The 72,089-nt window shown below is 29.7% G+C and overlaps 2 protein-coding genes across 2 annotated transcripts; both read right to left on the reverse strand.

The window, feature by feature from the left end:
- Window positions 1-12,649: 12,649 nt before the first annotated feature.
- Window positions 12,650-16,529, reverse strand: LOC135954016 (uncharacterized). Its single transcript, XM_065504061.1, has 2 exons — window positions 16,433-16,529; window positions 12,650-13,467 (listed from the first exon to the last, which is right to left on the reverse strand). Exons 1-2 carry the CDS (start codon window positions 16,527-16,529, stop codon window positions 13,055-13,057), a joined length of 510 nt encoding a protein of 169 aa, XP_065360133.1. The 3' UTR covers window positions 12,650-13,054.
- A 9,025-nt stretch (window positions 16,530-25,554) lies between these two features.
- Window positions 25,555-55,188, reverse strand: frm (farmer). The gene is made up of 6 exons (XM_065503761.1): window positions 55,127-55,188; window positions 54,756-54,866; window positions 33,537-33,666; window positions 28,809-28,850; window positions 28,511-28,744; window positions 25,555-28,449 (listed from the first exon to the last, which is right to left on the reverse strand). The coding sequence occupies exons 2-6, from the start codon at window positions 54,777-54,779 to the stop codon at window positions 26,204-26,206; spliced, it is 2,676 nt and encodes an 891-aa protein (XP_065359833.1). The 5' UTR covers window positions 54,780-54,866; window positions 55,127-55,188; the 3' UTR covers window positions 25,555-26,203.
- Between the last annotated feature and the right edge of the window lie 16,901 nt (window positions 55,189-72,089).

A 72,089-nucleotide genomic window follows, 5' to 3' on the forward strand; every position in this document is an offset into this window, starting at 1 on the left:
AAATCAATTATCTTCTTTAACATTCAAGTTTTTTCTTGATTTTCTCATATTATTTCAGTTCAGCAAACTTTGTTCTCATTTATGAAAGATTAAAAATTCTAACCAAAGAATAGCTTCTCCAATAGTAATAGAACGTTTTACTAATGTACAGCTCTCGTAGATGGACAAATTTCCCGGTCCCATGCTTTTGGTAGTATTTTTAGAACAAATTAGTCTCCGTTAGGCGGACGCTCCCTTGGCCGGACGTGGACACAATTTTTGCTTTAAAACATATTCCGTAGCCAGAGAAAATTCTAATGAAAGATAAACATAATATAGGGGTTATATGGGGGATATCACAGTACAACACATGATTTTGTGACTCAATTCTGACAATTGCACGTGAAAATAGCCCCAAAAATAAGAACTTCTGCATCATTAGTTTTGTCAAGTTGGCTGCCGTAATAATTTAATGGCCATACGAATTTTTTTCCTCAAGGTGGATTTTTATCATGTCTCGTATACCTTACGGAATATCTCTTTTGTGGCTGAAGCAAATTTTTTACCAATTTTTCACCTTTTTTGCTCAATAACTGGATTAAAAATCCAATTATGGACCGATCACCATGAAACTAGGTCGCCTGATTTGTGTCGTCTGATGTTGTACTGCGTATGGAAAATTATTGTCCGATCCTCACAAAAGTTGCTAGAAAGACTTATTTTCATATAAAACTTCTTTACTTGTGCAATTTCATAACGATATTAATTTTTATAATGTTCAAGACATTTCATGAGGGGGACCTTGTATGGGGACTAGGGACATTATAATTTCAGAGTTCTTAGAAGTAATTTGTACAAAATATAATCAGGATTACCGCATAATCAACATATTTTTGACTGCTCAAACAGTATTCCGGGGGACATTCGTATGGGGTCTAGGTGAAATCATGGACCGATATTTCTCATTTTCAATACCAGCCAAACCTATCGTTTGGGTCCTATAGTGTTTTCAACAGACAGATATGTTACAAACATAATGACAACATCAATATACCCCATGTTTTTTAATGGTGGGTATAAAAATTTAATAAATAATACCCAAGAAAAAGAAACTCTTTCAGTGCGTGATCTTGCATAAAGTAAATTTTCTGGTCAAGAGATGAAAAAATATAACATTTTACTCCATTAGTAGTTATGATGGAATATTGCTTTCACTGTACCAGACATATTTAGGTATTTGGATTTATTTGTAATCCTTAATACAGAGCAAAGGTTAATCCCTTTCAAATCAATTGAACAAAAAAACAACATCCAGATTAACGCTGTCTAGTATCCATATGTTTTGAAAATATAAAATTGTATCCAACGTTAAATAATCTAGTATTTCATATGATTAAATAATATTGTATATAATAATAATAATAAATAATGCATTTTTTTTATAAACTTACTCTCTTAAATAATGTTATAAATCCAAATTTGAGTTCATATCAAACACTTTATTATAATTTATAGACTCTTAAATGTACTCACTTCATTATTCCACTAAACAATTGATTTATCAACCCCATTACACAGAATGAAAATTTTATTAATATTTTTCTTTTTTTGGGGAAAATGTTTACAACCCAGTAATAATTAGTATTTCACCGGCACTTGCAAGAATTTGTTTATTTGGCCGAGAATTTTTACGTCTTTAAACAAAATCTTTTATTTTGCAATGCACTGCTTTGTAATTAATTCAATATTTTACTTAATCTCTTTATGGTTGGGTATTATTCAAATTGTTCAAATTAAATGGTTGGTTGCTATTGTTATTATTATTTATTTTCACAATTAAGTAAAAGTATCTATTTATTATTATTATTTTTTGCTGTTTTGTATGTCTGGCCCAGTAAAATGTTAATAAACGACTGACGCTGAACCACAAAAAAGTAAAACAAAAGACTGTTTCATCTTGGTGCTTCTGTATCTGTAGCGGTATCGAAATTCAATTCAAATAACAATACTTTTTATCAGTCCGTAATTCAATAATGAAATTGTGTTTTTCTTTTTTTTATATTTTTATTTTGATTCTTTTTTTGGTTGCTTTTCTTTGCGGTTTGCCAAAAACAGAACAGTTTATCCACAAACAAATAAACTCCATCCACCACCAACCAATAAAAATAATCGGAATGTATGTTTATTGTAGTACAATGTTTATAAGTAGTACGTACATTTAACAATTTGCATTTGGTAGGAAAATTTCGGTTTATAGAAAACAATTTTTATATTTGTAGATAATAAAAAAAAAATAGTCAATGAGAAAAACAGTCAGTGTTGCCGTTTAGAGAAATTAAAGAACACCTGTTTGGTTCAAATAAAGATTTTCTTTCAATATATCCGTTATAGTCCCGGCAACCGAATGAAATTTAAAATCGAGAAGATCGGCCCACAAATGGCTGAGATATAAGCAAAGAAACACCCTTTAATAATGCGTTATAAATGGTGATTCTATTAGAATCCGTACAGAATCTGCCAGTATGTTGAAATATGTTGAGAATTATAGGTTCAGTAGTTTCGGAGTTATAATAACAAATTGAAGCAAAAACAAGTAAGAAAGTATGGTCGGTCAAGCCCGTCCATATAATACTCTACACTAAGTAAAAGAGCAAAAACATTTTTCGTTTAAAATTTCAATAATTTATATTTTTGAGTGATTTTCGGAAGTGGGGTTATATGGGAGCTATGACCAATTATGGACTGATCTACATGAAATTAGGTCGTGTGATTTGTGTCTATATTAAAGTTAACTATGTTGAATTTTGTGTGTATACCAACATTTTATGCGATTTATGCACGTTAAAGTGATTTTCGGAAGCGGGTCTATATGGGAGCTATGACTAATTATGGACCGATCGTAACAAAATTTGGTGACATGAATTTTGTATATATAAAATATATTTGGAGCGCAATTTGTGGAGATACATTTATAAATTAAACATTTATGACCGATAAAGTCCAATTTCGGAAGGACATTTGTATGGGGGCTAGGTGAAATAATGAACCGATTTCAGCCAGTTTCAATAGGCTTGGTCCCTGGGCCGAAAAAATAACATGTACCAAATTTTATCGAAATATCTTCAAAATCCCGACCTGTACTCTACGCACAAGGTTTACATGGACAGCCAGCCAGCCAACCAGACGGACGGACATCGTTTAATCGACTCAGAAAGTGATTCTAAGTCGATCGGTATACTTTAAGGTGGGTGTTAGACTAATATTTATGGGCGTTACAAACATCTGCACAAACGCATAATACCCTCCCCACTATGGTGGTGTAGGGTATAAATATATTTTTTTTACGTGAAAATAGAAAATTTTTTTGTTTTAAAAAAATCATGAAATATCGAAAATGAAAATAAATTGTTCCGATTTATTGCTTTATCGCAAAGCCACATGTAATAGGAACAAAATGAGATATCGATCATAAAAATCCATTAATTATTTTCGAATTTATTCACAATTATAAAATGTCCACTCAAAGTAGACGCTTGAAAGCACATAAAACTTTGTGAAAATGAGCGAATTCTCTTAAATATGAATAAATTCGAAAAGAATCCATAAATTTTTTGACCCATATCTAATTTTGTTTCTATTACATGTGGCTTGCAATAAAGCTATAAATCTGAACAATTTCTGCCGTTTTCGATTTTTCATGATATTTTGAAAACAAAGAAATTTATATTTTCTCGTAAAAAAATATATTTTTTCGTGGATTTGTTATTATAATTCCGAAACTATTGAGACGATTGAAACGCCATATATATGAGACAATTTGTACATAGCATGGGGAAAATGTTTTCAAAATTCAATCAATCAAAAGAAGAACATTAACTACACAATTTTATGTATATCAAACAAAAAACTAAAATTTTGTGAAAATTAGCGAATTCACTTAATTGTGAATTAATTCGAAAAGAATCAATCGATTTTTATGATCGATATATCATTCTGTTGGTATTATATGTGGCTTTGCGATAAATTTCAGCCGTTTTCGATTTTTCATGAGTTTTCTAAAACAAAAAATTAGCTATTTTCATGTAAAAAATATATTTTTTGCTTAAATTTGTTATTATAACTCTGAAACTACTGAGCCGATGGAAATGCAATATATAAACGTATTCTACGTCAACTTTTCTATAAATTTATTTTTTAATAACATCGGACTAAACGTTTTTGAGTTATGAAAAGACTAACACCTCAACAACGTCTCCAAATTTTCTCCATCTTTGGATTACTTTTTGGGGTTATGTAAAATCCAAAATCTTCGTAGATAAGCCATCAAAAATTCAAGACTATGATGCCAAAATTACTCGCATAATTCGAGATATAACGTTAGCAATGCTGGATAATGAATGGTCGAAAACACCTACAGGGAGCCTAAAAAAATAGTAAACACCACAAATTATTTGCTTTTTTTAATATAATGAAAATCCTAAAATCTATTCATCGATTACAATTTAAAAGTTTCGGTTTGTTGGTGATTGGGATGAATAATTTTCTGAAAAAAAATTATTTAAGTCAGACTATAATGATTTTAAAAAAAATCAAAAAATTCACTGGTGTTTACTCAATTTTGAGGCTCTCTGTACGTGGTCGATACAAGATTTGAATCAATATACATATCAGAGATTGTTATTGCGGATAATATATATTGTAAAATATTAGGTGTATGACTTAAAAATGCGGCATTTTTTTAATTTTTTAGCTTTTATTTTTAAACATTTGTACAACATAAATTTATTCAAAGTATTGGTCATTGTTATCTATAACCTTTTCCCAGAACTGCTCATCTTTTTAGGTCAAGAACGAATCAAGCCAATTTCGGATACTCTGTTACAAAGTGAAGCGTCGCTCAGAGAGAGCATGTTGCATCGATAGAAGCAAATAGTAGTCGAATGGGGCAAGGTCTGGACTTTTAACGGGTGAGGGGAAACTTCCCAACCACTTCTTTCTAAACAGTTGTAGCAACATGTGGATGAGCGTTGTCATGATGGAATATTAGGGTTTTATGTCTGGTCGTTTTTCGGCCAATGCTCGTTTCAAACGTATCAGTTTCGGTATGGTCTGTGATGGTATGGCCAGATTTCAGCAGCTTATAATAGATATGAACATTTTGCTACCACCAAATACAGAGCATTACCTTAACGCCATGGATATTTGGCTTTGGTGTCGATTCGTCTGGTTGTCCCGGCTTGACATACGATCTCTTACGCTCCGGGTTATCGTAATGGAGTCATTTTTCATCGCAAATAATTATTCGGTGCAAAAATAAGTTTCTTTTATTGCGTTCAAGCATCATTTGGGACATGCAAAACGGTCTCTCGGCTTAGGTTTCCAATTTCCCAGCTTTTGAATGAATCCTGCTGCTCGCAAATATTTTGAAATTGCTGATTGTGTAAATCCCAATAATTTTACAAGCTCTTGTTGAGTTTTACAACAATCTTCATGGAGTAAAGCCTCCAATTATTGGTCTTCAAACTTATTTGGCTGTCCTGAGCGATCTTTGTCTTCCGTATCAAATCACCACTTCTGAACCCCATAAACTATATCTCGCACATTAAAACCGATGGATAATAATTTTGTGATTGGGAATAATTTTGTTGGGAAAAATATAATTCCCCGCAGGCAACACTAGCGGCCTAGTAAGAACATGAAATAACTAGAACTAAGTTTAGTTTTCGGTACAACAAGTGTGTGCGCTTCGGTCGCGTCGTATTAAATTGTGTATGAAGGTGTATAAATGAATGTGAATGTCGAACACGTTTATAAAAGTTTTCATTTATTTGTATCATGTTGGTTGGTTGGTTTGGTTGTTGGCTGTTCGTTCGTTTGATGGTTTATTTTTCTTTAGCGATTCTTTTATTATTTGTTTTGGCATTAGCAATTGATTTAGGTAAAATTGTTGTTTAGAACATCTGAAAAGTGATCGTATTACAAATTTAATTTTATTGAACGCATTTATTGGTGCGTTTTTATTATCTTGTCTGACAACATACATAAATGTTATAGCAAAAAATATTTAGAAGAAAAAAATGGGTGGGGAGAATGGTAGGTTTGTTTGTTTATTTATTTATTTAATATTTCCTGGAATTACCCAATTTAGTTATGAAAACAACTGCTACAAGTTGCCAAGTAAAAGTATTTTATTTGAGTTTCCTTCACAGTTTTTATTATTTTTTTATTGTAAATGTCAGACAATGATATTTTAGCAAACAAACTTACAAACCCTATTTTATAGTTGATAATTGCTTTAAATGTCTTTTTTTTGGGGGAATGTTGTCGTAAATAGAATAAAGAACATTCAATTTCAGTTTTATTTTTGTGAAATTTTCTATTAAGATTGATAGAGGGCGGTTGCTTGTCTGTTAAACATTTTATTGATAATGATTTTAGTCTTGTTATTATTTATGCAAATATTTTACAATTGTAATTGCTTTACTCGTTTGGTTACTAATTAAAGGTTTTAATTTTAAATATTACAAAGGTTTCAACAATGGATTGCTGGCTAGTATTTAACGATAAATCTTTGATTATGCTGCATTATTAAATTTGCATATTAGCATTTAGTTAAATTTGTATATTTATTTGTGTGTTGATACTACTTTAAAAAAAAGATTTATTGATATTTTTAATTTGTTGATCTTCTTTAATTTCATATGCATACATTTAACATACAGTGGGTCAATTTTAAATTAAGTTATGAAAAATTACCATATTCATAGAATAAATTATACATAGCAGCGTTACTGAGAGACAAAAAACATAAGACTGTTGTCAAAATTCTAAGTCTTGCTTGAAGTAAATCAATGTGTTTTGTTGTGTCAGATATAAAATTTGGGAGTCTAAGATATTCCCAGCAACCGTCCTTTCTGCACACAGTGGAAAACGTGTAAGTGCGGGATTTTTTTTTCAAATTTTTAGCTTTTATTTTGAAAGATTTTGTACAATATAAATTTATTCAAAGTACACAGAGAAAACAGATTCGTGATAGCGGAAACTCGTGACCGAATTTTACAGTTGTGGCTACAAAATTTTAAAAGGGGTAACAAAAGTTTGGCTGTCTTAAACGAAATTCCTTTTTGTCAACTGACTTTCTGTTGATAGAACCGAAAAATTCTATGTGTGCAACCAAATCATTCGATTGGCAACAAATTCGGTTGCTATCACGAATCTGTTTTCTCTGTGTATGTATGTATATGGATTCCGCTCCAAATGAACTGCTCATCTTTTGAGGCCAAGAACGAATCAAGTCAATTTCGGATACTGTGTTCTGAAATGAAGCGTATCCTAGAGAGATTGTTCTGCATCTATCGAAACAAATAGTAGTCGGACGGGGCTTGGTCTGGACAATAAAGCGTGTGAGACAAAACTTACCAACCACTTCATTCTAAATACTTTTTAACGGGTATTGCAACATGTGGCCGAGCGGTATCATGATGGAATATAACGTTTCATTTCTGTCCGCATATTCTGGGTGTTTTTCGGAAAATGCTCGCTTCAAACGAATCAGTTACATTCGATACAGTTTCCCTGTGATGGACTAGTCAGATTTCAGCAGCTCATAACAGATTGGACTTAGCGTAATGGATATTTGTCGTTGGTGTGGATTCGGCTGGTTGGTTGGGCTTCACATACGATCTCTTACGCTTCGGGTTATTGTAATGGATCCATTTTTCATCGCAAGTAGTTATTCGCTACAAAAATGGTATTCGTTTATAGCGTCATTTTGGACATGCAAAATCGTCTTTCAAGGTCTCTCGGCTTTTGAATGAATACTGCTGCTCGCAAATGTTTTGAAATTGCTGCTTGAGTAGCTCCCAATTATTTTGCAAAGCTCTTGTTGAGTTTTACAACAATCTTCATGGAGTAATGCCTCCAATTCTTGGTCTCCAAACTTTTTTGGATGGCCTGGGCGATCTTTGTCTTCCGTGTCAAAATCAACACTCCACAGCCATCACCAGCACGTTGAAACCGATGAAACACATTCACCATAAGCTTCGGTGAGCAATCGGTGTGCTTCAGCACCACTTTTTTTTAATTTAAAGAAGTAAAGCAAAACTTCGACGACGCCTTGTTGCCACAAAATTCGACATTTTCGAAGCAACAAAAACTTTGTTGTTTACACTATAATGTTCAATAACTAAGTGAAAATAAATGACAGATATGTACCCTTCAAAATGACATATAAGTTATTTAAAACAAAAACCCTGTTCAAAAGATACGTCATTTATTGTAAATCTCGCATTTTTAAATCATACAACGAGAAAAAATTAAATAATTGTAAAAAATTTTAAGCAAACAGATTAATTTTACTTATTCTAAGTTTTGTATAAAAATCTCAATTTACATAAAAATGGACTTAGCATGTTTGTCATTTCATTTCCAATTTGATGAAAAATTAAGGCTCCGCCCGTCCGTACTGTTTATAGTCCAAAATCGAAACTTATCCAATTTTTTCAGTTTCCCCACTGTGGCAAGTAAAGGAAGTGTAAAGATGGAATGACCTGACCAATATCCTATTTTTTAATCGGTCTAGAGAGTATCTTACAGACTCATGAATATTTTTTAGCAACATTATTATTATATTTGCCATCCCACTGTGCCGAATTTATCATACACGGTATAATTTCTTTGATCTTTACACAGGAGGATTTATTCAATTAACATTTTAAATTACAAAAACTCTTTTAAGAATAACAATACCAAGAGCCGCCGTCAGAGCGGCACAATATTTTGGAGAGATTAAAGAGAGCTAGAAAAATAACATATACACGCAGAGAAAAAATATAGTTGGGCATGGTTACTGTAACCATTTCAATATTGTTACAAGTTTTTTAACTATATTATAGTCACAGTAACCATTTACATGATTGTGGTAACCATAATATGTTTAATTTTCGATTAACATGATTGTATCAATCATATATATGGTTACAGTAAACAAATATATGTTTGTGACAACCATTTATATGATGAAGGACTTATCATATTATGTTGCACTCGGCTTAAGGCTTATCATAATCTGAGAACAACATATTATGATAAAATTATTCATCATAAATATGGTTGCCACAACCATATATTTGTTTACTGTAACCATATATATGGTTGATACAATCATGTGAATCATAAATTAACCATATTATGGTTACAGCAATCATGTAAATTGTTACTGTGACAATAATATTGTTAAAAATCTTGTAACACTATTTAAATGGTTACAGTAACCATGCCCAATTATATTTTTTCTCTGCGTGTATGGGAGATTTCATGTGATCCAACTTTTGAAACCGATGTCTTCCGATCGGTATGAAGAACCCAAGAACTTTCTGAGTTAGAGGGGGGTCAAAATTTGACATTTTGGCCAAGCAGGTGTTTTTTCTCATCCATATAATTTATTACCTATTTCGAAAAAAATTTAAAAAAATATATTTTTAATAATTAAAATAATATTTTTTTTCAAAATATGCATAAGTTGTTGATGATAGTTCGAGGTATAAAATTAATTTATGATGACGTTTGACCAAATTAGTTACTAACATTTATTTTTCATATAAATATTTTTTTTCAGGTATTTAGTATTTTCTTTAAGATTTGTCTAATAGTTTTGGAAAATTTTTAAAAACCTATTTTTATGTCTGTTTTTTATTTAAAGATATACAAGAATTTTCTTCGCCTCTTCTCCCTTCTAGATAATCTGTAAATAATGACTGCAAACGGCACTTATTTACGAGTGCCTCTTTTAAAAAAAAAGAAAAAAGTATTCACCCAATGTAAATAAAACTCGCAATTAATTTATTATCAAAATAACAGGTATGTAAATACCTTAAAAAAGAACATTATCTAGAATATTGAAGTTATCCAAAAAAAAGAAAAAAAGCGAACGTTTAAATGAACTGAAGTGAAATAAAAAATTAGTAATAAATTAAAATGAATGTGTGTGCGTGTGTTTGTAGATTTGTGTTATACATTTAATGCGAAAGAACACCCACTTTTACGATTTTCTCAAAGTCAGCTCGATGATGATGGGTGTTTGTTTATACAATTATTATTGACAGTAAAAGTTAATTATATATTGGCCATAATAATGTGACGTGAATCAATTAATGGCACATAAATAGAAAATCATGTGAATGATAAGCATTAATCATGCTATATTGATTGTTGTTATTGTTTGTTTTCACGAAACTTAAATAAAATGCCTGGAAACAAGATTTTAAATCCTGAGAGATACAACAGATTAGGAATACTTTTACTTTAATATCTAGATATACAAGTATACAAGTATGTATACAAGTGTTAAAATAATAATTATAAATCATGTGTTTTTTTTTGTTTTTATTTAGGAAAAACTTTTATTTGCCGCATCGTAAATTGTGTGGTTTATTATGTTTATTTCAAACCACTTTGATCGAAAATTATTTGAACTATAAAGTGGGTCATTAAAGATTAGTGGACACAGACATACATACATTTAGGGTAATTCCATTTTATTTCGACTTAGGTTGGATTTTTACCATCACTGCTTTTATTTAAATTCAAAGTAATCCGAATTGTCCAATTTTTCTTGACTTTGGCGCATAAATCAGGCTGAATTTGAACGATGGCAAGTGATATGTTTGCTTTGGCAGCCGATGTGGTTTTCCATAGACTTAAGAAACCGAAATCGCACGATCTCGGTGGCCAGTTCACATTACCTCCCCGTGAGATGACCATGCCCTTAAATCGCTTGTGCTGAATGTTCAATGTGTCATGAGCTGTATGGCACATGCCATTCGTGTCAATATCATCCAATTCAGGCCAAAAGAATTTGGTAATCATCGACCTAAAGTGACCGTCATTGACGGTAATGGCCTGAACTATGTCGTAACGCGTCGTTCTCAAAGAAATATGGACCGATGTCGCCAGCCCAAAATCAACACTAAACTGTGACCTTTTCGGAATGCATTAGATGCTTTTGGATCACATGTGGGTTGGTATCGTTCCAAATTCGACAAATTTGCTTGTTGACGTAACATTCATCCAGAAATAGGACTCATCGCTGAAGATGATTTTTGATGAAAATTAGAGTCAGTTTCCAACTGCTCGATGGCCCATTCAGCGAACACTCGTCAATGTCTATAGTCGTTTACCTTCAGCTCCTGGGTCAGTTGAATTTTATAAGTGTACAGGCCCAAATCACGAAGCAAAATTCAGAAAGTTTTGGTGTGTGAAAGGGCGAGTTCTTGTGAGCGACGCGAAATCGACTCCCTTGGATTCTTCTGTACTCTCTCACGTATAGCGGCAATATTTTCGTCGTCGTATGGGTGTTTACTTACTGAAATTAATCCACCACACTGCGAATAATCCTATCGGTAGGACCATTATTTCGACATTCATTTTGATGAAACAATTTCATTTGCACGTATTGTTGAATGCTTTATCCGTCTATTGTGATTTCGCAAAATAAACAGAATAACTCACAGCCAGTTCGAAAATGTAGCTTCAACAATATGACTGCCATCAACTCTCAAAGTTCGGTATTGAATGTTGAAATCTCATTATGACCCGAAGTATTGACCACAATTACGCCGACAGCAATTTACCAGTATTGCTACCGGTATCGACGAAGACTTTTGATTTCACATAACGATCTAGGTGATCCGTTGACTGCGTTGTAATTTATTGTTGCTCTAATTTAATGAAACTATTTCAAAACATATCGCCAAGAGTTCAAATGTTCTATTTTCATATTGCAAAGCTTGAGAATCGTAATAAAATTGGCAACCTACAAATCTTGTCCAACTCCCATTTTCATAATCAATTTAAAATTTCTAAAGGTAGGTTGAATCGACATTAAAACATTGTGATTTCCTAAAATTACAACATAGTTACAGTCGAGTTAATAAAGGGAGATATGTATGTCTTTTCAGACAGCATTAGGTGGCCGATGAGTTTCAATAATAAATCTCCAAAGGCTGGCAAGTAGAAGAGAAGGTGGTTCGTTGTCTCCTTCCCCTTCCGAGAAATACTTTTCTCAATCCGTCATAAATACAATATATCTCATTATGCATAGGTATTTGCATCAAAAATATACAAATCGCAGAAACCTTTAAATTATAAAAGAAATTTATTCAGTTCTATAAACGATTATAAATTCATGATTTTTAGTTTTGACGTCAATAATTATTTTTAATTGAAAAAAGAAATCAATAAAAAGTATCTGTAAAAAAAACTTTAATTTGACCAGCTAACACAAACATAAATATTTAGTTTTATTGTGAAATATTTCTTCAGTAATAAACCAAAATAATGCATAAATATTTTTTATCTTTAATAAAAAAGTTTTGCAAAAAAATAAAAACAATTTAACCATCTGTTAGAAATAAATGCCACAAAATTTAATAGTCCAAATGTTTACACAAATACCCTAAAACTTGTTTAATAAACAATCACAAATGGTATTAATAGTGTTAATTTAAAAATGACTTAATAAACATTTGCATATCTTAAGGCGGCTTCAATCAGACTTAAAATTGCTACAGGTCTTTAAAAACAATAGTTCAATTAACTATGTATTGTATTATATGTTTCTTTTTATTTTAAGTAATAAAAAAAAATGTTCCCATCAAATATTTCAAAAAGAGTTCTAAAATCTATTAAATTTTTTTTTTTAACAAAAATGACAAGTTTTATTTTCATGTTCTTAACAAAAGTTGACACAATAATTAGTTGCTTAATTTTTCACATCAACGAAAAATATAAAAAAAAAATCAAAAACAACAAATTAAATGTGTCTAAAATGTACATATGTATGACAATTGAATTTAAATTAAATTAGGCATGCAAAATTAATGAATGACTCACTGAATAGAAGTAATCAATCTTAACAAACAACATGTCTTTAGACATCAAGTGATTAAAAGAATTTACAATAAGGCAAGACATATTAAATTCTAACAAACGCACAATTAACTACATAAAGTACCCAGTGAGTAATTTATGTATGTATCTGATTAGTAATTAATTATGTAGCTAATTTATAAAATTTTCATTCATAACCCCTATAGCTATAAGTCACACGATCTCTTTCCCGGCTACCATAATGATCGTTGGTGGTTTTTGGCAAGCCATAGCTGTTGGTGTTAGTATAATAACCATAACCCAGATTACGTCTGCCGCTATAGTTAGGATCCAAGTAGCCATAGTATTGTTGCAAACCACCATTACCTCCATAGCCGCCATAACCTCCATAACCTGAACCGCCTAGAATATTAGTACCTGTTCCAGTTGTTGGGGGATAATAGTTGTTATTTGGATAATAGCCTCCGTTGTTTGTTATGGGATACTTTCCGGTACTGGGATAAAAGCCGCCATTTGTATTATAATTTGGATAATAATTGGGTCTATTGTAGTTGGGATAACCGTTATTGCCATAACCAAATAGGCTACCAAGATTCACAACTGGAAAGGATAAACAGAATAATTAATAAAAATTATTTTCATTATAATATAATTATTATATTATGCCGAATTTTTGAGCAATTCTTCCTAAAAATATTATTTTTACTATATTTCTAACAAATGTGTCTTTGTGAATTGTATGTGTAATATATAGCATTTTTCATAAAAACACAACCATTAATGGGAAATAGCCAACTCAGAGAATTACTTGTACCTTCTCAATAATGATTTGACTGCCATGTAGTTAAGTTTGCACAAAATGTGATGTCCCGCATTTGCATGTAAATCATGGTTTTTATGTCTTATGAAACAGTTACATATGTTGGCAATAATTCATCATGTTTATTATTTTAATTTTATTTTTTTACTATTTTTAAAAAATAATAAAAAAATGTCTATTTTAATACAATTGTTTTAATGTAATTGCAGAAATTTGCCCCTAGCAACGAAGGGGAGGGGAATGGTGACGTCGGGATATAGTTTTTTATTTGCTAAAAGATGTGACTTAACAATTAAACATTTTTCAGAAATTCCACTTTTTTCACATATAAAATTTTTTTGAAAAATTTTATTTTTACTGTTCGAAAAATCGAACAGCAGAGGGTTAAAGACTTTTGAAAAAAATTGTTTGTCATAAAATTTTTTTCACTAATAAATTTAAAAAAAAAATTAAACAATTTCGAAAAAAAAATAATTTTTTTTAAAAAATTTTCAAAAACAATTTTGAAAAAAAAAATAATTTAAATTTGGTTTATCTAAAAATATTTAAAAAGAAATCTTAAAAAAAATTTTTTTAAATAATTTTTTTCATTAATAAATTGGAAAAATCATTGGAAGCTACTCAAGCAGCAATTTCGAAACGTTAGCGAGCAGCAGGATTCATCCAATAGCAGGGAAATTGGGTACAAGGATTGGGTACACCCGAAGATTAAGAGATCGTATATGAAGCCCGGCCAACCAGCCGAATCGACACCAAAGCCATGTAATTCCCTATATTCGGTGGAAACATTCGTTTGAAGCGGGCATTGACCGGAAAACGGCCAGAATGTGTAGCCAGACATGAAACTGTAATATTTCATCATGACAACACATGTTGCAATACCTGTTAAAAACTATTTAGAATGAAGTGTTTGGGAAGTTTTGCCTCAGGTGCTTTATAGTCCAGGCAGTGCCCCGTCGAAACACTATTTGTTTCGATCGAAGCAGAACTCTCGCTCTGGGAGTCGCTTCACTTTGGAATAAAGTATCCGATATAGGCTTGATTCGTTCTTGGTCTCAAATGATGAGCAGTTATTTTTGATCAGAATCCATATGTGACCAGAAAGATGGGAAAAGGTCATAGCTAACAATGACCAGTGAATACATTTATATAGTACAAATGTTTCAAAATAAAAGTTAAAAATTTTAAAAAATCCCGCATATTTAAGTCCTATATTCAATAATTTTTTCACAGTTTCAGAAAAACATTATATTTTAACGTGTTTAATTATTTAACAAATCCAAATGAGATCAAATTTTTATATGGAAATTTTGTTTTATAAATCCTTGACAAATTTAAAAACTGTTTATGAATATGGGGTGGTATGAATGTCTTTTGTTCTTTTTGTATAAAACTTAAAGTAAATTAGTTTCAGACGATAACAGATTGTTCTAGAGAACTTAGACTGTATGTAAGTCTAAATAAAATTTCTATTCATAATTCCATTTGTTCATTAATGTCATGTTAATTTTCCTGATTTATTTAATTTAACAGAAAAATTCACAAACATAACACACATTCGACAATATTTTCCATTTTTCAATTTTTAAAAACTTTCAAATATTATTAATTAAACTAATAACATATATTTAGAAATCGTTATTTAGAAACCGATAAAGTAACGCTAAAACAATGTTATCGAAAAATGTTAACATATCGCACTCATTCAACAATACTGTATTAACTCAAAATTTTAAAATGTTCAGTTGAGGGCAAAAACTGTTTGTGATTACATTTTAAGAGAATTTGAAAATACGAATACATCATATTAAGCAAATTCCATTTGAAAATATATTTACATTGTTTTTCTTTAAAATTTTTGCAATTATTGCAAAATAAATCTATTTTTTGAGTTAATACCATTTTTCTAAAACATTCTCGATATTTTTTTTGTATTATTTTATCAACAAAACAGTATCAACTCAAAATACAACCAAATTTAAATAAAACAATTTGATTATTTTTAACTTGAATAAAGTCTCAATTCAAAATAATAAATTTTTTTATGAAAATATACGATGTTTTTCTATTTAAATTTTTGTATTAACTCAAAATAATATTTTTTTGTTGATACAAGGTATAGTCACTAATTATCACGAAAATGGTCTCAAATGTGGTTTTCGAGATGAAAGAGTAATCGAAATACGTTGAAATTTTTACAGTAGATAGATATGGATGTTGTTAGTTGATTTCTTGCAAAAAGTGAATTTGTAAAAATTTTGAGTTAATACAGTATTGTTGAACGAGTGAGATATTTGTTTAATTTGTTATGATTTTGTTAAATGAGTATTAAAACAAAACTAAAAAACATGAATTTAGCAAAAATTTTAATTTGGAGTTGTGACCAAAAAAGTGGTAAAATTTCTTGTAGGGCAACCCAATAATAGATCATGTGTTCCAGACTTAGCTGTGCAATATTTGACGTATTATATATATATTGTTAGAAAGACAATAAAATAATGATTTCTTTAGAATTCTATAGAATTAAATGGAAACATTTTAAACTTTTTATGAGGTTTTTTCGATTTTTTTAAAATTTCGTTGATCGCATATATTTATAGACGTGCAATACCAATGGTACATAAAAAAAACCTTTGGTAAAGCGAAGGTTAAAGCACGGGTTAGAGTTATCCGTGACGCATTAATAGTTTCATTAGTGTTAAGCCCTTTAGCTTAAAGTTGTCAAATTCAAAAATATATACTTACATTTAGCCGATGTAGCTGATGTTTGCAAATCAGAAATATTTGTGTTATCGACTTCATTATCCTTATTAATTGCTGCAGACCAGGAGTTACAAGCCATGCAAACTAACAGCTAATGAGAGGAATGAATGAAAACAAATTTTTAATTAAAAATTGTATATACTTGAATAATTTTCTAGAATAGCACAGCACAAACCATTAATTTGAACAGAATTAAATTGAAACTCATTATTTTAAAATAAAAACACACACAAACAAAAACAAATACTAAATTAAATACAATTGCGTTTTTTATTTTTACAAACTTGAGAAACGGCTAAACCAAAAGACGTTCAGAACAATAATAATGCTGATTTCCAGAGTGGAGTTGTATTTATATTTTGTAGTTTTCCGGATGAGTTGGTGAGTGATTATTATTTGGCAGGTGAGTTTAGTTAAATTGTTTATTACTCACGTTTGGTTTGTTATTGTTTTTATTTTTTTATTTTTATTTTTACAAAACATCATCAATGAAATACAAACTTCTTAAAATAAGGTGTATTATTGTTTATTTAAAGTACATAGTACGTACATATTTAAAAGTACATAAATATTTTGAATGTTTTTCTTAAATTGTTTCTAAATTTTGTATTATGTTGAAAATTTAAAATAAATTTAAAGTTAATAAGCTAGGTGTCAATGCAAATAAAGTTTTGTAGATTAAACTCAACCTTTAACATATTTTGCAGTAATATTTCAATGTTTTAATGTCATTGAAATCGATATTTACTACAATGCGACACATATTATATGTTATTCCAAATATTATAAATTTTAAACATAAACATTCAGTGATGGACAGTTTAATACGCACAGAAAAAAGTTTCAACTTAAATAGAATGAATTGATTTCATTGATTTTAATTTATAAATAATTTCTTAAATAGTATGATTTTTTCATATTTTTTGTTTTCATACAAAATCTAGGAGGCCATAGAATAAACACATAGAACGGATGGAGAGAGTAATATATGTATATGGAAATATATGTATATATGGGTGATACAATAACAAAATACATGCAATACATTCTCATGAATTAGGTTTTTGACAACAGACTTACGTTTTTGGCTCTCAGTTACCTATCTAGTGGTTGTCTATGTAGGAGGCTTTATTTCAATTTTCATTTACATATATTTTTATGTTATTCAAAAATGTTTGAAATTTTCCTTGGAAAATTTATTATTTTTTATGATTTTCAGCTAGAAAATGAGAAAATTACTAAATTTTTTGAAGAAGATAAAATGCTCTAATCCAAATGGATGTTTGTTTAATGATATTTTTACATTTTAGGCTTTTAGATACATCTTGAAAGATTGGCTAATATAGGGCTATTATACAAAAATATCTTACCTAAATCGTTAGCTAATGCAATTGTAATGAAATTTATTATAAAATATAAGCAAATTTGTGTAAAATAAGCTAAAATTTCCTTCATGTAAAATTTTATAATATTTATGAACATGTTCTTAATCTGAATGGAAAAAGTTTGGGAAAAAAAGTCAAGTTCAATTAATAATATTTATTACAAAATTCATTCCAATTATGAATTTCTTTTTTCTGTGCGATCGTACTATTTTCTACACTATTTCATATTCAAAAGTACCGTAGTAATTCTGTTACTTGTTTGATATTTTCAAACAATTTCTTTTTGATTTAAAAATAAAATTTGCTTCATTCTGTTATTCGCTATTTGATATAATCAAGTTCATTCATATCATTATACCCACCAACAAATGGGGGCTATATAGATTTTATCATTCCGTTTGTAATATATCGAAATATTGGTCGTAGAACCAAAAAGTATATACATATATCCTGGGTCGTCATAAGATTCTAAGACGATCTAGCTATGTTAGTCAGTCTGTCTGTTGAAAACACATAGGGCCCAACGAAAGGAGCTAGTAGGCTGAATACTCTCTGTTGATAAGGTTTGTTTGGAAAATGGGAAATATCGGTTTATGATTTCAACTAGCCCCATATAAATTTCCCCGGAATATTGTTTGAGCAGTCGTAAATATGTTGATTGATTATGCGGCAATCCTGATAAAATAAATTCTAAGTACTCTGAAATTATACTGTAAAGCTTGGCCAAAATCGGACAACATTTGTCTCAAGCTCCTCTTCAGAAAATGACTTGAACATTCATAATAATTAATATAGTGATGAAATTGGACATAAACGAGTTTTATATAAACATAAATCTTTCTACCAACTTTTGTGAGGCCACAATTGGCCCTACTAGGGGTTATATCAGATAAATATTTTATAGTCGATAAATAAGTTATATATAATGATATAACTGATTCAAGTCCCCATAAAAGGCCAAAACTACAGCCGAATATAACACTATTACTTGTTTTTATCTTATTTTCTTCCGTTTTCTTCCAATTTAAATATTTTTAAAAAAGTAGAGTGAGAAATTTAAAATAATTTGTATAACAAGTCTTTAACAGGATTTTCAAAATCTTGTGTATAGCAGTTTCTATAGAAAATCTTGTGTATGACAGTATTTTCTATAAAAATCTTGTTTATAACAGTTTTTTCTATAGAAAATCTTGTGTATGACAGTATTTTATATAAAAAATCTTTTGTATAACATTTTTTTCCATAGAAAATCTTGTGTATGACAGTATTTTCTATAGAAAAGCTTATGTATGACAGTATTTTCTGTAGAAAAGCTTGTGTATGACAGTATTTTTTATAGAAAATCGTATGTATACCATTGTTTTCTATAGAAAAGCTTGAGTATAATACAATTTTCTATAGAAAATCTTGTGTATGACAGTATTTTCTATAGAAAAGCCTGAGTATAACACAATTTTCTATAGAAAATCTTGTGTATAACACAATTTTCTATAGAAAATCTTGTGTATAACAGTATTTTCTATAGAAAATCTTGTGTATAACAGTATTTTCTATAGAAAATCTTGTGTATAACAGTTTTTTCTATAGAAAATCTTGTGTATAACAGTTTTTTCTATAGAAAATCTTGTGTATAACAGTTTTTTCTATAGAAAATCTTGTGTATAACAGTTTTTTCTATAGAAAATCTTGTGTATAACAGTTTTTTCTATAGAAAATCTTGTGTATAACAGTTTTTTCTATAGAAAATCTTGTGTATAACAGTTTTTTCTATAGAAAATCTTGTGTATAACAGTATTTTCTATAGAAAATCGTGTGTATAACAGTATTTTCTATAGAAAATCGTGTGTATAACAGTATTTTCTATAGAAAATCGTGTGTATAACAGTATTTTCTATAGAAAATCTTGTGTATAACAGTATTTTCTATAGAAAATCTTGTGTATAACAGTATTTTCTATAGAAAATCTTGTGTATAACAGTATTTTCTATAGAAAATCTTGTGTATAACAGTATTTTCTATAGAAAATCTTGTGTATAACAGTATTTTCTATAGAAAATCTTGTGTATAACAGTATTTTCTATAGAAAATCTTGTGTATAACAGTATTTTCTATAGAAAATCTTGTGTATAACAGTATTTTCTATAGAAAATCTTGTGTATAACAGTATTTTCTATAGAAAATCTTGTGTATAACAGTATTTTCTATAGAAAATCTTGTGTATAACAGTATTTTCTATAGAAAATCTTGTGTATAACAGTATTTTCTATAGAAAATCTTGTGTATAACAGTATTTTCTATAGAAAATCTTGTGTATAACAGTATTTTCTATAGAAAATCTTGTGTATAACAGTATTTTCTATAGAAAATCTTGTGTATAACAGTATTTTCTATAGAAAATCTTGTGTATAACAGTATTTTCTATAGAAAATCTTGTGTATAACAGTATTTTCTATAGAAAATCTTGTGTATAACAGTATTTTCTATAGAAAATCTTGTGTATAACAGTATTTTCTATAGAAAATCTTGTGTATAACAGTATTTTCTATAGAAAATCTTGTGTATAACAGTATTTTCTATAGAAAATCTTGTGTATAACAGTATTTTCTATAGAAAATCTTGTGTATAACAGTATTTTCTATAGAAAATCTTGTGTATAACAGTATTTTCTATAGAAAATCTTGTGTATAACAGTATTTTCTATAGAAAATCTTGTGTATAAAAGTATTTTCTATAGAAAATCTTGTGTATAACAGTATTTTCTATAGAAAATCTTGTGTATAACAGTATTTTCTATAGAAAATCTTGTGTATAACAGTATTTTCTATAGAAAATCTTGTGTATAACAGTATTTTCTATAGAAAATCGTGTGTATAACAGTATTTTCTATAGAAAATCTTGTGTATAACAGTATTTTCTATAGAAAATCTTGTGTATAACAGTATTTTCTATAGAAAATCTTGTGTATAACAGTATTTTCTATAGAAAATCTTGTGTATAACAGTATTTTCTATAGAAAATCTTGTGTATAACAGTATTTTCTATAGAAAATCTTGTGTATAAAAGTATTTTCTATAGAAAATCTTGTGTATAACAGTATTTTCTATAGAAAATCTTGTGTATAACAGTATTTTCTATAGAAAATCTTGTGTATAACAGTATTTTCTATAGAAAATCTTGTGTATAACAGTATTTTCTATAGAAAATCGTGTGTATAACAGTATTTTCTATAGAAAATCTTGTGTATAACAGTATTTTCTATAGAAAATCTTGTGTATAACAGTATTTTCTATAGAAAATCTTGTGTATAACAGTATTTTCTATAGAAAATCTTGTGTATAACAGTATTTTCTATAGAAAATCTTGTGTATAACAGTATTTTCTATAGAAAATCTTGTGTATAACAGTATTTTCTATAGAAAATCTTGTGTATAACAGTATTTTCTATAGAAAATCTTGTGTATAACAGTATTTTCTATAGAAAATCTTGTGTATAACAGTATTTTCTATAGAAAATCTTGTGTATAAAAGTATTTTCTATAGAAAATCTTGTGTATAACAGTATTTTCTATAGAAAATCTTGTGTATAACAGTATTTTCTATAGAAAATCTTGTGTATAACAGTATTTTCTATAGAAAATCTTGTGTATAACAGTATTTTCTATAGAAAATCGTGTGTATAACAGTATTTTCTATAGAAAATCTTGTGTATAACAGTATTTTCTATAGAAAATCTTGTGTATAACAGTATTTTCTATAGAAAATCTTGTGTATAACAGTATTTTCTATAGAAAATCTTGTGTATAACAGTATTTTCTATAGAAAATCTTGTGTATAACAGTATTTTCTATAGAAAATCTTGTGTATAACAGTATTTTCTATAGAAAATCTTGTGTATAAAAGTATTTTCTATAGAAAATCTTGTGTATAACAGTATTTTCTATAGAAAATCTTGTGTATAACAGTATTTTCTATAGCAAATCTTGTGTACAAAGTTTTTCTATAGCAAATCTTATGTATAACAGTTTTTTCTATAGAAAATCTTGTGTATAACAGTTTTTTCTATAGAAAATCTTGTGTTTAACATCACAGTACTACACTGATATATAAATTACAAACAATTTTAGTTCTAGTACTCTGAGGTTAAAAAAGTACTATTTGAATATTATTTTGATACCGAACAAAAATTGCATATTCCATTCCTGCAGCATTGTTTTTATTACAATTGTAATTTCTTATTCTGTTTCTTTATTTTTTGTTCACCCTGTTAATGCATACATCATCCATCCGTATTGTATAGTTTGTGAGAATTTTAACAAAACTGTAGCATATTGGTGCGAAGGCGGCATTTTTTACTTCAAATATGTATTTCGTAATCTTTATTTACCAACAAACTTTGTGCCCGACATAATTAATATTTACTTTAAGCAATTAAGTCGAAAAAAAAGAAATAACTTTAGTTTTTTTAGCAATTGTATATTAGTGGGATTTGGATATATAAATATTTGTCTTTATAAATGACTTTTCTAAGTCATACGATAAACTCTAAATATAGATATGTAGTATGTATTTAGTTTATATGCCGGCCACATTGATTTCGGTGGATATTTATTATAAGCCAAGATTATTTTCTGAACATCGATAATGCAAAAAGTTATACAATAATACTCAACGATTTTCAGTCGATCTAAGTATATACATTAGAGTGACAATCAGTTGTATTGAAACAATTTTTTGTTAAAATTGAACAAGAAATTTAGGAAAAAAAATTAACATATATCGAGAAAAATTAAAATAAAAGCTAATTTTTATTTAAAATATATCCGTATTTACTTGTGTATGAGTTTTTGTCGTCGTAGGCTACCGTTAACCTATTCGCAGGTATGGCCCAAAAAAAATATTTTTTTAACGGCTGTTTCGAATCTCCATTTTCAAATTTTTAAAAATTTTGTTAAACAAATTACAGAATTTTTTGATCATCACATTGGGATTTATTTAGATCAAAATAGGGAATAAAAATATGAAAAAATGATGTCAATACCTCTTACAGTTTTTCAAGAAAAAGTAATTTTTTGTCCATATTTTGGCGAATGAGCCCAATTTCCTTACTGTTATAAATTTTAAGTAAAACCTATTCATAATATTATAGTCCTGGTAATTTTAAATATGGTCTGAAAGTTTTACAAAAAACGGAGAACGTTAACCTTTAAATCGTGAATGTCAATTTTTTCAATATTTGGAATTTGTAATGAAAAGATAGCGAAATGTTATATATTTTGGACCGATTTTAATGAAACAAATTAATACATAAACCTCATATAATATCACTGAAATGGTTGCTTTCGTTTTTCGAAATCTGATCTTCTGTCTGATCTGTTATTAGCTATAAGGGTGTTGCTACAATCATGTTCATCGTAACTTTAACATATTATGATTACCGCAGTCATATAAATATTTACAGTGACAATAATATTGTTCAAAAACATGTAAACATGTTGAAATGGTTACAGTAAACATGTATAACTATATTTTTTCTCTGCGTAAATGTCTCAGTTATATTTCTGCACAGATAAAACAGCAACTAAGCTAATAAACAATAAATTCGGGTATCACAACAAAAACAGAAACATTTTTATTTAAAACAAGAAAATTTACTTTTCTAGCAGATCGAATTAATAAGTTGCTTATTTGGAGATAATAATGACCATAATACTGGTTTAAATGTGCGGGATTTTTTAAAATTTGTGGCTCTTATTTATTAACATTTGTGCAATTTAAATTTATAGTTAGCTATGACCTTTTCCTATCTTTCTGGCAACATATGGATTCCGGGCGAAAAGAACTGCTCAACTTTTGAGGCCAACAATGAATCAAGCCAATTTCGGATATTGTGTTCCAAAGTGAAGCGTATCCCAGAGAGAGAGCGTTCTGCATCGATCGTTTTCATATCTGGTCGCATATTCTGTGCGTTTTTCGGCCAATGGTCTCTTCAATCGAATCAGTTGCATCCGGTTCCCTATGATAGTCTGGCTAGATTTTAGCAGTTCATAATAGATAGGACACTTTTGGCGGGTAATTGGCTTTGGTGTCGATTGGGCTTGATGGCCGGGCTTCACAAACGATCTCTTACGTTTAGGGTTATCGTAATGGAACAAAACTTTTTCATGGTATCTCAGCTTCAGTTCGTATGATACCCAATTTCCCTGCTTGTGGATGAATCCTGCTGCTTGCAAACGTTTTGAAACTAATTGAGAATAAATGAAAACGAATTGTGCATTCATTCTCGTAAATATTTTAGCAACAACATTAGTGGTTTTTGGCTTCATTTATTATTAAAAAATTCCGGACATTCCCGGCAATAAGAATTTTTTCTTATTATTTCCGGGAAATTAGGAATCGTAGTCCCAAATCGTAGTCCATTTAAATACTTTGATTTGTATTTCTTTTAGAATCAAGAGGAATACAGTGAAATTTTGATAGTTAAAAATTCCCAGTGAGAGTCACCAGGGGGTCGATTCTGGTTCTGTGAAACGGTGAAATGAAAAGTTTTTTCATATTTTCATAGAGTTTCTGTTTCTCGTTTAGTGAAAAAATTATAAATAAATTCAAATGTTTTCATATGAAAAGAAAAAGTTAAATAAAACTGATTGAAGAACGGGAATCGCAGTTGTGTAATTGTGAAATGATAATATGAAATGTTCTTATGAAAACGAAAATGAAAAGTTTTTTTTTTCATTTCACCGTTTCACAGAACCAGAATCGATCCCCAGGATGGAGAATCGGAGGAGATATGTTCTTTTCAATCTTTATAGATTCTCTATAAATCAGAATATATGGCTTTCTGTATGATCTTCTTCTAACCGAAACTATGTCTTTAGGTAGATGTTGCGTTTACATATTTACTTAGCTTTGGTATCAGTATTATCTGTAGTTTTTTTGTCGTATAAACAACTTGATTGCACATTATTCCATCATTTGTTAGGGGTTTCCTGGATCATGGAGGGATCCTTATGACTTTCTAACCTCCTCATTAAATTATATCCAAATCGAAGACTGTGAGTATAATTCTCTTTAATAAATTTATAAACAATCTGTGGACTTATTGTGATTTGACATTAGGCATTGATAGACCAGGGAGAAGAAAACTAATGCCTGCTCAGTTTTTTTGTTTGGCGGTAAAATTAAGTATGAATAAATTAAATTTTACCACGAAATTAGTTCGTCATTAGACTAGTTTTTGTCAGTACAGAATATCCACAACATTGACTGTTACTGGTGCTCAAGAACGCGACATGATAACAGAGTTTTTGTTTACGACGTATAAACAGTGCTACATGGCATCAGTTCGAGAAAAAATTCAATTACTACATAGAAGAGGTGGATTCTCCCGTTTTGGTGATTCTCCCCCCAAGATCGTCTGATCATTTGAAGTCAAAGGACTATGTCAACAAGCGCACAACCACTCGGGAATTGAAGGAGGAAATTCAACAATGATCTTGGGATATTTTGAAAAAAGATTACTTATGTGCCAGCAAGGCCATGGAGACCATTTTACCGATATTCTATTCTACACATAATCCTATCATGGATACTTTATCTATTTGAGGATCGTTAGAACAAGTGAATTACTTTTTCAGAAAATGCATTTTCAGTCCCTTAATTAATATAACGTGCATTGATTCTATACTTACCATTTACCCATTCAAAAGAAGTAATAAAAGCTTTTATTATTTTATTTTTTCAAATTTGATAATTTTCAATTTTATTATTATTTTTTTTAAATTTTTCGTTTAAATTGAAAGTGGAATATCTAAATAAAGTTAACAAAGAACATTCCATTTTCATTTATTAATAAAACAATTTTTTGTTTTTCTTTTTTTTGTATTAAATAAACACTATTAACTAGAAATTAAAAAAAAAATGATAATGATCATAATAAAACAAAATAAAAATAATATTTAAAAATACATAAAAGTAGACAATAATGAACAACATTTCACAAATCAAATAATAAGAGAATATTAATCAATAGACGTGCAGGATTATCGTTAATATCAATATTATTATTTCATTCATTTGAGTATAGAGTGGTATGTGTGAGTGTGTGGAGAGAGAGAGAGGAGAACATTTAACAATTTTAGTAACAAATACAAAAATACGTACATAATAAAATACATTAGGTAGTGATAAGAATTAATTAAAAAAAGCGAACACATTACAATGGTCATTTGTTTGTTATCATTTGAGTTAGTAGATAATCGCATTGGGATATGAGGATCAGGATCGGTAGACATACAGGATACAGGAGTTGGGAGGAGACGGGATTTGGAAATCGGGATTTATTGAACGGGAAAATTCACTCAAACGTCGTTTATTGTTTTTTCTCGTCTTCGGCCACTACAGCCGCCTTTGCGGGTTCGGCTACAGTTGTCGTTACTGTTGCAGTCGTTTCGATTTCCTTGCTCTCTGCTGTAGTCTGCTTGTCATTTTCATTCACTTTGCTATCAATTTTTGTCTCTTCGGTCGCGTCATTGGTGCTAGTAGGATTAGCAGGTGCATCAACATTATCCGTTTCACGTTTTGTGTGAATATGTTCGGGAATGTTTTGGGTGCATGAGCAGGGGCACATGCACTGATCTTTCTTAGCACCATTGGGGAAGACTGAGTTTAGATTAAATCCGAAAGGAATTGATGCGGGTTGCACTCCCAATGGATTTTGAATGTGTTCACTTGAAAACTGTTTGGTGTTCTCGTCGCATTTGGCATAGGCCGCTTCGGGCAATATGATGACGGGCATAAAGGCGACTATGGCTCCCTGAGGAATTTTATCAGGGGCATAGAATGCTGGATAACCGGGTACATGAGGGACCACAGGAATCTGTTGCAAAAGTGCCATCGAACTCATTATGCTACCAAAGTGTGTTTGGCCAGCGATACCGCCATTAGTCGTGAATTGTTGTTGAAAATTGTTGCTGTTTGAGTAGGAGGAAGAGGAAGGATTGCTGTGCTGTGATGTGGAGAAACCATTGTTGGAATGGGAAGAGGTGGAGGAAGTTGAGGTTTTGGATGAATGAGCCTTATCAGCTAGACACGGGCAAAAGTTGTCAGTATTCTGTGTATGGAATGGGGAAGAAGTGGGACGGGGAGTTACATTTTGTTTATTTTGCGATAGATTTGTTTCGGTTTTTGTCACTGTCGTTATTTGTTGCTGATGTTCGGGTTTTCTTTTCTGATACTCATTGTTGCTCACATACGTACTAGTTACCTTTTCTATGACCTTCTCTTTGTTGACTTGAGTGAAAGGTTGTGGTTGCTGTCCTTTATAGGTGTTAGTTATGGTCTTGCCATTGTCATGGGACTCAATGTAGGAGCCGGTGTGTGTTGTCACAACCTTTTCGGGAGTTTTGTAGGCAGTCGTTATGACTTTCTCAACTGTTATGGGCTTGGAATTGTCATAGGTATTGGTATTGGTGTTAATGTTAACTACTTTTTGTGGTGGTATATAAGTGTTGGTCGTGGTCGTGGTTACTTTTTCCACTTCCTGAGGTCTAGTGTATGTATTTGTCGTCGTTATCTTTTCAACTACCTGAGGTCTAGTGTAAGTGTTGGTATTTGTGTTGGTGTTGATGTTCGTATTAGTATTTTTATTCGTTTGGGTCGTCACAACTGTCTTCTCTTTATTGAAATCTGATTTATTATTACCATAATTTTGATTAGTTGTCGTCGTTGTGGTGTAGGTCGTTTGTGGCTTGTCCTTCTCAGTAGTGATATCCTGGACCTGGAGGTTGCCGGTGTTTGTGAGAATATATGTGTTGGGTGGGATTTTTTGTTGTTGTTGTTGGGTGTTTGGTGGTTGGGGTTTGGGAGTGGGGGAGGAAGAAGAAGGAGGAATATATGTTAGTTTAGTATTAACAGTTTTATCATTATTATTATAATTATTAAAATTATTCTTATTGCTATTGATTGTGTTTGTGGAAGTTGTGGAAGTGGTAGTTGTTGTGGTGACCTTCTTTTGTGTGTAGTCATTATTTGGATGATAATTGGACACAAAAGACGTCTGCGTATTGGTATTGGTATTCGTTGGTGGAACTCTATCTACTTGGTATGAATTAGTGTTATTAATTTGATTTATTTTACCATTTTTCTGATGAGGAGGCAAGTAACCAGGCACAGACAAATCGGATTCTCTGGGATCTTTAGGTTTCTTTGTTGCTCTTGTGGGTTGTTCACGGCCAGGGTAAGGTGGGCCTGGACGATTGGGGCCGGGAGGACCGGGTGGACCTGGACGATCGGGTCCGGGGGGTCCGGGTGGACCAGCATGAGTACCACCAGATGGACCATAAGGACCAGGAGCGTTAGGACCTACTGGTCCGTAAGGGCCGGGAGCAGCTGGACCATAAGGTCCCTTGGGTCCTGGAGCAGTTGGACCTGGAGGTCCGGGAGGTCCCTTAGGTCCAGGAGCATTTGGTCCAGGATAGCCATAAGGTCCCTTGGGTCCTGGAGCTGTTGGTCCGGGTGGTCCAGGAGGTCCTTTAGGTCCCTTGGGTCCTTTTGGTCCGGGAGCTGTTGGTCCTAAAGGTCCAGGAGGTCCGGGTGGTCCAGGGGGTCCGGGAGGTCCTAAAATATTTAATAAAATTAGCATATATAGAAAAGATTTCAAAGAAATTATGGCAATTACCGTTAGGGCCACCAGGTCCTTTGGGTCCACCGGGTCCGTTGGGGCCATTGGGGCCGCCGGGTCCTACACCGCCACCGTTGCCATCGCCTCCGAAACCGCCATCACCGCCTTCACCGCCATAACCGCCATTGGGTCCTACAATGTGCACATAGGGTGGTGCTGGGGGACCAGTTGGACCTTCAATATGAACATATTTTCCAGAATCATCATGATAGTATTTACCCTCTTGTATTCCTGCAACAAAACAAAATAACATTAGAAAATCATCAAAAACTTTAAGTGTTTAAGAGTAACTCACCTTTATATCTACCATCATCATAATTATTATATTTACCATGTCCTAAATAGATAAATTTGTGTAAATTGAAAAAAAAGAAATAATCAAGATTAGAAACATGAAAATAGTAAGATTGTTTTGCGGTTTTCATTAATTCTACAAACTACAATTTAAATTGATACAACTACTCTAGCTAAAAATATAGATTTTACAGATTTAAAGACACATAGATACTTCTCTAATAATACATATACATACAAATTAATATAAAATACATTCATATACAATAACTAAAAGAAGCTTTAAGCTAAAGCCCTTCACCATAAGCCAACCAAAAACAAAATTTGTTAAATAAAAGCCTTAAGATCTACATACGTTCAAATGTATGACGACGAATATTAAGGCAATAATATGATTGATTGATTGATTGATATTTTATCTTTTTTTCACCAACCCTCAATGCAAAATGTTGAATTATCAATTAACTCATTGATCGAGTGATGAGTACTAAAATGTAGCAAATGATTTTGAAGAGTTTGTGTGTGTATGGTCGAATGTGTAGTGGGTGTATTTGCATGGTGTCAATGTGGATGCAAGTGAGAGTGCGAACCAATATCGAATAGCTTTTATATATACATACTGAATATCGGGTATGTCTCTTCATTTCAAGTAAACATTTTAGAAATTAAAGTCAAAAGTAATATGGAAAGAGCTGAGTAGAGAGATAGAGAGTGGAGAAAAGTGAAAGTGTGCTTGAGCAAAAAGTTGCAGTGCCTTTGGAAAAAAACAATCCCTAAACTAAAGTTCATATTCAATTTTTCATTTTCATTATAATTCATGTGTAATTCTCCTAAAGTGCTGTTACGATTACGGTCATTTTTATTTGCTCACATTATTCTAAACTTTTTTTCTTATTATTTTTTTTGTTTTTATTATATAAACTGCTGAAAATAAAAAATTAAATCTTAGGAATATAAATAAAAAATAATAATTAGCGTATGATGATATTATTGCGAGAAATTCAGAAAAAATATTGGAAAAAAACTTAATAATATTTAATAAATTAAAGATAAAACGATCCATTGGAAGATCGCAGGTGTAAATTTATATGCATACATGTGTAAATCAAGGAGCTTGGATGCACACAAATATATAAATACGATACGAGACGTACGTGTAAATGTGTTGATATTTGTATGTGTACGAGAGTAAACGATAAAAATATTGATCGAACATTAGGATGGCCCTTAGTTTGCACTTTTGCTATTTTCGATGCATCTAAAATTGTATTCCGTAAAAATCAAATGCTGAGAATCTGAGCAAAATCGGTTAACGTTTGTATTTCATTATTACATATAAGCCATTATAACATAAAATTCCATGCAAATCTTAAATGTTTTAGGCTACGGTGAACAATTTCAGATCTTAACAACATCGTAAATAGAAAAAGTGAGAAATAAGGGCCAGTCTATAGATTAAAATTGGGTTATTTTGCATTTTCTTTTTGATAATTTTTTTTGTTTGCTCTGAAGTATGGTTAGTGCAGTGGGGAGTTTGTGAAATGCTTTTGAAATAGGTGGGATAGTTTGAATAGAAGACTGCATCCAGAATTGGATAAATGAATATAGATAAATATATAACGAATATCGGTTGCAATGTGCGGTTAAAGGAACATGTTGCTTTGAAACTGTTTTCTTTTTTTGTTTTTTTGCGCAAAGCACAGTGAAGTATATGATTTCGATGTAATTTGTGCGCGCGGTCCAAGCTCCGGTGAAGTAAAAGAGAGAGTGTGTGTGTGTGCTAACCTTGAGTGTATCCGTTGCCCCCAGAAAAACCTGACACAGAATGTCCATCGTTGTGTTTGTAGCCGCCGCCAGCGCCGGCATTATAGTTTCCAGAATTGCCACCGCCGTTGTATTTACCAGGTTTTCCTGGGGCGTCCGGTCCGGGGGGTCCTGGTGGTCCATTGCTGCCGGGTCCAGTTGGTCCAGGAGGACCTGGTGGTCCGAATGGTCCCTTGGGGCCATAAGGGCCGGGGCTAGTGGGTCCATGAGGGCCAGGAGGTCCGGGTGGTCCATTAGGTCCGGGAGGTCCATTGGGACCAGGAGAGCCTGGTGGTCCAAAACCTCCGGGACCACCATTACCGCCGAAACCTCCGTTGCCACCATTACCGCCATGGCCTCCATTACCACCGTTACCACCGAAACCGCCATGTCCTCCCTGGGCACCAACTACATGATCGTAGGGAACTGGAACATGATTGTATTGGCCACTGGCTGGATCTGAAACACAAACAAACTGAGGGCTAGCACCAGTTCGTCCCATCTAATTGATTTCAAATTCGCTCACTTTTGTATTTTCCATCACTATTGTATTTTCCATCACTATTGTATTTTCCATTACCGCTGGGTCTCAGAGCTGCAACAGAGTGGGAAGATGGGGACTGAACACCAGGGGAGCCTTCGAATGTATGACCTTTGCCGGTGTCGAATAGACCAGTACCACCACTAACACGCTTGTTAGTATTATCACCGTATCTATGAATTTGGGGACTCTTTTGGTCCGAACCCTTGATCACAATAGAGGGAAATTTAGATAAGCCAACAGTGACTGACTCCTTGCCTTTGTTCTAGAATATATGGTGTCAGATTAAAATGGTAAGAACGGTTTTCAATATTTCAACGTACATCTTCGACTTCAATCAGAGGAATATTGGGGCGGGCACCACCTTCGAACTTGCCGCAACCAATGGGGAAGTAAAGTTCGTGCCACTGCAAAAGAACACCATTACTCTTGCCAGTGACGGGATCGTTGGGATGGGGATAAGTAACTACGGGCTTTTCGGGCTCAACTGTGCGATAACCGTGATTATCGGCAACATAATGTGTGGCGCGTAAAACTTTGTAGGGATCGATGTGACCGTAACAGCCGTAGGTGACGCCATCGGGACCACGAGTTTCGTGATGGAAGTTACCAGTCTTACCAATATCGTAACCGTAACGGTAGGCGTCTTTACATAAGAAATAGTTAAATTTTTTGTTGGGTTTTTGTTTTGTAATATAGTGGAAATTTCATTAAATATATTTATACAACTTAATAACCTGCGGTAAAACATACATATTTCAACGTCTCCTAAGCTAAACTGAACTGAACTTTGAGCGACACAACCGAGGATGGGTACAGGAAGAGAAGAAATGAAGCGCGCCAGAAAACTGTGCAGCGCATAGATGTGAAGGAAAAGCAAAGGATTTTAAAAGGTAGGGAAGTAAGGAGTAATTTGAGGGAGTGAGAGGTTAAAATAGGATGTTAGGATATTACGGTTTGGCTGTTATCGAGGTCAAAAATTTACAGTTCGTCTGGCAGTCATTCCGTCATGTTAGTCATTACGTACGTAGGTAAGTACGTATTAATTTGTAAGAAAGAGTAGTTTATTATTTAGATGGTGTGGTGGGTGGTGTGCTTTATTTAATTCACAGATTAGATTTATTTGTTGAGGCCAGAGCTTTATTAAATTTAGCTCTGTTTTTTTTTAATTTAGTTTTATTCTTTGGTTTGTTTCGAGTATAAAAAAAAATGGTAAGAGGGGGGATGAGTATGCGAAGCTGATTATGTACTACGAACTTCCACTAACATACAATACATACAATAGAGTGTGTGGATTGATATTGTGGCTTGTTTGTTTGTTGTTTGTTTTGAGAGAGGGAATATTTACAGGTCGAGAGGTTTGAGAGTTTTGAGACGATCACTATTAGATGTACTGTTGATAGATAACTGATTTTTACTACTGCGTTGTATTTGGTTGGTTGGTAGAGATTGGCTGTTTGCTGGTGGTTTTTTGATTTTTTATTTTTTTTTAATTTAGTTTTAGTAGTGAAGCTACAGGTTATTTAAATAGTAGGATTTTAATTTTAATTTTATTTATTTTTACTTTTATTTTGTTTGGCTTTTTGCATACTAAACAACTACAATTTAGCTACAAAATGGATTAGATATTTCACTACATCCAGATTAGATCAAGAGTTATTAAAACGTGTTTTATGTAAATTTATTGGTTTTTAGATGTTTAGGCTACAGCACGCTACGTTAAATAAAAATAATTCAAATTAAATTTTATTTTTTTACTTTAAATACTTTAAATGTTTTCTAGTTTTTTTTGCAATAGTGTAGTCATACAAAACAAACAGACTATTTAGTTAAATACATTAAGTTTTATTATTACGTTTCTATTACATATAATCAAATATATAATTTAACAACAACTAACTACAAAAGGTTTATGTTAGTTAAATTAATTAGTTTCGATTTGAAGTTATCTTTAGATGAATTGAGATTTTGTTTTAATTACGCACCAAATTCTAAAGAAAGTTTTTTGTTTTTTTTTTTGTTTGTTTATAAAGTTTAAGGAAACGAAAAGAAAGTACATGAAATTGATATATGGAATGTAATAATAATTCATTTGTTTGCAAACCAAATGAACCATTTTCAAACATCCCTTATGATTTTGGTATGATGGATTTTTTTTTGGTATAAAACAACATCAAATACTGTGAATAATGTAAACAGAGAGAGAGATAGAGAAAGAGATAGTAGTCAACAGTAGTAGTGGGGATAGAGTACTAAACAAATGTCAAAATTTTGGTTTTTCTAAATGGGAAACAGGATTATTGTTTATTAATGATTTTTTTCTTTTTTTTTTTGTTGTATGTGAAGATAATGAGAGAGCAAAATAATGGAAAATTGTTTACTTACTTGTGTCAAAGTTTGACGAGTAGTACTGTTTATTGGTAGTTTTCTGATCTTTAATGTCGAGAATCAGACGTCGGTTCTCTGCATCTAATTTAACAGAGAACGCGCATTGCACTAGAATGCAAGCGACGGCCTGTGGAATAAAGTATATAAAAAGAGAAATAGATGAAATAAATCAATAAATTTATTTAAATGAATAAAATATTAGAAATATGTAGATACAAATAACAGACATAAATAGATTTGCAACAATTTCAAGACGTTCAATTAACATGTGCTCGGACCTGTTCGGAAATTTTCTTTTCTATCGTTCGATGCGTTTTTCAATGCTTAGGATCTACTTCAGTTTAGAACATTTTAGGTACCCTAAAACTGGGACCATCCTACTACTGCATATACGGTATTTTGTTAATAAATATCTAATACCTGATTGGTGTTTATACCAAAAATAAATATGTGTCACTATAATTCAATAACGTTTTGTTTGCATACAGAATCCAGGTTTTTTTTTACAGTTGTATTTGCATGAACTCATATAGTTGTAGCTTAATTTGTACGTCAATGCAAAAAAGAATCAAAACAATACCTATTCTAACATTCTATCTGCTCTTGCTAATTTCGGAAGTTCACCAAACAAAGATTTTTAAAAAAAATAAAAGGTATTTAACGAAAAACACAAAAAAGTAAGACAATAACCAATTAACGACAACTTATTTCGAATGTTAAATTTGTTATTGTTTTGGTTTTTTTTCGACACTGAATTTTTTTTCTTTTTTTAATTTTTATTATGCTTTTTGTTGTTGTTGTGACTGCTTATTATTATGTTTCCAGTTATTGAGATCCGGTTCAAATAACGTTTCATCTTCTAAATGTCAAATGCACTCACTCACTCAATTTTGGTTTAATTTTTTCGTTATTTTTTTAATTATTTAACTGCATGTTGTTACTTTTTTAATTTTTTGGGATGGTATGCAAGACAGGGATGGAAAAAAACTGTTATACATTTTTATATCGAAATTTACTCATGCACACCAACTTTTCTATACACACAATTTTAAATAAGAAATACTGTTATACAACAAATGTTCTACATAAATAGTAATAATACATTTTTCTGTAGAAAAAAACTGTTAACACAAACTTTTCTATAGAAAAAACTGTTGCAGATATTATTTTTTATAGAAAAAAACAGTTATATACACAACATTTTCTTTACAAGAAAACTGTTATACGCAACTTTTTCTTTACAAAAAAACTGTTATACAAAACTTTTTCTTTATAAAAAACTATTATACACAACTATACAAGAAAACTGTTATACACAACTTTTTCTTTACAAAAAAACTGTTATACAAAACTTTTTCTTTAGAAAAAACTATTATACACAACTTTTTATATAGAAGAAAACTGTTATACACAAGATTTTCTATAGAAAAGACTGTTATACACAACTTCTTCTTTAGAAAAAACTGTTATACCCAAACTTTTTCTTTAGAAATAACACTTATACACAACATTTTATATAGAAAAGACTGTGTATAACAGTTATACACAACTTTTCTATTGAAAAATCTGTTATATAAAAACTTTTCTATAGAATAACTGTTATACACAACATTTTATATAGAAAATACTGTTATACACAACTTTTTCTTTAGAAATAACTGGTATACCCAAACTTTTTCTATAGAAATAACTCTTATACACAACATTTTATATAGAAAAGACTGTATATAACAGTTATACACAACTTTTCTATAGAAAAAACTGTTATACACAAACTTTTCTATAGAAAAAGAGTGAATAACTGTTATTATATTGAAAAGACTGTTATATACAACTTTTTCTTTAGAAAAAACTGTTATGCCCAAACTTTTTCTATAGAAATAACTCTTATACACAACATTTTATATAGAAAGGTTTGTGTATACAAGTTTTTTATATAGAATAAGTTGTGTATAACTGTTATACACAGTCTTTTCTTATATAAAATGTTGTGTATAAGAGTTATTCTTTACTTTTTTTATTGAAAAAACTGTTATACACAACACAACACACAAGAAAAAACTGTTATGCAAAACTTTTTCTATAAAAAACAAGTTATTTACAAAATTTTTTAAAAAAAACTGTTATACAGACAATTTTCTATGGAAAATGTGGTGAAATTAAAAGAAGATTATCACGACATGAACGAACCTGTTTATATCGTACAGAAAATTATTCTAAGTCTATGGGAAAGTGTAAATATTTTTTGTTTCACAAAATACTGAAAATTGTTTGAAAGTATCAAAAGAGTAGCAAGAATGCTATTGACTATGAAAACATTACAATCACATCATTTTTACCATCCCTGACACCCAGACTAGACAACTCAATTTCTGGTGAGTAATTTGCATGCCTTTGAAGAGTGTTATTTTGTTTTTATTTTTTTTTTTCTAGTAAAATCGCTAGATACTAACGCACTTGCGTAAATGTCATTGATGATGCATTTGCTAAATTGTATAAAATATTCAATTTTATACAATTATTTGCTGCATAATGATTATGTAATATTCATGATATTTCTTGCCTTCAACTGCATACTTTACAAACAAACCTAAGTATGCTAGATGCCAATAGGAATTTTAAACCAAGAATCCGGAAAAAATTAAATAAAAAAAACAGCTAAACTATTTTAACAATAGTTCATAAAAAATATTAGTACTATTAACAACTTAATTGCCTATAACAAACTGATTGACATTCATTCAACTGTTTTTAAAATCTTACAGTGTGAACAGGTTTTTGAATGAAGCGCAGTCGGAAAGGTCCTATGTACATATGTACATGATATTTCTCACGGGGTTTAGTTTGTGTTTTCTTTAAAGAATTATAGCAAATTTTTGACATTTCAAGTTAAATGTAAATACAATAATATTGAAAACAATAATTAAAAATGTTTACCTTGAATCCAAACACTTTATATTTTCAATATTTAGTTTATATAAAACAAATTATAAGCACAACAAATTGTTATAATACGAATTTGCCAAAAAGACTATCAACATTTCGCTTAAATTTGACAGCTATTGTTTAATTAATCAACTGTCAAAATTCTTAACAGAAGACAATGTGAACAGTTTTAAATTTATGACACGATAACTTATAAACAATTTTTTTAAATGCCAAGTTTGAATGACTACTTTTATTTGGTTGGCTACGTAATAATACCCAGCAATTGTTTCTTCATTTTTCTTTATCTTTCTTTTTCTACTTTTAAATTATTTGTCTTTTTATTATTATTATTTTTGGTGTTTTTTTTGTTTTGTTTGTTGGTTAAGGGCGTGTTAAGAGTTAAGAGTTGTTGGTGTTTTGTTGCAATTAAACCATAAATTTTGTATTTATTTATAAACAACAACAAAAAAAACATCACAAAAATAATGAAAAACGTATAGGTTAAGGTTAGATTGTCAATAATTGGTTTTCCTTCCAGCTGTGCTAAGCAGCCTTTTAAGCATTCGTTACACTGGCTGTCAGTTATTGTTCAATAACGAGCTTGATTTAAGGTAATTTTTTTTTGGAATAATGGGACTGTTATTGGAGTGCTAATTGCATAAAAGTTAAATTGTCAAAAATGTTGTACTCTCCCACATAAAATGGTTTAATGAATTCAAAGATGTTTCTTAATTTAATTGTAATTAAATTAGCCATAAAAACACAAGTTTTTATTATAATAACTACCATAAAACCCCAGTTGGAAATTTAAAGTGCTTTTTATCTCTTGGACTTTTTCAAACAATTACACAAATGTTGGCTCTCATACTATTGAGGTATTTACAAAACAATTTATATATTGTCTAAAATGTATATTAAATACCTTTAATTTGGTACCAAATTTGTCTTTAATACATACAATTTTGTAAAAAAGTGCAGAAAAAGTGCAAAGTGCAAAAAAACTATTGATGAATTTCCACATATATTTATATACTATGGAATAGGTATCTTAAATACCTTTAATTTTGTACAAAATTTATCTATAATAGATACGTTAAAGTACCAAAGTAACAATTTTGTAAAAAAGTGCAAAATTTTCATCAAAGAACTATTGGTGAATTTTCAATAACATTTATATATTTTTGAATTGGTCTTTCAAATACATTTAATCCGAAAACAAATTTTTCTATGATTTTTAACAAAAGGGACATAAAAAGGGCAAAATTTAAAAAAACACTATTTCGATATTTCCACAAATATTTATAGTCTTATGAGTAGGTTTCTTAAATACCTTTAATTTGGTAACAAATTTATCTACAATATGTATTCATTATTGTACCAAAAAAACAATTTTGTAAGAAAGGGCACAAAAAGGGCAACATTTTCATAAAACTGTAAATGAATTTTCAAATTATTTATATAGTTTTGGATAGATCATTTAAAAGGCTTTAGTTTGGTGGCAAAATTGTCTACAATATGTATTCATTATTGCACCAAAAAACAATTTATGTTAAAAAATGCAACATTTTAAAAAAAATTATTAATGAATTTCCAAAAATATTTCTATAGTTTTGAATACGTCTTTAAAATACCTTTAAATTGGTGTAAATTATTTATTTATTATTGTACTAAATTAATGATTTTGTTAAAAAAAGGGCAGAAAAATGGCAACATATTTAAAAACCTATTGATGATTTTCAAAAATATTTATATACTTTTGGAAAGATCTTTAAAATCGCTTTAATTTGCCACCAAAGTTGTCTACAATATTTATTTATTACTGTACAAAGTAAACAATTTTGTTAAAAAAGGCAGAAAAAGTGCAAAATTTGGAAAAAAAATTTCCAAAAATATTTTTATAATATTGAATACGTCTTTTAAATACCATTAGTTTGATACACGATTTGTTATCGTAGAAAAAAGACGATTTTGGAAAAGTGCAAAATTTTAAATGTAAAATTTGTTAGAACTAATGTCAATAGATCGTGAATGGTTTAAAAAAATCTTTATTTACTTTAAATACTATTACAGTTAAGTACTGATGAAAATTGTATTGAAAATCCTATAACTTTTCATAAAAAATCTAGAAACATACGCAGGTTATTATCTCTATTTCGTCAATAAAAAAAATTGGATACAAACCTGTCACATTTCAGTACTATTGTTTATTGTAAACTATTAATATTGTCATTCAAAAATTGATCAAATATATTTATGAGAAACTCTAGAAGTGTCATCCAATTTGTTTATGACAAAGATAGAAAAGCAAGAATTTTTTAAAAATTCCATACACTTTCCTACAAACAAACATACATTTTTATAATCAAATTAAAAACCGCCCACATAAATAAAATAAATATTTTACCAGCCAAGAGTTCTTACTTAAATTTCATAATAATCTGTTTTGTTAAGATTTTTCTCTTTTGTTATTTAATATTTTGAGCGGCCTAAGGGCGAAAATAATACATTAGATTTCTTTGTTAAGTTATTTGGTACATGTCAAATTGACAGCCCTAACAAATGACTACCAAATAAACAGCATTAATCTACATTTACCAACAATTTATATGCTTACAACTCTACTGGAGAAGCAGAAGGTAGTGATTTGAACGCCCCATTGATATGTATGTTTAGCGTGGCTTAACTTTAGCAAACATCACGTTTTTATTTTATTTTTAAATAGTTAAGTTTGTTTTTTTTTTTTTTTTTGGTTTTTCATAGGTCATTTGTATGATGTGTGCAAACAAAATGAATTGATTACCCCCCTTGTCTTTTTCAATAATCATGTTTAATCAGAACCAGTTAAGATCAAGTAATAATGAATGTACACAAACTATATCTAACGTTAGTCTGTCTGTTCATATTTATCTACACTCAACCCATAATGATTGAATATTAAAGAGCTTCAAAATAAAATAAAAAAGTGTTACAAGTCTTATGCGTGCACCTCAAATGCACACAAACACCCAATAAACACTTAGGATTGAAGTCAATTTGAAAATGATTTGATATCAAGCCCGCAAATTTTCTTCAAGCTGGTTTGATGATCATTTCAGAATGCTTGGAAAACAAATATTTTAATAGCTTTTCAAATTTCCAAATTTTCTTTAAAATTTGCTTTTTAAAATTGAAATAATAATTTTCCTTACATTTATGTTTGCTGGACATAATCGCATCATGACATTTTCTTTAAATTTGAGTATGAGTGTGTGTTTGAAATATGAAATAACTGACATATTTTATTATTCATATAATCGAAGCTTAAAATTTATTTGATGGATTTTTGCTTTTGAAATTCTACCAGTTGTCAGTTGGTTTTGAGATGCTGGCAGACAGACAGACATACAGACTTTATTTAATCTGCATTTCCGAAATGCTTAATTATGTGTAAAATTATTTTAAATATTTACTTTGTATGTGCTGTGATTGCTGGTGAGAAATAAATACATACATACGTTTAAAAATTCAGCATAAATTATAAAGTTGTATTACAGATCGATCTAATATTTAATGACTACTAAAATGTAAATATTTGTCCCAGTTTATAAACAAATGTGTATTTAATTACACAAGTTCAATAAATCATAATAATATTATTGTACTTTTGGACATTGTTCAGTCTTACAAAAGTCATGTAAACTCAAACAATCTATTTTTGCAAATGGTTGTTGTTACCAAGCCAATTAAAAAGCACATATATATAACGCATTCTGTTTAAACTCTCCCACCGTATTTATTTGTTACTGAAGGGTAAAGAGAAGTTGCTTAGTGTCTGAAATCATTCCATTATAAATATCCAAACATTGATAACAATCAAATTTGAAATGCTTTGGTTTAACATGATAAATTCAAACCTCCCACTTTTTATGTTTTTCTTTCGATGCATCCACATATTTTAATGTGGGTGGTTTGTAAAATTAATCATCATATTGTTGTTCATATATTGACAACTCGTAACTGACATTTGTTTTCAAAATGAAATAATGATGCCAAATGAAGATGGAGAAATCATTTGTCATCATAGTAAACAAAATTGTTATGAGAATTACTCTTCCGAGCCCCTACTTTCTCAGGGATTTGATGAAAGCTCGGCAGATAAAACTAGCCAGTTGTAAATAGTACTAAAATTTGGTAGCATGAAAAAGTTTATTTTTTAACAAATCCGATTACATCCCTTTACTTTGTCATAACTTTAATACAATTTCTGCAGAACATAATCAGTACACAGAGAAAACAGATTCGTGGTAGCAACCGAATTTGATGCCAATCGAATGATTCTGTCTTAGTGACCGCATTTTACAGTTGTGCGTACAATATTTTGGAAGGGGTAACTAAAGTTTGGTTGCCTCATCTGAAATTCATCTTTATCAACTGACTTTCTGTTGTTAGAACTGAATGTGTGCAACCGAATCATTCGATTGGCAACAAATTCGGTTGCTATCACGAATCTGTTTTCTCTGTGTAGGTTTTTGCATATTAGATATTAAGAATACTAATATTCTTAATATCAAATTGATTTTGATATTAAGTCTTTTTATACAAATCCTAGTGGGATTCTTTGTTTTTTTCTTGAATTTGTTTAAATGTCCACAGCACAAAATTAACAGGTTGTTAACAATGCTGACATTTCATAGGTTTGTCAGCACTATTAGAAAACCTGTTGATTTTTTACGGCAGAATACCAGAGTGTCATCAGATTTTTGTATATCAGTCTGAAATTTTCAATCTCTAGTGACTTTCCCATCAGAGCTCTTAAACAAAATTCTGGAATTCTCCGACTTTTTCACATATATGTCAGCAGAAAAAAATTAATAGGTTGTCAACAGTGCTGACATGTCGTAGGTTTGTCAGCACTATTATCAAACTATTAATTTTTTTACTGCTGACATTTGAGGAACATGAAATTCGAAAGGATCAAATGTTAGCAGAACACAATTCTAAGGTTTCACGACTTGAAATATCGTAGTAAGACAAATTAGTAGAATTGTCAGTACTATTGAAAACCTGCTGATTTTCTCTTACTAATATTTGATACAAATGAATGAGAAAAAAAGTCAGGCTCAAAACTGATTAAATCAGCAGTCATAGAGAATTTTACATAAAGACCAGAGACCATGTCAAACAAAAATACAACAAAAAAAATGTTTGATACAACAACAAAATACATTGACTAGCATGTATTTTGTTGTTGCGAGAGATAGGTTTTTGACAACAGACTTAGGTTTTGGACAATTACGTCTCGTCTCTATGTTACCCTTTGCTAGACACTATGTCAGCATTCTTAATATTTATCCAATCCACAACCTTTCTTGAATGGTTGCATGTTTGAATAGCAAACCAATTTAAAGTGTAGACAACAATATATTGCTACAATCCAGTTTATTAATAGAACATTTATCTCCAGATAAACTAGATCAATTGTGTTCCCTCTTCTTCCCAATTTAAAACCAAAAACAAAATGCCAAGTGAGCTATTTCCTTAAAAAATCCACAACATATTTAGAAGGTATTTATAGATATATGGGACTGAATGAAGAGGGTATCAATTAACTGTCATAATTTGAATATTAAATTCGTGTGTTGCTGAGAGGAACTGGGTTCGTTTCTGAGCGATGATTAAATTGTGGGAAATTCCCGAGTGGAAAGGATTGTTGATATTCCCCACTTTTGTTATGCAATTGAACAAATGACAACTACATATTGTAAGCATTAGTGAAGACATAGCCAGAAGGTAGTCAAAATAATGGAATGTCTTTCTAAATTGATGACAAACTAATGAATTTTGTATAAAAAAGAATCAAGAAAATCAGAGAAGTTCAGAAAAGTTTCTATATGGGATTTTTTAAAAGCTAATTTTATATTTGATTTGTCTTGCTTCATTATTTCAAAACTAGATTGATTAACTTTTTTAAACTAGATTAAAAAATATTTCTAGTTAAAGATAAGAATCAGCAAAACTTCTTTGACTACTTTGAACATCAATAAAATTGATTTTTTATTTAAATTTTAAAAGTTGTTATTTTTTTTATTATTGCTAATGAATTTGGAAATAAAAAAAATACCAACATTTATGTATATTCTTTTATAACAAATAGCAATATGCTAAATAGACTAGATTAGAATGTTCTTTAAAAAAACAATATTTGGTATCAATATAAATACGCACACAAAAACATTTATCCAAAATATTTCTTAGAAGGAAAAAAAATATGTATTCATAAATTATGAGGCGATTTGAAATGTTAAAATGTCATTTTATGAATTTAACTACAAACAGAAATAAGAAATATGCCTACATATTCGATTTAATATTTTACATATTAATGATTTTAAACGTAAGACAAAATTTATTAAATTATCATAACTTGTTTGATTTTTAATATTTTTTTTTTTGGGATCTTAGAACTTGACGCAAAACATAGAACCAAACAGTTAAACAAATTTAGACGTATTACATGCAGACATATTTACATGTAGATGTAGATGTAAATGTTTATTTATTTACTTAACTTGCACATGTGTGTAAAATTCAAACCAACTTGACCATCATTTTACGCACTTATAAATTTATGAGAATTTACTGTATCTCCGCCTGCCTGACTGACTGACTAACTGACTGGCTACCTTTACATTTGTCGTCTGTGCCTTATGGAGAAGGTCAACCAGACAACATTATCATTCATTCTTCTGCTATTTTAGAGAACACATGTATGTATGTTTGTTTGTTTTTGTATCTATGTGATGATGCTCAAATGTGGCTAAAATATTTTAGCCATTTTTAAGAATTTTTTTTATTTTTTGACAGAGTGAATCTTGTGAATTTATGAGTTCAAGGCAAGCAAACACTTCACAAAAAATTAACTTTTTAAAATGAAAACATTTAGCATATAAGTTCAAAATTCAAATGAATTTGTTACTTTCTAAATAAGAGTTCATCTATGTCATTCATATAACAATCAATGAATGTTGCATATATTTCTGTTATGCATATTATTGAGAGGAAGTCTATTTAACCAACTGACTTAGTTAACTGTTTTGTAAGTTTTTGGCTTTTAAAACCAGTTTTCCTTAATCACTTTTCATTTTTTTTTGGGAATATCCACTGTTTTTAAACCATATTTTGTAAGCTGCACTTTTGAAGGTTTCTTTTTTTTAAATATGGTTCGAATTGCCAGCCAGTGAAACAAATGAACTTGAAATGACAATGTATATTTATGGCCCTTTCCTTGCTATTTTTATTTTTAACATTTAGGGGTCCTACGTTTTAGCCATATACTTGTAAATGTTGCGTGTCTTTTTGTTTTTTATTAACATGTCGTTTTAATAATTTTTATTATCTTGGGGGATTCATTCAGCTTTTTTTCGTGTTGTCTTGTTTTTAGCAATATTTTAGGTAGGTTTTTTATTTTTTTAAATTTGGGTTTTGTAATTAAATCCCTGCTGTTAGCTGAAGTAATTTGTTTAGCTGTGCAATCACGAAGTGATTAGTCGCTAATTGCAACAGCTCTTGAATTCTCCCTCTCAAATTCTTTATATTCCCAAGACATCTTCTCTCCGGAATGACCCGAGGCCAACCGCACAACAACTCGCAAATTTAATATAGAAATAATTCATACTCATTGCATTACTGGTCGCTAGTAATTACACAAGTCCTATATATCTAATCATACTGCTAATACTTATTTTAAATCCTTTGTGGATTTTTATAAGTTACTACTTCTCGTGGTATCTTATTTTGGACTTTAAATTGAAAATATGAGCGAATACAAACTTTCCGGTTTATCTCGATATTAAATCAAGTCAGCAGTACAAAATCTACAGTACTATGACATGTCAGTACTGATGACATCCTGCTAATTCTCTTCTGCTGACATTTGACCAAATGTGTAAAAAGGTAAGAGATTAAATCTATTAGAGTTAGAAATATCCTGGTTTCTTTAAATGTCAGCAGTAAAAAAATCTACAGTTTGTTAATAGTTCTGACAAACCTACGACATGTCAGCACTGATGACATCCTGCTAATTCTCTTCTGCTGACATTTGACCAAATGTGTGAAAGGAAGGTAATATAGTCCCACAATCTGCAGATAAAGTTTTGCTAACATTCCCTTAAAAGTGCAGTTGGAAAAGTTAACAGGGATTGGAAGTAGGAACTAATCAGAATCATTCCGTTAATAGTACTAAATTTCCGTACTATAGACAAACAGGCTGATTATGTTCTTCCGACATTTTTCCAAAGTTATGACAAAGAGAAAGGAAGTCATTGGATGGATTAAATAACAAAATTTTTGTAGTAAATTTTAACCACAAACTTTCTTATCCCTTTATTCTTGGTTAAATTTGCAGCAGGTTATTCAAAGTACCAAAAACCCAATAAAATTTCTCAACTACAACATTTTAGTACTTTTTACAACCTGAAGTTTTTTTGTTGCTAAAAATAAACCCGCTATTTAAGAACATATTTTGAGTACCTTTGATTTTTAACCTGATGATAATTCACGAATTGTTATTTCCTCCAGACTTTCTTTGGGATCAAATAAAAACAAAGCTTCAACATTAAAACAAATTTTTGAATGAATCTTTTGACTAGAGAATTGATCTTTGGGATGTGATCGTGTGTGATGCCTATGTATCACCTGATTTTCTGATCAATAGGTACTATTGACAATCTACCGATATTCCATCAAAGGTATGAGAAAGCCAATGGTAGACCTACTAAATTTTCACATCTAGGTTTGCCTGAAAGAGTTGTCAACATAGCTAACACAGCTACAACATTTCTATAGTTACTATTGACAACCTTCAGATAAAGTCCTACTAACATTTCATCATGTATATGAGAAAGTCAAGGAATGCTATTCGACCTAACTACCTCGATAAGCTGCTAAGTTTGTCCTGCTGATACTTGTAAGCAAGTCTTGAATTTATAGAAGAGAGACTTGCTCTTCTATAAACTCTTCTATAAACTCAAGACTTGCTAAAGTAAACTTGATGTGTATGAACCAGCACTAAGATAAAGCTATTTAAGTTTAAATAGATTTGAAAAAAGTAACATAAAAAGTAAACCATAAGCTATTCAAAATATAGCCGTTGGTCCTTCGAACTGGATATAAAAAAGTGAAAATCTATTTACTAATCTAATATTTAGAAAATCATTGGTTTCATTATGATTTTCCTAAAAGAAAAGTATTCAAAGGAGAGGTGTATTGTTTTAAAACCAAAAGTTAGGTAATTAACACTTGATGGTCCTTCGAACCGAATATAAACAAATAAACTTTAATTTGTTAAGTGCAATTTTCCCTAAACTATTTTAAACCACCAAATTTGTATTTATTTGTTTTGCATTAGTCAATGTTGACAAATATTTATTGCGAATTATAAGAAAATTAATTATCATAATCCAATTAGGCCTCGAAGATGTTTTTTTATTTCTTACTAATATTTGTATGTGTTCTTTGTTTTTGTGTTTTTGACAATTTTTTTTTGTTTTGTTGGTGGTTGTTTTCTTAAATCAACCATCGAATTTATATCCGCATTGGTTGCTAATAAAAACCTAAAATATTGTTTTGTATATGATTTTATTTAAAACAACCTATAAAACCAGATACGCCAATAATACATTTAAGTAGTCATCAGGTTTTAACAAATATTAATTATAAAACTAGATTTTTAAACAAAAAAAAACCAAAAATATACATACAAACACAGTTAACTAAGTATTTATTTATTTATACATATAAATGAACATAGATCCATGAATAAATAAATTCATAGCAATGATGTCATCCTCTATAGCCAAGCTAGAGATTTGGCTAAATTAAACTAATTTAATTTAATATGATTTGATTTAATTAAATTTTCCGGCTTGCAAAATGAAATTCTGGATTAAGAAATAAATAAATATATAATAAGCAAAAGATAGTTCTAGGCTAGTTCTAAGTTCTCAAATAATTCTTAGCTAATTTGTTATACATCCGTTTCAAACTAAACTAAAACAAAACAAAACGAAATAAATCTAAAAGAAAAATTATGCTAAAATTATATTTATTACAGCCATAAATTCACTAGGTGTTGTTGAACTTAGTGACTGGCCACTTATGTTTAGCAGAATACACGTAATGTGCTAATTTATTTTGAGTGTAATCAGCAACATCAGCCATTTATATCTACATATTCTGCTTATTATTATTATTTTGGGGTTTTTTTTCTTTTCTTAAATTCTTAATTTCTTATTCCAACATAATTGTCGTCATGTTAGCTGAGTTTAAGCTGGTTTGGTCTAGTTAAAATTCATCTAAATTAAAATCGTGATGTTTTTTGAAATACATTCGCCAATAGTTCTCAGCTAGAATATTTGGTATGCGTACCAGCAAATTTGTTGAAAATGTATTTTTTGTTTTCTAACGGTTTTTGTTTTTAAATTTATTTTTGATACCTATCATTATAGATCTCCAAACAGCCCATTAAATAGTCATTTATTGGTCACGAGAAGAATGCGTTTTGTTTTCGATGATAATGATCAACGTGTAAGATATAATTTCAAATTTAAAATCATTTATGTAGAAAGCTATTTCCGGCCGTGGCGAATTTTAATGCCAAATATTTTAGTTTTGTTTTTTGGTTGAGAAACGTCAATAGCTTGAAAACTATGAATCATGTTCATTTTAAACGCATTTTTAATTATTTATTTAAGTTTTTGCTGATTTGTTTAAATAACATTGATTTAATTAGATGAGTCGTAGGAAATTCCTCTTTTTAATAAGGTTAGAAATGGTAACGACTCTCTCTTTGGCTGATCGAATGTCAAGAGGACTGAATTCCCAGCAAAAAATGGTGCTTCCTCGGAAGCAGGTTTGTAAGGCAGAGAGCACTTGTATACTGCTACCACTTCGCATGAAAGATTACATGATTTTTATATGGGATTCCTCGCGTAGAGGCTCTGCATAAGGAATCCAATATAATCATATTTCACAGCTTTGAAATTAATCTGATTTCATCGAATTAAATATGTGCAAACAATTGTGCACATAGATTTTAGAGCTGGTGAGAAGCAATAAAATCTTACAGACCCAGTGATTGCCTAACAAGAAGCGCTGATTTTTTCTAAGTTCTTCACCACCTATACGAATGTATGCCTTCCAAAATCATTTTTGTAAGGCAATAATTTTAGGATGCAATTAATGTAGCAGTAGAAGATGCAGTACTCATATTTATTGCTTCCAAATCCAGAATATTTTTTGCTGGGTTAGCAGCTTGTTAATTGTACTGATAATGCTACATCATTTCAAGATTACTGACAACCCTCAAATTTTATCCGGCTGATCAAGATCAAGGGATATCATCAGATTTTTTATACGCATTTGAGGCTGCACTTTTCCAGTGTTATTTCTTATAAAAAAATAAATCCCAAAGATATTTTCATCCTCTTTCATACATTCGATCACAAATCAGCGCGATATAATCTGTTGGATGTCAAAAGTTGGAAAAATCAAAAATCTTGGGAATGGGATCGTGTGTGATCAGCTAGGATCACATGTTTATCTCCAGATTTACTGATATTGAAGACATTTCCACACTTTTTCACAAATTTAACCAAATAACAGCCTGCTATAATCAGCTTAATATCAGAAATTGGAAAAATTAAAAATCATTATGATCGATCTTGTTTTATACCTAATTCCGCATTTGTTTCTTCATATTTTCATACTCCTGAAGATATTTGCATACTCCTTCATACACTTGATCAGATACAAACGCGATATAATCTGCTTGATGTCAAAAAAATTGGAAAAAATCTAAAATCTTTAAAATGTGATCGTGTGTATTCAGCTATGATCAAATGTTTATCTCCTGATTTAGTGATACTGAAGACTTTTCCACACTTTTTCACACATTTAACCAATTATCAGTGCGATATAATCAGCTTGATATCAAAAATTTGAAAAATCAAAAATCTATGGAATTCGATCGTGTGTGATCACCTATGATCACACGTTTATCTACAGATTTACTGATATTGAAGACATTTCCACACATTTAACCAAAATGTCAGTACGATATAATCAGCTTAATATCAGAAATTGGAAAAATTAAAAATCATTCTGATGGATCGTGTGAAATACCTAATTCCGCATGAGTATCTCCATATTTTCTGATATTTTTTGATTGAATGCCAGTGGAGTAGAATCAGTAGGAAATACTTTCAATCCGCAGATAAAATCGTACTGAAATTCCATCAAAAGTATGGGAAAGAAACCAGAGTTACTGCTTTCCCACACTACTATTTAAGATCTTCAAAATTTACCTATAACGGTTTGTCAATATCACTAACAAACCTTTAATATTTTTGTATTTACTATTGACAACCTTGAGATAAAGTTCTGCTGACATTTCTCTTTCAGTACTATTGTGATCTTCTTTAGGCAAGTAATATAATGAATGAGAAATCATTGACAGTCTTAGGATTTTTTTCTCTATGCATATGAACAAATTCAGCACATTGTCAATAGTACTGAAATTTCGAAGGGTTTTTCATTCTACAAACTGGTGATTTTGTCGTGATGACAAGTCAACAGCTCATTTGTGAGTTCAAATATCAGGAGAACAAACTCAAATCGCTGTCAAAAGTACTAACAAACTTTTTAATTTTCCGTACTACGACATTTCAGTACTTTTGACTGCATAATGATTTTGTCCAGCTGACATTTCAAGTCGCTTTCTCGCTGACTTGCTGACTTAATCCTGGTGACATTTCACCAATTGTACAATCTAAACGAAATTTCAAATTCGTGAGAATTCTTTAATTTTAGATATATGGAGTTTGACATTACTTGACTGAGAGAATGTGGTTTTAAGATCAAACTCCATAAATAAAAAATGAATTAATTTGCTCCAATCACCTGTATAAACAACTCTTAAGTATGACAAAGTGAAGGGATTTAATCATTTTAACAGAATTTAGCACAGTTTTAGAATTCTTTAAGAATATGGAATAGCTGTGCTAGATACTTTTGCAAAGAATAAGCACAAAAGTGAAAAGAGTTTAGCTATATTTCATTTCATTCACTAAATATTAAAAATATGATGATGACATCATGGTGACAAAAACAAATACAGACTTTTTTCTCATTTCTTTAACATCTTGTCTAAAATTTCGCTTTTATTTCGAATTAAAAGGGAAACCAAAACCACATTCAAGTCACCTTTTGAAACAACACACAAAGCAAAATAATTTGCATAAATTGTATCTTTTTTTTTTTATACACAAATTATACGTATAAATGTGTATTTAGAAGAAGAAAAAAATAACAATTTTAAGTATGTAGTTATTTGTTAATATAATAAGGCGTTAGTTTTGCATAATAAAAGCTTATTTTCAAAGATTTGTAGCAAGTTTTATTTAAATAGAAATAATTTAAAAAGAAGTCAATAACAATAACAATCATAACTATATGTATATGTATGGATGTGGATCATCAATAAAAGACTAATTTTGGAAGAGGTTTCTGACGTTTGTTTTTTTTTAAATATTTTTTGCTATTATTATTTACTTAATTTATTTGACAAATAATATTATTGTGTAAATAATATTAATAACAGTATACATTGTTACGTATACTTTTCAATATTTTAAGTAGCTAATTGCTCAAGGTTTTATTGGTATTCATGGATATGCATTATTTTTTTAATTTTTAGCAAATTTTGAGTAAATAGCAGAAAATAAGGAAATGCAGGATAATGCAGTGTATTGCAATTGACAATCTGCTACTCTTGATATCATGCTGTTGTTAAAATGTCAACAGGACAAAGCAGTTGTATACAATTAACGCTGTCATATGACTGCTGACATTTCTTCCATCGATTATATAAAGAATCTTATGAGATCTCCCTACTTTCCTATGAATTTGATTTGTAAATATCATTAGCTAAATATCAAATTGAAACCTGTAATATTACTGAATTTACTACAAATTCAGTTATTTATCATGCTGTTGTTAATGTGTCAAAGCAGTTATGTACAACTGACGCTGACATTTCCTTCATTGATTATATAGAGAACCTAATGACATCTCCCTACTTTCCTATATCATTGGCTAAATATCAAATTGATAACCTGTCATATTACTAAATTTAGTACGGTGATATTTTAATATATCTCCATACTACAACATTTCAGTATTATTGTCAGGATGACCTTTTCATATACTCTCATATAAAAACCCAATGATTAATGATGACATCTCCTGAGACTCTCATACAATTGATTAAATGTCAGCATAAGAAATTCTGCAGGTTCTATATTATGCTAAAATGTCATAGAATTTTTTGCACATTTTAACAATCTTCAATTTTTATACTACTGACTTTTAATCAAATGTATGAACAAGTTAAATAATGTCTTCAGGGTTTAGGTTATACTTTTAGTTATTTTTCAGCAGGACGAAATCAGCAAATTGTCAATGGTACTAACTGCAGCAGTACTTGAATGATATTAATTGATTACAATTAGTACTATTGACGTCATGCTGCCTTTGTCCTGAAAAATATTTAATATAATCTAAAGAATATTCAGGAAAGTCATCGGTTTTTTTTATGAGGTATCAACATTCAATCAAATACACAAATCTGTTAGATGATCGAATATATAAGATCATAAAGGAGTCAGGATTTTTAAATGGACGCATAGCTAAAATAGTAGCACTAGTGCTATTGACAAACAGCAGCTTTTGTCGTGCTGACATTTAACCAAACCCTGCTGGAAATTTCAAGCCCCAGCAAAATTGTGAGGCTATACAAAAAACCGGTAACACCTGCAGAATTTCTTATACTTTTTGTCAACTATCTGCATTTGGAATTTTCTACTGAAAAGTTATGAGATAAAGAGACATTAAGAAAAGATCAGCAAGGACATTTATTTGGTCACATATCAGAGATCCAAACCAACCGGATGTCAAGAGTAGTTTTTGTATGAAGCTTTTTAAGACTTTTTAAAACTAATGACAACCTACTTATAGTTTCCTGTTGCATTTGACAAAATGTATGAGAAAGTCATCAGATATTTTAGGACCCAAATGGTAAAGTCCACAGTAAACTATAAGCAGTTAAGCTAATCAGTGCTAATGAAATATAGTAAGTAGTATGGAAATGTTGTAATCAGCTTAAGATTTTAGTTCCATGCCAACTTTTGCTTTATCGATCATATAAAATCCTGCTGGCATCCTCTCTCATAAATTTTGAGCAATGTCAGCAGGTCAAAACCAGCATGTTGTCAATAGTACTGATATGTTGTAGCACTTTAATTTAAACGATTTTTCAGAACTAATGACAATCTGCAGTTTGTCTTTAGCTCGGAAATGTCAATGTAAGTAGTGCTAAAACAACATAAGCATCAGGATATTTTAAATCATTTACAACTTTTGCTTCTCTGACCTAACACTCCCAGATTCTCTTTTAACAAATGTCAAAAGAACATAATTTGCTGATTTTCAATAGTACTGAAATGTAGCACTAATGACAATCTGCTGATTTGGATCTGCTAACAGTTGAAAAGTAAGGGATGAAGAGAAGGGTGTCAGCAAGTGCAAAAGTCAGCATTGAACTAAATTTTAAAGCTGTATAAGATTCTTAGTATAATTGACAAATTTCTGATACGAAACTAATGAATTTAGCAAATCATTCTCAATCTAGAAAAATAATAATTTTACAAATCAAAAATATATTAAAAATATTTTCAATATCTCAAGTATGCATTATTGATTAACACCTTTCAGGAATTTCAATAATTAAAGAAAAGACTCAAGGTCTTTTAATTTTTTTTTAATTTTTGCAAAATATTTTCAAATAAATACAAAATGCGTGAGTTAATTTTAATACGATTAAATGATTTCCTAGGAATTTTAAATATTCTTTTTAAATTTATATATAAAATGTTTTAATCATAAGTAATTTTGAAAATTTTCTTTCTCATGACTAAATAAAATAATATTGATTTATTTGCAAGTATGTTGTTGCCAGGTACATATATTCTGTTTAAATTAATAGTTATTTTTTTCGTCAAGCAGGTGTGTTATTAAAAATAACTTAAGTAATGTATTCTTAAGCAAATTAAATACATTTAAGTTATAATATGCAATCTGTTTATTGCAGTAATTTAAATGCAAATTTTTATGAATTCAAAGTAACTTAAATTGAAAGAAATATTATAAAACAGAGTTAAGAAATCATGGGTTTAAGAAGATATTAAAAGAAATATAACTAAGCAGAGGTAGCAAATCATAGGTTTGGAAAGTTGTAAAAGAATGAGTCAAACGTTTGGACAGAGCTATCTTACTCTTCTTCTTTTAAAGGTATTAAAAATAAAACTTATTAATATTATAAGATCAGTTAATATGATAAACTATTTTCTAGAGAACTTTTAAGAAGATATTACAAAGCAGAGCTAGTAAATCATAGGTTTGGAAAGTTGTAATATTATTAATATTAAAGCTTTTTAATGATATACAATATGATCAGTTAATTTATAGAACAATGATCAGCATTTTGATTTATTTTCCAGAGGAACTTTTTGATGGTTTTTAATTTCTAACCAAAAAGTTTTATAACATAACAAATATGTGCACAATTTATTGTTATGTTATATAGCTTTTTGGAAAGTTATAGAAATAAGCTTTATTTTGCTGTATTATAGCTTCGTTAATATATATTAGAAAGCTCCTTTTATAAACTTTCTAAACGAGAGATAATGTTTATAAAATTTAGAAGGACCACGAGCTTTTTGGAATCTTATAGAAATAAGCTTTATTTTGCTGTACATATATCTGAACATATTGCTTGGTTAATGTTGATTTGAAAGCTCTTTTTATAAACTTTGTAAACGATATCTAATGTTTATGTCTACCTCGATTGCTTTATAGACATTATTATTCTTACAATTGCATGAAGTTATTTTCAGTATTGGTAGGTTTATATTTCTGATGAATTTTTAAAAAGTTTCTTGAGTAACACTAAAGGCCATGATATTAAGAAAGCTTTGGTTTGAATTATTAAAACAAATTACTAAGCATTCGATGGTCATAAGATGACAGCTCGTACTTGATATTTTAACTTGAAATATTTCGGTCAATTGAATTCCCCATCATTTGTCTACATTATTTGAAGAAATATTGATGTGGCCCTCATTAGGATTTTGTGAAACAATATTTGAAAATTATTAAAGGTTTGGTAAATTAACAAGTTGTAATTTTATTACGGAATGTATTTATACTCTTAAATCTCTGTTAAACAGTATTGCAGTAACATTGAATATTTACGCGACTGCGCGCCCATCTTCATTAGAAACGTACATAAAGACATCTAATATTTTTCAACACACATATTCGTAAAAAAAGTGTTATTTGTTTACATTTTATTAGTGTTTTTTTTTGTATATTTTCAATATACTATAAATTTTTTTTGTTTATGGAACCGGATTTGAATAAAAAACAGAAAAAAATATTTAAATGTTTTGTATTATTCCAAAATGAATGTTTTAAATCAAGTACTGTTTTTTTAAGGTCTAATAATATTTGAAATCAATTTTATTTAAATTTTTCGCACACTGGCTGAAGTGCTTGAAAACTCTTGAATATAATGGCTCCAAAAGAAAGTGCCTAAAGGGTTTGTGGTCGGTTCGGTCTACTTGAAAAATAATAATCATTTGTAAAAACATTTAACATATTGCATAATGAAATATTTCGCTACTCATTGTACAAAAAAGTTATATTTGCATTTATTTGATTGTATGTATTTCTGTCTAATTAAAAACTATTTCAAATCATGATTGAAAACAAATGTAATTGACATTTGAAATTAACGTCATAACATTATTTGTGTGTGTACTTTGTTGCCGGCCATAATGTTTATTTAGCTTTTATTTTTACATTTTTATTATTTATTTAAGAATGCTCAATATTTTTTAGATTCAAGTGTAGACAGACGTCAACTAATAATTAGCAGGTAAATTAAACTCTACAACTTAAAGAGTTGTAGTCGTCGTCGTAACACAATTTAGCTTAGCCTCTCTAAGAACAAAAAACAAACACTTGAAAAAAACGTATTAATTTTTTGTTCAAGATATAGCTATTGATATTTAAATTTCTAACACTTTTTTTTATTCTTTTTATTTATACATTTGGCATTTTGCAAAACTAAAAATAATATTAAATCATTATAAAGTTTTTTTATTTTTTTTTTAAAAAATTTTAAACACTCACCATGCAAAACACTGCACGCGCCATTTTTATAAAAGTTTTGTTATGAACAAGAAAAATCACAGCTATTTTAAATTTAATTTGATTAACGTTCTACAGATCCAATTAATAAATCTTGAAGAGAAAAAGAGAAAAAAATCAAAAATAAAATAAATCTTTTTTTCACACTTTAATATTTCATAATTATTTTATTATAGTCTTTTATTTATTTTATAAAGTCTTTTCTTTTTTTGTTATTTCTTGTTTAACTCCTTCTTTGTCCTTTAATTTGCATTTAATTATATTTTATTTACTTAATTTATAAAATATTTAAGTATATTTGGTTTTATATTTTTTGTATTTTATTTTATTATTAAAATTAAGAAAAAAATTACAATTTAATAGAGCAAGTTATTTAGTTAACCTGAGACCGTACCGTTTTGATCGATCTATGAGAACTGAAGAAGATCCGCCGCAAACTTTGCAATATAAACAATGTTTTGTGCGCAAGCGTCTGCGCCGAAAACAAAGAATTAATTCACACACACACTCTTGACAAAAACAAAAAAAAACCAGCCAACACGAGATGCGTTGTGATTTGTGTTTAACGAAGAGTATTAGCAATAAAGCGGTAATAACAGCATCATCTGCTTATACAGAAAGTGAGCTGGGTGTGTGAATTATAATGTGGCCAGATTATAGTAAATTTCCTTTCATCAGGGTATATTATAAGTTTGTCATTCCCTTAGTAATTTCTACAGTTTTCATTTGCGACCCCATAGAGTATAGAAAGGCCCTAACTCGTGTTTTGTTTAAGTCGTGATTAGAGTATCCAAAAAACCGGCAAATTTAAAAAACCGGTTTCCGGTTTAACCGAAAAGGTGTGTTTTTAAAAAAACGGTTTTGATTTTTATCTTTTAAAAAACCGATTATTCGGTTTCGGTTTTTGTCTTCCAAAAAACCGGTTAACCGGTTTATATTAAATTTTTATTCAATATGAAAAATACGCTAATTTCAAATTTTTAAATTCTTAAGGCAATTATTTTATTTTTTTATGTAATATTGCCAAATGCGAAAATTTTCTATAAAATGAATCGATGTTTTTAAAAATGGTATCAAAGTTTTCCAAAAATATGTTTAAATGAGCTTTTGAAAATATACTTCATTAAAACCGGTTAACCGTCTTACAAAAACCGGGGTTTCAAAAAACCGAAATGTTAAAGAAAACCGAAACCAGTCGAGTTTACAAAGATGAAAAAACCGGTTTTCGGTTTCGGTTTTGGATACTCTAGTCGTGATTTTTTGGCCTAAATATGATATATGAGCGGATCATTTAACGAAATAAATGAAAATCTGGGCTTACAAAAAAAAAAACACGAGTTAGGCCCTTTCTATATTATGGTAACGATATATATTCTAGATCATTATATATAGAGCAGAGAGTCATTTCCGTCTGTCACGATTGACATCAATACATATCAATGTATATGCGCTATAGTACAATAATGGTTGACATTCAAAAAAATGACTGAGATTAGCAAAATACCTCGACATCCACGATTTTTTCACACACATTTTTTTTCAAATAAGATTTTTGTGTCAATTCTCCCAATTTTTATTCACATCCACTGTTTGATCACCAAATTCTTTTTCCACAAAAAATTTTTTTGATCTAAGTTTTATACCCCACACATGAGTGGCAAGGATTTGTCATTCCATTTGTAATTTCTACATTTTTCATTTTCGACCCCACAAAGTATATATATTCTGGATCGTTCTAGATAGCGATGTCGATATACAGGCAAATCCCGGTATAACGAACGATATGTTGTCAGGCCCATTCGTTAAATTGAAAAATTCGTAATATCGAGATGTTTTTTTTTTTAATTTTGGACAACTTTTTCTGTATTGGAATTTAACTAAACGTATGGCATTTTGATCCCTAGGTTGGATGAGCTGTGTGACATTAGGAGGAATGAATATCGTCCAAATCAAGGAATAAATATCATAATATTAATAGGCAAGTTGAATTCTTTAGACCCCTTTTACGCTCTCACTATACATTCAATTTGGGCAAGAAATATACCATTTTAAAGGGATTTATTCACAGAAGTGCAGAATATATATTTTATTGAAATCGGTTCAGTTTTTTAGGAGTTATAAGCATTTAAAGATGTTACTAACACATATGCAAAAACGTGTACATGTGAACATTAAGCTAAAAATTAAACAAAGCAATGCGTGTTTGTCCAATTTGTTGTTGTAAATAAATAAGAGAAACAATTAAACAGTATTGATTTCGCTATGTTTTAAGTGAGAGTTGTTATAGAAAACAAAGAAGAAGACTTTAGTAATTTAAAGTCACAAAAATATATTTTGAAGGTGTTTTTTTTTTATTTTCTAACTCCCATACGCGTAAACAATTTTTAAATTTATCAAAGGTTTATAAAACAAAATTTCCATTCAAAATTTGTTTTATAAACCTCTGACAAATTTAAAAACTGTTTATGCATATGGGGGTAAATATGTAATTGTACATAAGTAAATACTTATTTTATAATATGGGCAGAACTATAATTGTGACGGTTTTCAAACTTCATACGATTCAATTACTTATCACTGCATGAATTTTAATCAAAAATGGGACTGGTCGGAAAAAATGTAGAGTCGCCTCCCATACAAAGTAAATAGTTAATTCTAAATATTTTGTGAACTATAATTGCAAGATTCTCCAAACTTAGTGTAAATAGCTTTTTTATAATTTTGCATAGTTTCGTTGAAATTGTTCGGGATTGGAATAGTGTGCGTGGCACACCCTATAGAAAGTATATAATAATTTCGAATATCTGTAGAACTATAATTGTAAAAGTGTTTAAACTTTTAGCTAATTAATTTCTTATTACTGTGCGGTGTTTAGCTGAATATAGACAGAATTAGATTAGAGGGAATAGCATCCAAAATGGAAGGGGTCGAAAAAGGAAGTTCGTCACCTCTCATACAAAGTAATAATTGCAAGGTTCTTCAAACTTTGTCCGCATTAGCTCTCTTACCATTTTACACAGATTGGCTGAAAATGGTCGATATTCCATTAGTGGTTGTGGCTCAAAGTAGATAATTAATTTTGAATTTCTGGAGAACTAACTATAATTCTAAAAGAATTTAAACTCTGTATCAATCAATTTATTGCCATTCTACGGAGGTTAGCTAAAAACGAATTTATTCCTGTTCCTTGTTCGAAGTTTAGCTAAGCATGATCGGCTTAGTTGGAATGACCCCTCCCTTATAAAAGAGAGTTAAAGTAAAGCTTGATATTTACATAAAAGGTTTAAAAATGGGTGGGAAAAATGTTCACAATTTTATAATTAAAAAGTTTAAAATAATCTGCTGATATCTTTAATAAAGTATTTATTTTCATATTTAATGCCTTAAATAAATATAAATTTGTTTTGTTGTTTTTTATTTGTCAACTTAATCATTTTAGTGTCAACTTAATCATCTCAAATGTAATGTGAACGGCTTTGATTAACTTAATCAACATTTTGCTTAAACGCGTTTAAAACCCCAAGTGTGAACACATTAGAATGCGAACGAAATCTTTCATTCGATATTGTGAAACCAGCACTTAAAACCACTATAGAAAAAATTACAGCACCTATTTTTAAGGAGAGTAACCTTTGAAAACGGTACTGTAACGACTTATTTTCTTATTTTTACATTCTTTATACTTTTGTTTTTTATACTTTCTGTTCGTTGTATTGAGCGTACAATATTCGAAATGTTCGCTATATAAGGTTATCAATGTTAAAAATTTGGTTGTTTGTTTGATTTTGTTTGTTTTTTCTCACCATTCGTTATATCGAGCATACTATTTTTGAAACGTTCGTTATATAAGGTAGTCAGTGTTACGAATTTCACCGTGCGTTAAATCGGATTTTCGTTAAAGTGAGATTCGTTATACCGTTATTTGCCTGTATGTTGAAATCAACTTTCCGTAGCCCCCATGCATGAATCATACATCAATATATCGGGAATTCTTCCGGTTCGTTTGCTATTTAAAATCGGTCCACAAATGGTTGAGATATAAGAAAAAAAAAACGGGGACAACGTCGATTTTTTATCTATATCTGGATTACTAAGTCATTAATATAGAAATTATAGATATCTAATGATAGATATTTCAAAGTTGCAACGATGTATATAAGACTATAGTAAGTTGGACCTACAGTGGATCAAAATCGGGGAAAATAATTTTTAACCCGAATTTTTTTCACCAAAAAAAATTTTTTTGTCATAATTTTTTTTTTCAATAATAAATTTAAAAAAAAAAAAATTTAAAAAATTGGAAAAAAAATTAAAAAAAAAATTTTTAAATTGTATTTTAAAGACTAAATTGGAGAAAGATATATAATATTCGGCACAGCCGAATATAGCTCATTTCAGCAGCTCATAATAGATAGGATCCCTTTGCTCCCACCAAATAAAGAGAATTACATTTGCGCCATGGATATTTGGCTATGGTGTCGATTCGGTTAGTTGGTCTGGTTTCACATACGATCTCTTACGCTTCGGGTTATGGTAATGGATCCATTTTTCATTGCAAATAATGATTCGGTGCAAACATAATCTTCTTTTATAGCGTGGAATCAGCATTTCAGACATACAAAATCGTCTTTTATTGTCTCTCAGCTTCAATTCGTATGGTACCCAATTTCCGTACTTTTGGATGAATCCTGCTGCTTGCAAGCGTTTTGAGATTGCTGATTAAGTAGCTCCAAATAATTTCCCAAGCTCATTTTATACCCTTCCAGGAGTGATATCTATCGAGCATTCTCCCGGCTCGGGAAAATCGGTTCACAAATGGCTGAGATATAAGGAAAAAACCAGGACAACCTCGATTTTTGGCCAATTTTTTATCTATGTATATCTGGATTACTATGTCATTATTATAGGATATCTAATGATAGATATTTCAAAGTCCATTGCATCGATGTACAGTTGGACCTACAAAGGGTCAAAATCAGGAAAAATATTTTTTAAACCGAAATTTTTTTTAACCAATAAAATGTGGTTGTAAAAAAAATTTTTTCACTAAAAAAGAAAAAATTTTGAAAAAAAAATTATATTTTGTTTAACTTAAAATTTTTATTTTAAAGTATAATTTGGTGAAGGGTATATAAAATTCGAATATAGCTCTCTTACTTATTGAATTTGACAATAATGGAGTAATGCCTCCAATTCTTGGCCTTCAAACTTGTTTGGCTAGCCTGGGCGATCTTAGTCTTTCGTGTCAAAATCACCACTTTTAAACCGAGCAAACCATCTATCGCACATTGAAACTAATGGAAGACATTCACCATAAGCTTTGGTGAGCAATCGGTATACTTCAGCGACACTTTAAAGAAGTAAAGCAAAACTTCCCGTATATAACGCTTTGCTGGCATAAAATTCTACATTTTCGAAGCGAAAAAAACATTGTTCTTTGCACTAAATATTCAATAACTTATTGACATAAAAGTTATTAAAAACAAAAACTGCTTTCAAAAGATATGCCATCTATTGTAAATCCCACATTTTAAAAATAAAAAACAATTTTTACTGAAAATCTTTTTTTAACTAAAACGGTTTTTAGTAAAGGATTTTTTTATCGTTTTTATCAAAACCCGTTTAAGTATAACCGTTTTAGTAAATACCGTTTTTATTGAAGACCGTGTTAACTAACATCCAAAAACAGTTTTACAAAAAACCGTTTTAGTAAAAACTATTTTAGTAAAAACCGTTTTAGTGAAAACCGTTTTAGTAAAGACTATTTTTATTGTTTTAAAAACCGTTTTAGTAAAAACCGTTTTAGTTAAATCCGTTTTAGTAAAATCTGTTAGAGGAAAATGAGATTTATTAAAAATCGTTATACTAAAAGCGTTTTTCTAAAACCGTTATTCTAAAAACCGCGTTAACTTTTTTTAATGAAACCAGTTTTGTGCATAAAACTCTTTTTCTAAAACCAGTTTTTTACTAAAAACTGTTCTATGTCTACTAAAAACAATTATTTTTCCTAAAAATCGGTATTCAATTAAAACCGTTTTTGAGAATGACGTTTTTTTAAGATATATATTTAATACCGGAAACATAAAAACTAGAAGTTCCATTCGTTTTTAAATTCCTAAACTTGACATAAAGTAAAGAAATTTATTTCTTTAATTTTTGTGCAAAAAACGAAATACATCATCTTGTAACTCTTTAATGCTTTAACTCTATGTCATTTGACTTCTATAAACCGTTTTTACAAAAACCCCGTTTTATTAAAAATCGTTTTGACTAAGAACCGCTGTGACTTTGATCGTTAATATAAACTTTGCATAAAATTTTTTTCCCAAACCCCGTTTTTTACTAAAAACCGTTCTGTATTTAATAAAAAACGTTTTTAATTAAAACCGCTGTTTTCAAAATTAAAATTATTTTTTTAAATTTTCTTAAGATAAAGAATATACCGGAAACATTAAAAACTTTGCATTAAACTAGAAACTTCAGTCGTTTTTAAATTCCTAAAACTTGAGAATTTATTTCTTAAATTTATTTCTTGGGCTAATAACGAAATACATCATCTGGTAACTCTTTAATGCTTTAACTCTCTGTCCATTCATTGACTTCTCTGTTAACAATATTGTAAAAACCCCCAAAAAACATTAAGTTATCTTTCGTTAACCATTTATTAAACGAATCTCTTGGAATACAGAGGCAATTTTGTAAGAGAAAGCAGTCTCGGAATTTTGCGAGACTCTTGAGATATTGCAAAAAAGAAAAAAAAAGATTTTACTTTCTGGCAATTTTAAACAATACAATGAAAAATCATTATATTGAACTCGCATTAATGCTTGAGGACTTGACTTTAGGACATTTAACAAGCACATGGATAGAAGTTTTGAGAACTTTCACTATTCTTTATAATTTAAAGATGAGGATGACAACCTCATATTTAAAGAAGCAACAAAAAATGGCACGATGAATGCTAATGAAGGTCATGGGGTATCAGAAATGGCTTTATATTTTGTTGAAGGAAATATTTCTTAAAAAGACAAAAAAAGTAAAAAATAGACAAAAGGAAATAAACAAATTTCTTTGAATTTTGAACCTTAATAAAAAATTGTTTACACAATAATAATAGAGTACAAATAAATAAATATTAAGTAGCTGTATTAACAACACATAAGTAATTGTTAATAATTCAATAATATTTACCTAAACATTTCAATATAATTCTAACAGTACATATTTTTTTTGGTTGTATCTTGTCATATTCTATAGATACTTACTTCCACATTATAATTGAATTATTATTTAATTTTTGATTGTTGCCTTTCATTAAAATCTTATTAATTATTTTCTATTAGAGACAGTAGAAGAGGAACCTGCTGATTAAAAGGTTTTTAATATTAATTTAAATTTAAATTTTTGTATTTTTATCTTAAAACATCAAGTTTTACTCGTTTTTTAATATTTAATTTGTCTTTTGCAAAAACTTCTTTAATATTTTTATTCAGGTTGGCACAAACAACAACATTAAGATACCACAATCGTTATTTAAATTAACTTATTTAAAGTCGTTTCAAACTAGTGAAAGAAAACTTTTAAAAATAAGATTTTTTTTTAATCAATTAGCATTTAAAGGTGATATAACACACATACTCGTGCAGCAATTCGTTACGATCGTAAAAATTAATTTAATTTAGACCCAACATTTTAAAACCTACGAGAGACCTAAAAATGCTATAAAAATTGTGCTCTACATATGTAATTATCGTTATTAATTGTATATATTTTTTTGAAAACTCTGTATGAAATTATGAATGAGCATTTACTTTTCTCAATTCATCCTAACTCATTTATTTATTTTATATGTGCATCAAATAAATATTTATTCATCATCAGTGTGTATTAGTTAATCTATATTTAATTATATCCGTAAACAAAATTTTATAATATTTTGAAATCAAGTTCTATATTTTATTTTAAATATTTAGTCCAGGAAAAGCATTGAAATTATACTTTATTCAAATATTAAATTTAATTTCCTAAAATTAGAATCTTAAACATTTGTTTTAATATTTATAAAACCCAATGGTTTGAAACATTTCTAATAAATTGTTTGTATTAATGTTGATTTAATCAAAAGTACTTAAAATTTAAGCTTCTTATAAAAATTAATATGCTGATTAATACACTGAAGAAAATTTTATATAAAACTGTTAATATATACACCAGCAGTTAAGCAATTAATTAATGTATAGACAATAATTGTCACTAATGTGTCACTTGGCTGACTACAGTTTATATATGTTAGGTCATTTGACACTTATGTTTCCTTTGCAGTGCAGAGAGAAGTCAATTGGTTACTTTATACACCCCATGTAAGCTAGCGTGAAGACAAGTATCTCTATTATTATTTTGTACTGCACTTTTTTGTGAGTAAATTGTGTGATGTAATACTCATACGGCTTACTTTCTCTTTGTTTAAGTATACTGATATCCCATGTAACCTAGCGTGAAGTCAATTGTCGCTTAAGAGCTGCTAAGTAACCTAGAGTGTAGTCACTTTAAATGTTTATTTTGTACTTATCTTTATAGTTATTTTACCCACCAGAAGTAATCTATTGGAAAGTTGTTGGTGGAAGGCTTGTTTACAAGCAATAGGTTATTGGAATGTCTATGAGATGCCATTTTAACTGATTATTTGAATCGTTTATTTCAAAAACCAGTCAAGCAACAAAAAAATCCAAAATTGAGTTATTGGACAATTACTGTTTTGAAAGGTAAATGCATAGTTTAATGCAAAAAAAAAATGCTGCCCCTCTATTATGGTGAAGCAAAGCCGAGAAATCCTTGTTTAGTGCAGAAAGAAGTCAAGTGATTTATTTTATTCTATGTAACACTAAGCCCTATTTTTTTCCATAAATGTTGTAGGTTTCAATACATGTGAAGAAAATAAAAGATTTGCAAGCTCTAACCCTACTTGGTTGGATATGAAGATTTGTATGGGAATATTTTTCTATTGCCTACAACGAAATCTTTGGACAAGTTTTCAGACAGTCTCCAAAAGGGTCAAAAATAACTAGTAACTTAACTAATTATGTAACTAGGTATAATCACTAGTTCCGGACAGTCTCCTAGAACTGCAAAACGCTGACTGGAAATACATTATTCTACAAAATTGCATTTGCTCAAATAACATATTTAAGATCGCACCAATATTTAATAATAACCTCACTAAATTTTAAAGTAAAATAACTTCTAGAATATTAATTTTTACTTAGAATTCTAATTTGACCATAATAAAATTAATTTCATACATGCCGCACTAGTGAACTAGAGAACAATTCATTCTTATTTTTACAAAAATACACTGGACTTGGCTACATAACGGGTTTTTCGGTAAGAGCTTCCTATATTTAAATTTAAATAAAACGAATTGTGTGTGTTAGGCCTACCCGCGACTTCGCCGAAATGTTGAACTTTCCATGACTCTAGCGCATAAATTAAGCTGAATTTGACCGATGGCATGGGATATGTTGGCTTTGACAGCTGCTGTGGTTTGTGGCTTATTCGCATAGACCAGCGACTTAAGAAAACTCCACAAGAAAAAGTCGAATGGAGTCAAATCTCACTATATCGGTGGCCAGTTCACATCACCTTCATGAGAGATGACCATGCCCTCAAATCGATCGTGCAGAATATCCAATGTGGCATGAGCTGTTTGGCACTTAGCAGCGTCCTATTGAAACCACATGTCGTTGGTGTCCATATCGTCCAATTCAGACCAAAATAAGTTGATAATCATCGACCTATAGAGCTCGCAGTGGCGCCATTTGAGTTTTTTCGTTGTAAAAATCATAACTTTTGAACCAAAAATTTAAAATGCAAATGATAGATAATTGATAAACCTATGAAATTAGTATTGGAAAAGGGTTCTACCATAGGGTATCATAGAGACGAGACGAAATTGTCAAAAACCTAAGTCTGTTGTCAAAAACCTATCTCTTGCAACAACAAAATACATGCAGTCAATATATTTTGTTGTTGTATCAAACATATGATTTGTTGTATTTTTGTTTGACAAATCGGAGTGTCTCGTCTCTATGTATAATTCTCTATGGGTTCTACGCCTTTTGGGTGCCTACGTATTGGTTAGCAAAGTTGAAATTTGTGAAAAAATATTTTTTATTGGAAGTAAAATAAAATATTTTTTTAATATTTTTGATGTTTTATGTTTCTTTTTATGATTTAAAATTATTCCAGAAAAGATTAAATTTTTTTCTAAAATATTGCTCACAATCCGTAAAAATTTATATTTAATGGGTTTTCACGTCATGTCATAAATTGCTCAAAAATGCATGCAAAACATTTTTATATCCATGTTTTTTCAAAATTTAACCTCTAGAGGCAAGGACATTTTTGCTTTAGGTAAAGGAATAATCAAAGAACTTATTTTGAAAATATGGCAAATATAGAAATTGATAGTTTTTTTATTATTTTCCATCAAAATTGAGAAATATTGAAAAAATTTATAGTGTTAAATATCGATTTATTTTTATATTTTTCTTAATAAATAGATCCATCAATAGAATAAAAAATAATGACGATATTTTCGAAATATTGTATTTGAAAGTGGACTAAATTTCCTAAAAATGGTAGTTTTTTTTTAAAACAGTTTTCAGTTGATTTTTGCAACCTCACTTGTTCTACTGGCGCCACTGTATGTCGTTCTCAATGAAAATAAAATTAAACAAATCATATGTTTGGTTCAATAACAAAACACATTGACTAACATGTATTTTGTTACTGCAAGAGATAAGTTTTTAACAACAGACTTAGGTTTTTGACAAACACGTCTGGTCTATATGTTATCATATAGCTATATCCATCCATGATGATTTTTCAAAAAAAAAACTGAATAAATGACAGCCAATTTGACAGATGTAGCTTCAACAATATTAACTGTCAAAGTTCGGAAGTCCCTATTGCAAGACCCTTTACAAGCGCAAATAAGAGAGTAATAACCTAAAACTGATGTCAAAAAACTAAGCCGTGAGAATGTACAGAAAAAAATGTAACTTCAAACTTTGGCCTGACAATCAAAAATGACCGAATAATTGTTATCGAATACTATAAAATACTTTTTTTAAATTTCATAAACCTTTGTATTTATTTATAATGCTATTAATTTAATTTATTAAAACCAGTCATGTTTAACATGTTCTAGAGGCTTTAGCATCGTCCTGAACTGCAGACATACATTCGTATCGCTTATTTGCGACAATAAAGTCATAACTCAACATTTTATATTTAACTTAAACTGAGTACAACAAAAAGTATGAGTAGCATCAGGATTGCCGCATATTTTCGACTATACTAACAGTATTCTTGCAGGACATTTGTATGGGGGCTAGGTGAAATCATGGACCGATATATCACATTTTCAATACCAAACAAACCTTATCCTTTCCTTTGGGCTCTATCGTGTTTTCAACAGACAGTCAGACGGACGGACATAGTTAGATCGTTTTAGAATCGTACAAGGACCCAGGATATATATATTTTTGTGGGTTAGAATGAATATTTCGATGTGTTACAAACGGAATGACAAATTAAAATACACCTGTCTTTTTTCATGTGGGTATAAAAATAACCAGATATCGTGAAAATATGGCTAATTTAACTCGAAACTGTGTTTCTTTACTTATGACCATTTTGTGACAATGAAAGATATTTAAAAAAAAAATTATTCTTAAAATGTCATTTTCTGTTTTATTAAAATGTGGTGAAAATACCTTTTTAATCAAACGTTTACAAAGTTATAAAATTGTATTTCAATTGACACAATATTCTTTGAGTCATTGTTCACTAACTTTTTCAGGTTTTTCAAAACAATAAAATCAATAAATCGCACCGCTTAGGAAAAGGTCATTGTAACAGAAATAAATACTAATTATAATAAATATTTTTAAATATTGATTATAATAAATTAGCATGTGATTCATCGCATCGTGTACAAGGTGGAACGAAAAAATACTTGAAATAATACTTGCACATGGAGCAAATGTTTGACATAATAAATGGGAACATTAACAACATCAGTGGTTCAGCCACCAAGTGTGGTAAGATTCACTAAATTATGAAGGACATGGAGTTTTTCTTTTGCCAAGCTCCCAAACAGCTTGGAAAGTTCGAGGGCAGGTCAATAACTCCGTGACATTTTGAATTTCCCACCTCTTTACTGAAAGGGCAACACTGCAGGCATCTGTCAGTTGACTCCTGTCAAAAATTTAACAATCTGCGTCATTTATATGATAGCAGACTACCGCGTGACTTAAAAACAAAATGGAAAAAAGTGAATTTCGTCTGCACATTAAGCATTATTTTTTGCGGAAAAACTATCACTCAAATAAAAGCTAGTATTTATCAAGATACTACGGAAACTATGCACCATCAGTTTCAATGGTAAGAAGGTGGTTTACTGAATTTCGTTGTGACCGTACGAGCACGGAAGAAGCCGAACGCCCAGTTGAGGTCTCTGCATCCGAAACAATTGAACAAAAAATCACGATATGGTGATTAGGGTGGCCCTTAATAAACGAAAGTTGATCACCCACCAGTTTGGTGAACATTAGTAAAAAAATCAACCTGAAAAAAGTTTAGATAAATCTGTTGGGGTTAAGACGTGCCGTGCCCTCTGAAGTTTTGAGATGCATTTACAAGAGAAAAAATGCATTTTAACAGAACATTACCAGAAATTGGTTAAAAAATTTTAAAGTTATTAAAAACTAGTTGAACGACCCGGCTTCGACCGATAGCTATTTACTAATGTTAGTTCTTCAAGATTCTCCAACCCAAAATCTAAATTTCCGAGTATTACCCGGAATTTTTGATTTTTTTGATTTTTTTTTTCGAATCGAATAAAAAAAAATCATCCAAATCGCTCCAGCCGTTCGTTCCCACGTGATGGAGAACCGTGGACCATTTCATTTTTATATATGTATATAGATTTCCCAGGCCATTAACGTGTCTCAGGCAACTAGAACAAGAAATGTAGGAACAAAAAATACAATTTTTTTAACGGCAGTTTCAAAACACCATTTTCAAATTTAAAAAATTTGTTAAACGAATTTCAGAATTTTTTGATTATCTCATTGGGATTTATTAAGAATATAATAGGGAATAAAAGTATGAAAAAATGCTATATTCGGATGGCCAAATTATACTTCAAAATTTTAAATATTTTTAGGTAAACAAAATTTATTTTTTTTTCTAGTTATTTAATTTTTTGTTTAAATTTTAAAATTTTTTTTTTTGTTTTTTAAATTTTTTTTTTGTGAAAAAAAATTTGGGTTAAAAAATATTTTTTCCGATTTTGACCCATTGTAGGTCCAACTTACTATGGTCTTATATACGTCGTTGCAAATGACTTTGAAATATCTATCATTAGATATCCATATTGTCTATGTTAATGTCTTAGTAATCCAGATATAGTTCAAAAATAGGTCAAAAATCGAGGTTGTCCCGGTTTTTTCCTCATATCTCAGCCATTTGTGGACCGATTTTGCTGATTTTAAATAGCAATCTTCTCGAAAGCATGTCTGACAGAATTATTGAAGATTTGGATCCCGAAGACATCTGGGGTCTTCAGAAATTGATTTCAACAGTCAGACAGACGGACAGACACACAGACGGACATGGCTTAATCGACTCCGCTATCTATAAGGATCCAGAATATATATACTTTATAGGGTCGAAAATGAAAAATGTAGAAATTACAAACGGAATGACAAATATACCCTTCTCACGAAGGTGAAGTGTATAATTATGAAAACATCTCTTATATTTTTTCCGTACCTGCGATTTAAATTTTGAAATTTTCGAGAAAAACTAATTATTTGGCCATTTTTTTGGCGAATGAGCTCTATTTCCTTACTGTTATGAATTTTAAGTAAAACCTATTCAGAATATTATAGTCCAGATAATTCTAAATATACTCTGAAAGCTTTACTAAAATTGGAAAACGTTAAACCTTAAATCGTGAAGGTCAAAGGTCAAATTTAAAACAATATTTAATCTAAGAAAACGAAAAACTAATTTAAAGTAAGCGCCCTAAAGTTGTTAGGTTCTTTTGAACGATTTTTAGCAACATCTTCCCCCAATAGATCAGAGATTTGTAAACCAATACCATCCATTCACACAAGAATATCTGTATATCATTTTCCTTTCAACAAATATATTTGTAATTCAGAAACTAATACTATCACTATTACTGAAAATAGCTCTTATGTTTATTTTGCCAAATATTTGAACATTTGTACTTTCACATTTAAGACTCTCTAAAATTAAACTTTGACATTTTAATATAAGATTTCGAAAACATTTAAATGTATTTATACTGTCACTTATTAAAGACAAATGATGGTGGCTGATTAAATTCCCCTGTTTCAAAGGAAATAATTCTTATAAATTACGTGGTTATGTAAATAGTTTCAACGAGTTATAAAACATTTTGCGTAAACAATTATTAAGAGTATTTTCCTTCTCTTGCATAAGTTTATAAAGTATTTTTTTTTTTTGAGACACTTTATAAAATAAACGAAAAACATCATGAGTAATTCCCATATTATCTTCATTTGTATCAAATGAGACTGACTACAAAATTCTTTAAACTTGTTGATACTTAACAATTGTGCATATTTCCAAGGACAATAAATAGCTGCTTCATGATGCTACAAAAATTAAAATTCCAAAGACACCTCAAGAACACGTAATGCAACAACATGAGTCATTCAACTTAAAACGGCAACGTGCACAGCCAGGCACTCACTATTAACTTAATTTCACAAAAAAATGAAACAAAAACTAAGGAAACTTATCATTTATTTGCCTTGAAAATGAACTTTCGAGGTAAAAAGGGTAATGGTACCAGTTGAAATCCCTTTTAAAAAATGGTACTTGTATGTTTTTTTAAATTTCTGCCGAAATAAAAGTTAAGCAAATAAAATATAGAGTAATTTTTATTTCATGTTTCACAGCTTGAAAATGTACAATATTTACAATCTTTTTTTGTTTGTGCGTTCTTTAAGTTATTAACTTAAGAGTATTTGTACATGTCATATGTTTTTAAGAAAAAAAATAAATTTAAATGTTATTTAAATATTTTTTGTATCTGTAACAGCAATATTTTTGGATACATGATTTCAATGTCAAAACAGCTTAAAATAATACTTTGTGACACAGTAAATTTGATTGTAGGATTGCTTTAATTTATTTATTTCAATCCTTTTTGGGCAATCAAGCAATAGCTTTAAAAAAAACTGAACTTTTTGTTAAACATAATTTGCAGTAAATAAATGAGGATACATTCACACATATCATTTTGCAGTGACATAATCTTTCACCAAAATTTAATATTTAAAAAAAAATCTGATAGTCCGAAAGAGCAAAAACCAAGAAACTTACAAATTTGTACTGATATTTCTTCTGGCTGAAGTGGGAACTGGGAAAGGCAGTTTCTGTGGTACTCTTTGGTTTTTCTAATAAACATTTCGTAGTGAAGTCAGAACGAAGCAAAGTGGGGCATTCGGAAAGCTCATTGCATAAGCAAAACGATTGATACTCCGAACCACATTCCGAACAGAAATATTTGGTTTAATCCTCAAAAGTTTCATCACCTATATTTGTAGCTTTATGTTCATCACTTAGCTCTTTTGTTTAATCTGTTCCAAATTTCTTCTGAATTATTATGGAAGTTGATTTTTTTGATATCAGTATATTTAAAATCAACTTTCCGAATGCCTCAGTTGTATAAATATATTTAGCGTTGAAAATCAACATTATCCGTCCATAAATAGCAGACATATTTAGCAATATTTTAAGTTAAATTTTTTATTGTAAATGGGGGTTAGTAATTAAAATATTTTTAGAGAAATTAATGCAAATTTGTAACAAATAAAATTAATATAATAATAATAATAAAATAACATTTTTAAAAAAGCTTTTATTTAAATGCTCTAAAAAAAAGAAAATAAACATTCATTTAAATCAAACTATTTATTACGTTATACAAATTATATGATATAAAAGCTTGTAGCGATATTTTCCTGATGCTGGAATTGTCGCGACAAGCTTTTATATAATACTAGTTGACCCACCCGGCTTCACCCGGTAGCAATTACTAATGTTAGTTCTTCAAGTTTCTCAAGTTCTTATTTATTTGCAAATAAAATATCAAAATTTGTACTGCATACTTTAGGGAGCTTTTTTATTACAGTTGACTGGACTCCAAAAAAAAATTTCCGAGTTTTACCCGGAATTTTTTAATTTTTTTTTCTTTACAAACCATCTCCTGAAAATTTCGAATCGAATAAAAAAAAATCAGCCAAATCGCTCCAGCCGTTCTCACGTGATGCCATTACATACATGGACCATTTCATTTTTATATATATAGATATAAATTGTATAAATCAGGGATTGTAAATAACTGTTACCAAAAAATTAAATTAAAAAATCTCTATGTTACAGTCAACGGAGACATATACTGTTATATACAAATAGATTTGTATTGACGAGCTCTTTCAGAATCTATGGTGATATTAAAGATATTATCTCAACTCCACATTTAACAGTTATTTTTCAATGTAAAAATAAAAGTTCGCACGTAACACTTAAAAAAGGAATTTTAAATAGTCGTCAGAAAAAAAACCCATTTGAGAACTTTTATTTTTTCCCGTCAGAAAATAAAACTCTTTCTTTTCGTTTAGTTTTTAATTTTTTCAGTATCTTTCTTGATTGAGTCTATTTAAAACAACAACAATTTGATAATAGCAATCAAACAATAACAAATTAATATCGCACTTGATTTTATTTTAATGAAAAATTATTCAATTGCAATGCAAGGGGCTTTACAAATTGTAATAATCTAACCAGTGGCAAGCTTTAGGTATCAATTTACATAAAATGATTTTTATTTTCTGGCGGGAAAAATAAAACTCTTCAAGAATTTTATTTTATGACGGATCAAATAAAAGTCCTCAAATGAGTGTTTTTTTTCTGACGGGAAAAATATACATATTTTATGTTTATATTTTGATACTATATTAAAAATATTTTAAAATTCACAAACATTTTGATGTTTTTTTTTTCAAAATTTGTAAATTCGAATTGGAAATTGTAAGAAGAATCCTTATGAATTAGATATTATTTTTACAGCTTAAAAAATTTTTCGAACATAAGTTTGAATTTTCGAACTTAATTTCGAATTTCCTAACTTAAATTTGAATTTGTCAACAGATTTATGTATGATCTAGGAATTATTGTATAAGTTTTATA

The sequence above is a fragment of the Calliphora vicina genome, chromosome 3 (assembly GCF_958450345.1).
Source record: "Calliphora vicina chromosome 3, idCalVici1.1, whole genome shotgun sequence".
In the NCBI taxonomy this organism is placed as follows: Eukaryota; Metazoa; Arthropoda; class Insecta; order Diptera; family Calliphoridae; genus Calliphora; species Calliphora vicina.

Coding starts and splice junctions, on each gene's coding strand:
- LOC135954016 (XM_065504061.1), bottom strand. CDS start 16,529: ATGGCTTGTAACTCCTGGTCTGCAGCAATTAATAAGGATAATGAAGTC. Junction 13,468..16,432: donor ATCAGCTACATCGGCTAAAT/GTAAGTATATAT, acceptor TATCCTTTCCAG/TTGTGAATCTTGGTAGCCTA.
- frm (XM_065503761.1), bottom strand. CDS start 54,779: ATGGCGCGTGCAGTGTTTTGCATG. Junction 33,667..54,755: donor CGCGTGCAGTGTTTTGCATG/GTGAGTGTTTAA, acceptor TTTATTCCACAG/GCCGTCGCTTGCATTCTAGT. Junction 28,745..28,808: donor TGATGATGGTAGATATAAAG/GTGAGTTACTCT, acceptor GTTTTGTTGCAG/GAATACAAGAGGGTAAATAC.